Genomic DNA, 72,089 nt, shown 5'->3' with positions numbered 1-72,089 from the left:
ACATGCTGGATGGAATGAACAGCAGGCTGGAAGAAACAGAGGAACAAATTAATGACCTAGAAAACAGTATTGGAAACTAATCAAGCAGACCAAAAGAGAGAAAAAAGAATTATGCAAAATGAGAATAGAATTAAGGAACTTAGTGACACCATCAAATGTAATAACATTGGCATTATAGGAGTCCCTGAAGAAGAAGAGAGAGAAAAGAGAGCAGACAAATTATTTGAAGAAATGATAGCTGAAAACTTCCCTAATCTGGGGAAGGAAAGAGACATCCAGATCCAGGAGGTACAGAGAACTCCCCCAAAAATCAACAAAAGCAGATCCACACCTACACATATTATAATTACAATGGCAAATATAGTGATAAAGGAAAAAAAAAGTTTAAAGCAGCAAGACAAAATAAGACAGGTACATACAAGGGAAACCCCATAAGGCTATCAGGGGATTTTTTAGCAGAAACTTTCCAAGCCAGAAGAGAGTGGCATTCAAAATGCTGAATGGAAGAAATCTGCAGCCAAGAATACTCTATCCAGCTAAGCTATCATTCAGAATAGAAGGAGAAATAAATAGTTTCTCAGACAAACAAAAACTAAAGGAGTTTGTGACCACTAAACTAGTCCTGCAAGAAATATTAAAGGGGACTCTTTGAGTGGAAAGGAAAGACTAAAAGTGACAGTATGAAAGTAGGAAACACAAAAGCAGTAAAAATAAATATTTTTGTAAAATATCAAAGAACTCACAAAATAAAAGTATGTAAAATATGACACCATATACCTAAACCATAGGGTTAGATGAGAAAAAAAAATGGGTTTAAACTTAAATGGCCATCAACTTAACATAGACTGCTATATGCAGAAGAGGTTATATACAAACCTAATGGCAAACCACAAATCAAAAACCTCTAATAAATATGCAAAGAATAAAGAGAAAGAAATCCAAATATATCACTAAAGGAAACCACTAAACCATGAAAGAAAGGCAAGAAAGAATCAAAGAAAATCTTCAGAAACAACCACAAAACAAGAAATAAAATGGCAGTAAATACATATTTTTCAATAATTACTTTGAATGTAAATGGACTAAATACTCCAATCAAAAGACATAGGATGACAGAATGAATAAAAAACAAGATCCATCCATTTGCTGCTTACAAGAGACTCATTTTAGACCTAAAGACACCTACAGATTGAGAGTGAGAGGATGGAGAAACATTTTTATCATGCAAATGGATATCAAAAGAAGCCAGAGTAGCAATACTTATATCAGACAAAATAGACTTTAAAACAAAGCCTGCAACAAGAAACAAAGAAAAGCACTATATAATAATAAAGGGGACAATCCAACAAAACCATAAAACTATTGTAAATATTTATGCACCCAACATGGGAGCACCCAAATACATAAAACAATTAATAACAAACATAAAGGAACCAACTGACAATCATACAATAATAGTAGGGGATTTTAACACCCCACTCACATTAATGGACAGATCATCTAAACAGAAGATAAACAAGGAAACAATGGCTTTGAATGACACACTGGACCAGATGGATTTAACATATATATTCAGAACATTCTATCCTAAAACAGCAGATTACACATTCTTTTCAAGCACACATGGAACATTTTCTGGAATAGATCACATATTAAGTTACAAAACAGGCCTCAACAAATTCAAAAAGATTGAAGTCATACTATGCATCTTTTCTGACCACAATGCTATGAAACTAGAAGTCAACCACAAGAAAAAATCTGGAAAGACCACAAATACATGGAGGTTAAATAACATGCTACTAAACAAAGAAATAAAAAATACATGGAAACAAATGAAAATGAAACACAATGGTTCAAAACCTTTGGGACACAGCAAAAGTGGTCCTAAGAGGGAAGTTTATAGCTGTACAGGTCTACCTCAAGAAGCAAGAGAAATCTCAAATAAACAACCTAACCTAACTTAAAGGAACAAGAAAAAGGATATACAAAAACCTAATACCAGCAGAAGGAAGAAAGGAAAAAAGATTAGAGAAAAAAAAAAAGATGAAAAAAATAAAAAAAAAAAAAAAAAAAAAAGCAGTAGAACAGATTAATGAAACCAGGAGCTGATTACTTGAAAAAAAAAATCACTAAAATTGATAAACCTCTAGCCAGACTTACCAAGAAAAAAAGAAAAAGTTCTCAAATCAATAAAGTCACAGATGAGAGAGGAGAAGTAACAACCAACACCACAGAAATACAAACCAAAAAAGAGACTATTATGGAAAACTAATATGCCAACAAATTGGACAACCTAGAAGAAATGGATAAATTCCTAGAAACATATAACTTACCAAAACTTAAACAGGAAAAAATAGAAAATTTGAACAGACTGATTACCAGCAAAGAAATTGAATCAGTAATCGAAAAACTCCCAACAAACACAAGTCCAGGACCAGGTGGCTTTCCAGGTGAATTCTATCAAACATTTAAAGATGAGTTAATGCCTATTCTTCTCAAACTATTCCAAAAAATAGAAGAGGAAGGAAAGCTTTCAAATTCATTCTTTGAGGCCAGCATTATCCTAATACCAAAACCAGATAAAGACTCCACAAAAAAAGAGAACTGCAGGCCAATATCTCTGATGAACATAGATGCAAAAATCCTCAACAAAACTATCAAACTGAATCCAACAATACATTAAAAAAATCACTCATCATGACCAAGTGGGATTTATTCCTAGGTTGCAAGGGTGGCTCAACATTCACAAATCAATCAACATGATACATCACATCAATAGGAGAAGGTGTAAGAACCATATGATCATTTCAATAGAAGCAGAAAAAGCATTTGACAAAGTACAACATCCATTCATGATAAAAACCTTCAACAAACTAGGTTTGGAGGGAACATACCTCAACATAATAAAGGCCATATATGAAAAACACAGCTAATATCATCCTTAATGGGAAAAAGCTGAGAGCTTTTCCCCTAAGGTCAGGAACAAGACAGGGATGTCTACTCTTACCACTTAAAAAGACATCCAAATCAGTAAGGAAGAAGTAAAACCCTCACTATCTGCAGATGACGTGATGCTATATATAGAAAACCTCCACCAAAAAACTGCTAGAACTGATAAATAAATTCAGTAAAGTCGCAGGATATAAAATCAATGTACAGAAATCTGTTGTATTTCTATCCACCAATAATGCAGTGGCCAAAAGAGAAATTAAGAAAACAACCCCGTTACAATTGCACCAAAAATAATAAGATACCTAGGAATAAACCTAACCAAAGAAGTGAAAGTCTTGTAGTGGAAAATTATAAAACACTAACGAAAGAAATTCAAGATGAGGCAAAGAAATGGAAAGGCATTCCATGTGCATGGACTGGAAGAACAAATATTGTTAAAATGTCTGTACTACCTAAGCAATCTACACATTTAATGTAATCCCTATCAAAATACCAATAGCATTTTTCACAAAACTAGAACAAACCATTCTAAAATTTGTATGAAACCACAAAAGACCCTAAATAGCCAAAGCAATCTTGAAAAAGAAAAGCAAAGCTGGAGGCATCACAATTCTGGACTTTAAGTTTTATTACAAAGCTGTAGTGATCAAAACGATATTGTAGTGGCACAAAAATAGACACATAGATCAATAGAACAGAATAGAAAACCCAGAAATAAACCCACAACCATATGGTCAAGTAATCTTTGACAAAGCAGGAGAGAATATCCAGTGGGGAAAAGACAGTCTCTTTTACAATGGTGTTGGGAAAACTGGACAGCCACATGCAAAAGAATGAAGCTGGACCACTTTCTTGCACCATACACAAAAATAAATTCAAAATGGATTAAAGACCTAAATGTGAGACCTGAAATTATAAAACTCCTAGAAGAGAACACAGACAGTAACTTCTGTGACATGGGCTGTAGCAACTTCTTCCTAGATATGCCTCCTGAGGCAAGAGAAACAAAAGCAAAAATGAACTATTGGGACTATAGCAAGATAAAAAGCTTCTGCACAGCAAAGGAAACAGTCAACAAAACTAAAAGGCAACCTACGAATGGAAGAAGATATTTGCAAATGACATACCTGATAATGGATTAGAATCCAAAATATATAAAGAAGTTATAAAACTCAACACCCAAAAAACAAATAATACAATTTAAAAATGGGCAGAAGACATGAACAGACATTTTTCCAAAGAAGACTTACAGTTGGCCAATGGACACATGAAAAGATGCTCCATATCACACATCATCAGGGAAATACAAATCAAAATTACAATGAGATACCACCTCACACCTGTCAGAATGGCTAAAATCAACATCACAAGAAACAACAGGTGTGGGTGAGGATGTGGAGAAAAAGGAACCCTCTTGCACTGTTAGTGGGAATGCAAACTGGTGTAGCCACTCTGCAAAACAGTAGGGAGGTTCCTCAAAAAGTTGAAAATAGAACTACCATACAATCCAGCAATTGCACTACTGGGTATTTACCCAAAGAATACAGAAACACTGATTCAAAGGGATACATGCACCCCTGTGTTTATAGCAGCATTATTTACAATAGCCAAGATACATATATTTCATCCATAAAAAAGAATGAAATTTCACCATTTACAATGACATGGATGAAGCTACAGAGTATAATGTTAAGTGAAATAAATCAAAGACAAATACCATATGATTTCACTCATATGTGGAATTTAAGAAACAAAACAAATGAGCAAAGGGGAAAGAGAGAGAGAGAGGCAAACCAAGAAACTGACTCTTAACTATATAAAAAAAAATGATGGTTACCAGAGGGGAGGTGGGTGGGGGATGGGTGAAATAGGTGATGGGGATTGAGGAGGGCATTTGTGATGAGCATCAGGTGATGTATGCAAGTGTTGAATCACTATATTGTACACCCGAAACTAATATAACATTGTATGTTAACCAACTGGAATTAAAATAAAAACTTATAAAAAAAAAGTAAAGGGAATATAAGCTCTTTGAGGTGATGGACACATTAAGCCATCATCATCCAATATCACTTAATACAGATCATTCATTCAGGAAGTGGTGTTTAAAATTCTGCTACTGGAAAGGTCCCACGCCAGGCACTGATGAGGGTGGATTAGGTGTGGACCAAACATGTAAGTCAGTTATCATGAAAATCAAATGAGAGAACCTAGTCAAGGTACATTTGATCCTTTGAGCATCTTCCCAATGTTGTTTGTTCTGATAGGGGATAAGAGGACGTGTCTGGAGCCAGACCGCCTGGTTGAATTCAAGCTCTACACTTCTGCTGGTGTCCTTGGGAACATACAACAGGGACAATAAGAGTATTTCCTCATGGGCTAGGTGTAAGAATTAAACTAGTGATATATGGAAGTATTGAATATTGCCTTGTACCTAGCATGCGCGTTGTTTTTGTTATTAGTACTGCTGGTACAACTCATTTTTACTGGAATGTCTCTTACATAGTCTAGGAGCCCCATAAATTGAATCCTCATGTTCTTCAACAGATGAGCTAAAATAACAACAGCTGAATACAACAAATAGAAAAAATGTGCAAAACTCTATAGCAGAGTGGCGAAGGCTTAGTGTTGGAGATGTAGTCGTGTGAACACAGACAAGTTCCTTAAAATTTCTAAGGTTCAGTTTGCTAACCTTTAAAACGGGGAGGATGCTACTTATCTTTTTGTGGAGATTAAAGAAGGCATTTTATGCAAAATGTTTGGCAGGTCCTATTAGAGTGCCAATCTTTAAGCTAGTTGTCATTTTTAATTAAAAGTACTCCGGCCAACTCAGGATGGCCACTAGGTGGTGCTAGAAAACAATGTCTACCAGGAAGCATTCCTCTTCAGAGACCCGGCGTTTTGAGTGCATCAGAAAGCACATTTCTGATAAACACTCCAAGCTACATTCCTTGCATCACTTTGGAATTTTTGCCTACTCTCGGAGTTTCCAAAGATTTCTGCCCCACCCTGCCTTCTGAGTAAAATTCTCTCTCAGCCAACAAAAAATTACAGAGTGCCTGCTCTAGGCGAGATGCTGGAGAGGCAATGTATACATGAGACACGGTGCTGGCCGCCGCCATGAATCCCACCTTGAACGTGCCGACTGGAGCTTTCTTTAGTGCTTCCAGGTAGAGCTGTCCAACAAGCAGTTGGGTATTCAGACTGAAGCTCGGGAGTGACATCCAGAGCTTAAGTTTTACTGGGGAGACATCACACCTGGTTCGTAGTTCATCAGGAGCATGGAACACATCCCTTTATGAGGACGGCCCGAGCAGGAACAGGCTGCTGTGGGATGTGGGTGTGCCGGCAAGAAGAGGGGCTGTCAGAGTCCAGAAGGCAAGTTCAGAGATGGCCGTCAGAAGCAGGACAGGGTAGTGTCAGAGAAGCCAGACGCATGAAGAGGCAGAGCGAGAGTGTCACCGAGAAGGCAGAAAAATGCCCAGTGGATTTGGAACAGGAAGAAGCCCCTTGACAGGTGCTTAGGGACAGGAGGGGAGAGGTGTTAACATAGGCAGCTCCTTCGAAAGTGTGGATGAGGAGAGGTCAGAGGGCACCTGGGGGGGGCCACCGCTGGTGTGGGGGCAGGAGGGCTCTGAGTTGTTTTGTTTTGTTTTGTTTTGTTGTTTTATTTTACACTGAGAGGAGATTAGATGGTATTTAAAAATGGAGAGGAAGAAGCCAGTAGGGAAGGACAGGCTGACAACCAGCCAAAGTGAAAAGGATTAACATGTCTGTTCTCCCACCTCCACCCCCTTTGTCTCAAACACGCTATGTGCTCTGGACAATGTCCTGCCCCCTCTCACCATCAGATTCCTCATCTGTAAAAATATGCAGAGTAAAAGGGTGAACCACAGATAAGGTCTCTCCTAGCGCTAAACAAATTCCATTCCCCAATTTCAGCTTTTCAGCTATCTGCGCAGTCCAGGGAAGAACTATACAGGTAAAGAGTGTTTAACTTTCTTTGAAATGGAAACCAAAGTGGCAACCTTATCTCTCCTAATGAACGCGGCTCATAAAGTGCAAAACGGCCAGTTCAAAATAGTCATTCACTAGTGCGCATTTGACTGTGTAAATGGCGTGTGTCTTCCTTCCGCACATGAATTAGTGGCCCCCTTCCCCCAGACTCACCGTCCACCCATTATGTGGCAGTGTGGTCTTCAGATGGAGCTTGTCAATATTTCTATTCTTGAACCCTGGGTAATATGGTTCTGGCAGAATCCTGTTCCAAACACACGGTTAACACTTGAACTTATAAATCATTTATAATTGGCCTTCCTAGCTGATTGCAATAGAGTAATCTGCATGCATGCAAAGACATTCAGGCATACAGAAAATTAAATAAATAGTCTATATGTATATCCTGCAAATTGCAGGAAACATGTTCAGATTTCTCCCATTAAGGCCCAGGCCATGTTTATGGGCCCATTCTAGTAAGAAATGTTCTGTCTATGATCCTCACGAGATACTATAGCACTCAACAGAAAGCCACAATTTTCTTATTTATGAATGTCATAAAACGTGTCCATGGAGCCCTTGGCAGGCTTGTTCTGTGCCCCAGCGATAGAAAAGAAGTGGTGACTTCATTGCCTTGAAGCAAAGACATCTTGAATATCTTTATATACACTTCTGGTATCTCCTACACCCTGCATCTAGAAGAAGAGCTATTCTGAGTCCCTCGGGCACTTAATAAAGGCCTTTGAATGGAGTGACACAGACAAGCAGAGAGCCAACTCCATTACCCGCCCATGACCTAACAAGTGGCCGGGGCACTGGTTCCTCCTGGCTCATGCATGCAGAGGTCTCTAGACCTGACAGCATGCTGGGGTCAGTCTGCTATAGACGGCGGGAGCTCCAGAACGAGGGTCTCTCAAAGAGACAAAACTTGATGGCCATATTCCTCCATCTCAAACGGCATGAACATCTCCACTTGGGGACAGTCTTGAAGTGTCTTGAGTAGTGATAGTAATTGTCTCATTCAAAGATCATTCAGAACCCTTGCTTTCCTCCTTCCCCTTCTCCACTGGGCTGCCTTGCGGTGGGGAAACAGAAAGAGCTGAAATCAAACTGGTGTTCTTGTTTCCACGGTCGGTCCTTCAGGTGGAAAGATGTGCTCCTGGGGAAGTCGGGAGGTTTGACTAGAAGGAAAAGATGAACGATGGCTATCTGTTTCCCCCTTCCCCAAAGCTTCCTGTGTATGCACGCCTCTGGGGGCCGCTTTCCACCTCTCTGACACCAGGGAGCTGCCAATGAAGGGCCGCTCGCCTTCAATCTGTTCAAACACTCAGTGATTTTAATTAACCAATTGCCGTTCCAAGAACCGACATCAAATACTCTTGTGATCTTTGATGGTGAAGCAGAAACCACTGGGTAGAGGAGACAGGAAATAGCCCTGCCCCCAGCTCCTGCTGGTTACCCTGTGCCAGGCCAGAAACACCCCATAAACCCTCAGGCCGTCATTTATTAGAAATAATGTCATTGAAATGGAAGTTGCCATGGTACAGTGGCCCCCAGCTGAGCCCAGACCACTGGGGAGGCAGGAGGGAAATTGCACTCAGGCTCTGTCTGATTAAACGTTACCTTGACTCCCAGCGTACAGACAAAGCACAACAAAGGGAAGTTGGTGGCGATGTTATTAACAAGGTGATTCAGGTGAGCCTTCCTTTTAACTCCACTGAACAAATGTTGCAAAGACATTGGAGGCAGAGGAGCCAAATCAGAAGCTGAAGCAAAATGACTTAATTGCTTTGCCATATACAGGCGTTTTTAAAAAATGAGAGTGGCAACAGGAAAGATTGCATCAGTGAGACTTTAAATCCTTGGTTACTGCAAGCAAACACAGCAACAAATGTGGATGGAGAGTCCGTCCAAGTTGAGAGAAATGCGATGTTGGCTTTATGACAAATGGGTAGAGGTATGGGCTCACTGGGGCAGACAGCTTCTGAATTCTCTTTGCCTGAGGTCATTTTAAAGAGATGTACAGCTGAGCACGCTGACCCAAAGGAGATGGATTCAGATCAAACCAAGTGTGTGGTTTTGTTGTTCCGCTGTTCTGGAAGTCCTGTTACTTAATGACCCACTTTCTGGTTTGTGTGGATGAGCCTCATCTTCCTGATGCAATTAACACACATAAGCTATTCCCCCTCTACCGTGACCTATCACCCTGGACACACATAAAATGTGGAACTTGAAGTGGTTTGTGGCACCCAGCAGACTCTGGCCCCTCGGGAGTCTGGAATCCTGCCCTGCCTCCTCCTAGCCTCATGACCTTGGGCAAGTTAGTTTCTCGGGGCTTCAGGTTCATCTTCTGTAAAACTGAGTGAATAATAATAATAATAATATCCTCTGTATTCATTATCTATTGCTGCCTAACAAATGACCCAAAATTCAGCAGTTTAAAACCATAGACATTTATAATATCGCACATTTTCTGAGGATTAGGAATCTGAGAGTGGCTTAGCTAGGAAGGTTGGTTTGGGTCTTCTCAGAAGGCAGGTGTCAGCTGAAGCTGTGGTCATCCGAGGGCCCAACTGGGGCTGCAGGGGCTGCTTCCAAGGTGGCTCCCTCACACAAGTGTGGGCGCAAGGCCTCTGCTCCCCACCTCAAGAGCTTCTCCATAGGCTACTTGAATGACTTTATGACATGGCAACTGGCTCCCCCCGGAGTAAGTGATCCAGGAGGCAGCGAGGCCGAAGCCACAATTTCTTTGTAGCAGAACCTTGGAGATGACATACCATCACTTCTGCTCTATTCCATTGGCTGCAGCGACCAACCCTGAGAGAATGTGGGAGGGGGTTGCAAATGCACAAACGCCAGGAGGCAGCGATCACTGGGCGCCATCTTGGAGGCTGCCCACAACGCCCCCTTGAAAGACATGGTGGAGATGGGTGAGTAGCCATGTGCAGTGAGTGGCAGCTGGTTGAGGCTCAACAGAAATGAGAGAGGACTGATAGAGAATATCAGAACTGATAGAGAATAGAGAATATATATATATATATATATATATCTCTCAAAAGGGTCAAATAAAAACAACATTCACTCATTCAACAAATATGTATGGAGTGTCTCCCATACTGCTCTAGTTACTTGGATTATACTAACACACGAAACCAAGGTTGCTATGCTATGCAGCATGCAGCTAATATTCCAGGGGAGGAACAACAGAGCATTAAAGTAAATATAATAGACAAGGAGGTCCCACAGCATATTATAAGGCAAGAAGTGCCATAATAGAAAGAGGAGAAGGAAACACAGGTTAGGTGGCATTAGGAATGCAGGTGGGGGAGACGCAGATTGAAATCTTAAACACGGGGTCATGGTAGGCCTCCCTGAGAAGGCAGAATTAGGAAGACTTGAGGGAGGGAATGGAGGGAGGCCAGCCAAACAAGCACACAGAGAAAAGCAATCGAAGCAGAGGAAATGTCGGAGTGTGGGCCCATCACACCTCTTATGAGAAAGAGGCCTGGACAGTGAGGGGATATGACTTAGGAGTGAGAGTCAGAGAGATGGGACAGGGTCTCGTGGCCTTGTGAGCCGTCTGCAGCAACCTCAAAAGCTCTGCTATAGGGAGGGAAAGTGACCCAAGGCCAAGCTGCTTGGTGTGGAACCCAGGCTGTGGGGTGCCAGGACCTCTCCTCCCAAGGCCGCTCCCAGCCAGTGATGGATGGGGTGCAGGAGGGCTAGGGGGAGGCACTTTCCTGGGACACATGAACACTGATGGGCACGCCCAGCCTTCCTGAAGCCACATGGAGATGTGGGGCCTGCCCCCCTAATTTTCTTCCCATCTTGGCCTCACCTGGGGTCGCACCAGCTTCGCAGTCTGACAGCTCTCCCCGCCTGCAATGCTCCTTCCCAATTTTCTGTCATTAGATCCTCTAATAAATGCGTGGCTCGGATAATCCCCCCTTGGCATCTGTGTCTCAGGGACCTGGACTAGCACACGGGGGTTAGGGGCTGGATTTTACACTACATGAAGAGGGCCGCCGTTTACAGTGTTCTCAGCAGAGATAAAACACAATCTGAGACATTTTTAAAGGATCATTCTGGCTGCAGTTTGGAACAGAAACCTCAGGAGAAGCCCGAGTGTAAGCAGACCAGCTGGAAGGTACTGCATGATCCAGGCCTTAAGGAGGCTGCTGTGGGGTGGGGGGCAGCAGAAGGGTATCAAGTTGTATTTCATTCTCAGCACGGTTTGAAGGCAGAGCCTGCAGGGTTTCCTGGTGGATTCGATGTGAGAGGTAAGAAAAAGAGGAGTCAAGGATTTTCCACCTAAGAAACTGGACAAAGGGAGCTGCCCAGAACAGGGGAAAGCGGCAGATAGAGCAGAATTGGGGTCAATTTAGAGACACTCAAGCAAAGATCTCAGGTAGGATTTGGATATACAGTTGACCCTTGAACAACATGGGGGTTAGGGACACCAACCCCCTCTGGCAGCCAAAACTCCACGTGTAAATTTTGATTCCCCAAAATGGAACTAACAGCCTACTATTGATCAGAAGCCTTACAGATAGCAAAAACAGCTGATTAACACATATTTTGTATGTTGGGGCGCCTGGGTGGCTCAGTCTGTTAAGCATCTGCCTTCGGCGCATGATCATGAGGGTCCTGGGATCGAGCCCCACATCGGGCTCCCTGCTTAGCGAGGAGTCTGTTTCTCTCTCTCCCTTTCCCTCTGTGTTCTCTCTCTCTCTCACTCTCGCTCTCACTCTCTCTCAAATAAATAAATAAAATCTTTTAAAAAAAACCACATATTTTGTATGTTATATGTAATTCTGTAACTGTATTCTTACAATAAAGTAAGCCAGAGAAAAGAACATGTTATTAGGAATATCATAAGGCAGAGAAAACCCATTTACAGCACTGCACTGGACTGATGGAAAACAATCCACGTGTAAGTGGAGCCATTCAAACTCATTCAAACCATGTTGCTCACGGGCATGTCCATGTGTGCCATTCGGGAGAGGTCCCGGCTGCAGAAAGTCATGTCTGATGGTCTCTAAAGCTAAGGGACAGGATGAGACCCCAGCGGAGTGAGCGCCGGCGAGGATAAGGAAGGCAAGAGGCCCATGTCACGGTGACAGGAAGAGAGTGAGCAGCAGAAGGGGACCCCCGGCAGGGAATCAAGGGAGCGTGGGGTCTGGAAGCAGTGAAGACAGCCCAGGAAGGCGGAGGGAGGCAGCACCAGGGCCAAACGCTGCCGAGGCCGGTGAGCTAGAGACTCAGCACTGGGCACTGCACTGAGCAATGCGGAGGTCAGAGGTCCTTCGTGAGGAACAAGATAGTCCCTGCCTTCCTGCTCACATGTAGGCGCTCTGCCATTCTCCCTGGGACCTGAGCCCTGGACACCCCAATTCCTCATGTCCACCACACACACCTTCCCAAGCAGCTCCGCGTGCTCTAAACCCAGCCTTCGTGTGAGAAGCCTCTACCCCGCTCACCCGAGACCGGAGGCCGAGCCCTTGCGTGGCGGCTGCACACCCACGACTTAGCAAGGGCCTTCCAGAAGCAGAGTATGTCTCAACCAAAGGAAAGTGCTTCTGTGGATGTTGTTTCACCGGGAAGAGCAGGTCTTGGGTCTCAGATGCAGCACAGGGAATGAAGGAAGGTGAACGCTGGGCTGAGGGTGATGGGTGCAGGGCCCTGGTGCAGGTCTTTAGGAACTGCTCTGTGGGGGCACATCTCCCCTGTCTTGGCCTTAGCTCCTTCATCTGTGAAATAAGGGGTTCAGGCCGTGGAAGGCGAAATGCAGCGGGGTCACTGACGTCAAGGGGTTTGGAGGTCATTAAGGAGATGGGTCATATGCACCTCCTCACCAGTGGAAGCATGAACTGGGGCCAGACAGCAACGACTCCAAGGACTGAGCCCCAGCACCTGCAACCCACTACAGTGAGAGATTCTGCTCCATGATAGTCAAGATGAGCTTTCTGCTACCAACACCAATCAAAAATTCTTTGTAAACAACGAATGCAAGCATTCCCTTTTTGCTTTAAAAACCCCCGACTTCTGCTTCCTAGTGGGACACTAATTGTGTGGCTACCCAAATCTGTTTACCCTGAACTGCAATTCTTTGATCCCAAATAAACATTCTTGCTTCCTCGTTGCCTCTTGGCAACTTCAGGCTGAAGTGACAGACAGATCCTCATGCTATTGGGATGAAAACCTCCACATGTCACTCTACGCATCATGGCAGGACCCTCTCAGAACATCATGGATTTCTGAGAAATCTAGTGTTAGCTGAAGAAATGTAAAAAGGGGATTTTCAGCAAAAAAAGGAAAGTAGAAGCCTCAATTCTGTAGTCTTATTAGACTTACCCGACTGTGTATGTTTATTAGACGTGGGCATTGGAGGAGGGGAAGAAGCAGCTGTTGACCCCAGCTCATCTGTCCCCAGAGTCTTATTCTAGAGTCATTTGTTGTCTATTTAGTTGGAGAGGGTAGTAGATACAACAATTTAGGAAAATTATACAAAAGGAAACTTTGAATTGAGAAACTCTTATTCATCACCTTATTTTTTTCCCCCAGGATGTGGAAAAATCAGCCACCAACTGGTTGCAATTTTAGGCACTGTTGGCCACAGTAAACCAGTTTTCCCGGCCAAGAGTCACTTACTAGACCATCTCTCCAGTCCCCTCCAGCTGTGAGGGTCTAGGATTCTACGGTGACAGCCCCCTTGTCCTCCACAGAGAGCCCCCCGGGGAAGCCAGCTGCTGAAGCCACCTGAACTAGTACAGCGTGGGCCCCTGATGCCAGGCTGCTTCCCCAGAAGCTGAATGGCTTTATTTTATTTTAGTTAATGAATTCAATAAGGTTCCTGTGCAGGGGGCTTCAGACAGATGGCATATTGCAAATGGCCAGCTACGTTCCTCCGTGAGCGTGAGGGAAGCCAAAGGAGTGTGTAGAAGGACCACTTAGATGTTTCAACCTCAGCATCGAAATATTTGGGAGGACACGGACATGTATGAGCATTCCTGAGAAGGGGCACCTGGGTGGTTCAGTCGTCAAGCGTCTGCTTTCGGCTCAGGTCATGATCCCAGGATCTTGGGATCGAGTCCCGCATCGGGCTCCCTGCTCCCCAGGAAGCCAGCTTCTCCCTCTCCCACTCCCCCTGCGTGTGTTCCCTCTCTCGGTGTCTCTCTCTCTCTGTCAAGTAAATAAAATCTTAAAAAAAAAAGAAGGTAAAGCAAGAAAAGATGAACTGACACGACATACTTCTCTCCAGATCACCCCTTCATTTTCTCCTACCACAGAGAGAAAGCTGCATGCATGTAGTTACCCCATCGCCTCTAGATGGCAGTCAAGGAAAGGAAAGATAAAATTCTCCCATCTAATGGGGGAGACCTGCAGAAACGAATAAAGGTAGGATTAAAGCTCAAAAACAAGTAGCATTTTTTTTTAAATATGGCATCATAAGACTAAACAGGTAAAATGCATAGAAAAAACTAGAACATGGAATTCTTGCATATAGCACAGAACCAATTCTTGAGGAGAAATCCCATTCAAAGCTACTTAGAATTCTAAAACTATAGGAAATACATAAATCACTCAGGATACATCTTTGATACTTCACAGTTACAATGCCAATATTTATGTCTCACTTTATGCAATAAATGCCATTCTGGTAGGTGACTCCTAACGTCCCTCTAAATTCTAAAATTCTCTGAAGATACTCCTGAAAAGTATAAGCAATTCAGTTTTTGCAATTTGATTCACATTTTCTTATAGATTTTAACACAGCCTTCTTGTTGATTGTTCCGCTCTGCCTAGCCATCCGTAACCCTTTGGAACTCATATCTGAAATAAGATCGGTGATATTTCCTCCATCCATTCCTTTGTGGGAGAACCTGTTTGAATCTGTCTCCTTCCCTGGGCGGTGGCCACTCTGGACACCGTGCCCTCAAGAGTCTGGAGCCTAACACAGGTGCTGGGTGGACTGTGTTCACTGCAATGAGGGACCTGTGTGTCATGGGTCCTTAAATGGGGCAGCAGATGTGCAAGGATGGGCCCCAGGATGCTCAGATGCAGAGGGCGTGAGCGCAGGCTTGCTGTCCAGTAGCACTCAGCCCCCACCACTTGAATCCACTTCCCCAGAGACACCTGGAGTGCAGAACTTGGTGGGGACAGGCGCTAAGGCCAAATGGCTCTTGGAACCAATATCCAAAGAAAAGAAGCCAGACCTCATATCCAAGGACAGCCAAAATTGAAGCAAGCCAGCAACCCAACTGCAGTAAAGGAATCTGGCAAACACAGGACCAACTCTCCAAAGGACAAACTTCCAGCTTATATGGATGAATTTCTTCCTGGCAGCGTGCCCACTTAAAACTTTACTGATATGCAGTTCAAAGAGGAAAAAAAAGTGTGTTCAACAGTCCAAAGTGTTTATTATTGAAAATTCTTTTCTTAAAAAAAAAAAAATAAGGCTCTTTCACAAAAACCTAAATTCACAGGGTTGGAAGAAATCACCTTGTCTACTCTGAACCTCTAGGCAGAGCAGCTCTTAAGGCATGCCAAAACCAACTGTCCCCTGCCCCCTGACCAAAGACTCCTGCTTTTTTCCCTTCACTGTTAGCACCTTCTTGTTAATGCTCAACCGTGAATTGAGACAGATCCAGATTCAAATGGCGATGTGAGAGGAAGCAAGCTACCTTGCCTCCCAGATCTGTGCTTTCTACGTTTGTAACATGAGCATTAGAACACACACCCATTAGAAGTGTTGCAAGGCTTGCATGAAATATATGTAAACAATTACACATGTTGCTTGGCCATTATAGCTAATCAATAAATATCTGGTTCCTTCTGTTCCTTCCTCCTGGTGGGGAAATGGCTGGGTTATCATAATCACTGGGGACGTACTATTGAAATTTAATGGTCTGGGTGTCACCAACTTGGCGTCCCTGTGTCAGTCCACATTTCAGGGGTTCATCCCTGGTGATTCCAAGCAGAGGGCTGTGCAATCCACCCATCCATTAGGTCACAGTTGCACCATTATGGGGATTTAAAAATAAACTCTGTGGGGCGCCTGGGTGGCTCAGTCCGTTAAGCAGCTGACTCTTAATTTCAGCTCATGTCATGATCTCAGGGTCATGGGATCGAGCCCGCAATAGGTTCCGCTCTCAGTGGGGAGTCTGCTTGAGGATTCTCTCTCTCCCTCTGCCCCTCCTCAAATAAATTCATAAATCTTAAAAAAATAAACTTTGCGTGAAGGAGGTTATAGTATCCATTCATTTGGGGAGTTAAAACAAGGTACTACATTTATTTTCAAGCAGGCATTGGGTCTGATAGGCAGAGGCAAACTTGCAAAACCACAGCAGCTGCAAAAGCTCGGTGCAGGGCTCCCCTCAGCTTCCTCCCGTGTGCATGGATCTGCAGGAGCAGCCCTTCGCTCGGAGGGTCCCAGCAGCTGCGGGGACACTCTCAATGCACCCATGGTGTCAGGCCTGGGTTCTTAGCAGCAACCAGCTTTGAGTGAGGTCCAGATGTATGGTGTTCCCCACTGGGCCCCAGGGGAACCCCCTGGCGTACCCCATTCACCTGAACTTTCTTTCCCTCCAGCTGCAGGCCCTGAGAGAAGCCAATCCTCTGTCTCTCACTGCCTCTACTAGCAAGGGAAAGACCACTGGGCAGCCCAGGGCCGAGTTCCATGCTGCCCAGGGACAGTCCCAGAGGGGTGTTCACTTCCCCATTCACCCTCTTCCATTTCCCTACCACTACAGCTGTCAGACTCAGCAGATACTTATACTGAACCACACAGTATTTGGGACATACTTATACTGAAAAAATGATACGCTATTTATTTGAAACTCCAATTTCATTAGACTCTGTTTCATCTGGCCGCCCTAGTCCTGATGCCTCCCCCCCACCCCAGGTGAGCGGTGAGAGGAAAGTCTGGGAGGCCATGGGGAAGGAGGGGTGGTGGGAGAACCTGGCTCAGAGTGTGGCCAGGACAGGAAAGGGCTGCCCTCCGGGGCTGGCTACTCTTTCATCCCCAGGACAAAGCTTGCCCCACCCTCTGAGGGTTAGGAGTTAAGAAAATATTTAGAGTTAAGAAAATGTAAATATGTCTTTCTATGCTGATGGTCTCCAGGGTCATTCCATTTTAAAGTGAAAGAAACAGAGAGAAGCACACAACCCTTCTGACTTCAAGGTAATCCTTGCATTAAGCCTCTGAGCTCCCCGATAACTATAGCTGGTCACAGAATCAGAGTTAACAGGAGCTTAGAGGTCACCTGTGGGGCCATCTCATGCTCCAGGTGGGCAAACCCAGGCCAGAGAAGCAAGGAACTTGCTCTTGACCCCCAGAGCATTGTTCTTTCCAGGCTGCTGTATCAATAAGACAGCAAGGGACGAGGATCTGGATTATAGCCACAGTGAGTGGGATAGTCAGCCCCTACATCTCCTGAGAACTCAGAGTCACCCTGAGAAGTTAGGAGTTGATGTATCACTGAGAAAACTCTGCATACTGGGCAGTAATGTTATTGGCAAATCTGGATCTCTTTTTTTTTTTTTTTTTTTTTTTTTTTTTAAAGATTTTATTTATTTATTCATGAGAGACAGAGAGACAGAGGCAGAGGGAGAAGCAGGCTCCCTGCGGAGCAGGGAGCCCGATGCGGGACTCGATCCAGGGACTCCAGGATCATGACCTGAGCCGAAGGCAGTCGCTTAACCAACTGAGCCACCCAGGCGCCCCAAATCTGGATCTCTTGAAGGTGGAACCGGGGGTTGTGAGAATAGATGAAAGTCTTTGACTCTCAGGTTTTCTCAAAGCCAAGGGTCTTGTGACCTAAAGGTATAAGACTTGTGTGCAATATTTATGACAAGACACGTATACCCTCTTGTGAAATAATAGAAAATAGAAAATATTGGCCTCTGCCCACCTCCCACACCCCGGTCCTGGCACAGGGCTACTAAAACCCTTATAATTTCCTAAGTGATGAGAATACCCAGAACATCTTTAATTCTACTATTTGGTCTTTGACCCCGATTCCTGACACAGGACTTCTAAATCCCTTGTGATTCCCTGGGTGGTAGCGGTGCCTTTTGTTCTAACGAGGTGACTCTTGATGGGCCCCTGGATGGGAGCTGGTCACCAGAAAGACCAAGCCATGATTAGAAGCTTAGAACTTTCAGCACCACCACCCCCCATTTTCCAGAAAGGGGAGAGGGGCTGGAAATGGAGCTAATGATCAATCATGCCTATGTGATGAAGCCTCCATAAAAATCCCCAGAGTACATGGTTCGGAGAGCTTCTGGAAGCTGGAAGAACAATGTGTCTGGCCAGGACATGGAAGCTCTCACCCCTTCCCACACACCTTTCCCTATGCATCTCTTCCATCTGGATGTTTATCCATATTCTTTACTGTACCCTTTCATAATAAACAGGTAAAGAGTCAGTAAACCGCTTCCCTGAGTTCTGTGAGCCATTCTAGCAAATTCATCAAACCCAAGGAAGGGTCTGTGGGAACCTCCAAACCATAGCTGGTCAGTCAGCAGCACAGATGACCACCTGGATTTGCGACAGGCATCTGAAGTGGGAAGACAGGGGAGTCTTGTGGAACTGAGCTCTCACCCTGTGGGATCTGACCTTATGTCTAGGTAGATAAGTGTCAGAACTGATTTAAATTGTGGGACACTCAGCTCATGTTTCAGATGGCTTGATGTGGGGGCGGAAAAACTCATGCGGTGTCAAGAGTGTTGAAGTGTAACCGTAGTGTGAGAGTTAAGGAAAAATGCAGGAGGAAGAAGGAGGTTTTTTCTACTCACCTCTGCTAGCAATAGTTAGGGTCCCCTCAACCTTGAACTAATCCCTAGAGGGGCTGAGCACTCCCCTGGGGGCAAACTTACGACATTGCATTTTCTAGAACCTAAGCAGGTATCTCAACATTCTTTGTTCGAGGGCAGGTGGGGGGGGGGGACTGTCCTGCGCATTTTAGGATGTTCGAGAGCATCTCTACCTATTCAAAGCCAGTGGCAAACCCCTCCCACGCTGTGACAATGAAAAATGTCTCCAGATATTTCCAGATGTCCCCTGGGGACCAAATCGCCTCCCTACACTACTGAGGAGCCCGGATCTGCAGCACCAGACCCCATCCTCTGTGGGCTGGTGGCCTCACCATTCCTGCCACGTGTCCTTTAATCATCAACTACACACACTTGGTTGAATCCCACCAGAGAGTGTGACAGTGATAGTCTTCAGCCAACACTCAAGCCTAAAAAGTCCAGTTGTCAGGACCAACACCCAGATGTGACCAATGAGACAAGATTATCTCAGTGGATATGTCTGCATACACCCCCAAAACCTTTAAATCAGGCAAACCCACACACTCACACCACTGGCCCTTGAAAGCAGGTGCTGCTTGAAGCAGTCGTCTCTGACCTCCTGGAGCATTTCCATCTCCTTGGACCCGGGACACCTGCTCGGCATCCCTCCTGTGTAACTGCTCCTGGCCTTTTGTTTGGGTAACTCTCTGAACAATCCTTCTAGCTTCTAGACTCCTGCATCCCTTTAACTCAGGTGACAGACTCCTTCCTCCAATCTGACCCAGTCTCTCACTGCTCCCCAGGGAGGCAGGGGTCCCTGAGGATTCAGATAGTTTCAGGAGCTATCACGACTACCCCGGTTTGCCCAGAAGTTTCCATTTCTGGTCACCGGGTGAATAAATCCAGAAGAACATTCCAAGCCTCTCTCTTAGCCTCTTCTCACTCAGAGCCAAAGGAAGAGGAAAGCAGCTAGCAGAGGAAGAATGAGGGGTAGAGCATGAAAGGAATCTTTATTTTGTGTTGTGTTCCACCAAGACCCATTAGGGTGAGCAGTAACCCATGCTAATGGGCCTTAGTCAGGAAAGCAGTACTTGCCCGAGGACAGGGAAACTAAAAGAAAAACAAGCAGAAATTTCGTGGAAAGCCCATGGGTGAGACTAGATTAAGTGGATCTGGTGTAAACTGTCTCCCAGGCCCTGTTTCTTTTCTCTTGTGTGGCAGTGGGAAGTCACACATTCGCAGAAGCCAGTCACATCCCCACGGCCAGGGATCTTTGAGAGCTGCAGGGGCGGAGGCAGATGGCAGAAGGGGAAGGGAGCAGCCCCCAGCTGGGAGAGGGGGGGCAAATCCTAACCTTGGAGTTGGTGAGATGGCATCTCTGTAGCCAGAAACATTTTGAAGATGTTTTTGCAAAGCTGGTGTACTTCATTCGTGGTGAGAGACAAAGGGCCTTTCTGACTCATACGAATTCTACTGGGGTTGAGTGACCTGATTGTTAAAAGAGATCTCAGCTAAGACAATCAAGAAGGTTCCAATAGTTAATCACTCATGAGGCTCCCAAAGTGCCAGGCTGCCTGATGAGAGCACACACTGTCTTGCCCTGATGGCTGTCATCAAGCCCTGGAGCAAGAATTGCGACAATTTGATTTTACAGATACCTCCGTCCGTGGACATGGGCTAGGAACAGTGAAGGAGCTTCCTGCGTCAACTGCTACCACCTCAGGCCTTCAGAAATGTGGCCGTGCTGTGGCCTGAGGTATGCAGTCAGTCTTAGTCTGTTTGGGCTGCCATAACAAGAGGACCGTAATCCGGGTGGTCTAAACAATAAGCATTTATTTCTCACAATCCTGCAGCCTAGAAAGTTCGAGACTAGAGCACAGAAGACTCTGCCTCAGGAAAACCGGCTTCCTGGTTCACAGATAATGTCTTCTCTCTGTGTCCTCACATGGCAGACCAGGGAAAAGAGCTCTCTGGGGTCTCTTTGATAAGGGCGCTGGTCCCATTCATGAGGGCTCCCCACTTCTGACCCAATCACCTCACGAAGGCCCCACATCTCAACATCACCACATTGGGGGTGAGGATTTTAACACTGAATTTGAGGGGATCATAAATATTCAGTCTTCTGTACAATCCTACCTTTATTCCTGCACATTCTCTGGAGTAGGGTCAGTCATACTTGGGTACAAGGAAATGTCCGTTTAGTTTGGTGAGGCAACTGGATGTATTCTGAAGGTTCAGACGTTTCTGATTTCTAAGCTCACACCTGCACTGTGATGCAGACTCTAGGTGGTAGGCCTCCCTTCTTTCTGTCTTCATAAATCCTACACGGTTAGACCCTGGCTATCCCTCCCCCTCCCCCTTGCCCATTCTTCTGTCCACACTGGACGCTGCCCCTGTTCCTGCCTGAGGGCCTTTGCTTGCTGGAACATTCCTCCTCCATATAGCCCCAGGGTCACTCCCATAAACCCTTCTGATTTTGTTCAATGAGGCTTCCTCTGGACACTCTTTCATTTGTCTCTCTCCCCTACTAGAACGCAAGTTCTATAAGGGAAGAGGTTTTTGTCTCTTTCATTCAGTAAGTAGGACCATGCCTGGTACATAGTAAGTGTTAATAAACATTTGTTGTTGTATGACTAAATGTCACTCAGTCATTGTTCCTTCGGATGACGGGATTCTGATAAAATTTCCTCCACCTACTTTCCCAAGGACACTGCTGTTTCTCAAGAAAGGAAACTGAGTTACTGATATGCGGGTGGAATTTTCTCTAATTTCCTGCATGGCTATGGAGTCTTTTCTGTTTTTCATATTTCCTCATCCATTCATTAGAGAACCAGAAAGTCAGTGCCTGAGGATATCATTTTACTCAGAAAAAGGGTCTTTTATCTTTAACCAAAATTCCTCTCCTGACTGTTCACATCTACACAGAACTCAAACAGAGCCTTTATATGATTACTAAGATGCCAAGTATATGACAAATCTACTAGATGATTGATTCTGAGCTTAAGCCATTGCTTGTTAGAAAAGGGAAATCTCCTACTTGCCTCAATATTTGATATCAGAGTCAGTAGGAGGAAGACAGCATGTAGGCACCAAACACTGACAGAAAACTGAAACAAATCCATCGTTAATGTTCATCACATGATATCTGAAACCATAGTTTTCTTACTAGGAAACATGAAATGTAAATAGTCGAAGAAGTCTTCAGAGTGAGATAGTTCTAAAACTCCACATGTTAGTAAAAGGGAGTGTTTGAAAAATGATTATTGTGTTACATTGAATCGTTCTCTTTCTTTTTGTCAAGAAAACCACCTACCCAACTTCTTTTTACCAGAACAAAAGGGAACATGCGGAGGGACAGCTAAAAGCTGAGAAGTCACTTGACTAGGTCTCCATTGTCCTTGAGTAAAAAGATTTGCTCTCCAGTAACTGGCTGTGTCCCAGCAAAAATCTATAGGCCTCAGGGGAACCCTCTTATACTGTTGGTGGGAATGCAAACTGGTTCAGCCACTCTGGAAAACAATATGGAAGTTTCTCAAGAAGTTAAAAATAGAGATACCCTATGACCCAGCAGCTGCACTTCTAGGTATTTACCCCAAGGATACAAATGCAGTGATCCGAGTTGGCACCTGCACCCCAATGTTTATAGCCGCAATGTCCTCAATAGTCAAACCATGGAAAGGGTCCCGACGTCCAACAACAAAGGAATGGATAAAGATGTGGTATATATATACAATGGAATATTACTCAGCCATCAGAAAGGATGAAATCTTACCATTTACGTCGACGTGGATGGAACTGGAGGGCATTATGCTGAATGAAATAAGTCAAGCAGAGAAAGGCAATTATCATATGGTTTCACTCATATGTGGAATAGAAGAAATAGTGCAAAGGATCATAGGGGATGGGAGGGAAAACTGAATGGGAAGAAATCAGAGAGGGAGACAAACCATGAGAGACTCTTAACTCTAGGAAGCAAACTGAGGGTTGTTGGAGGGGACATGGGTAGGGGAATGGGGTAATTGGGTGATGGGCATTAAGGAGGACATGTGATATGATGAGCACCGGGTGTTATACGCAACTGATGAATTACTGAACTCTACATCTGAAACTAATGATGTACTATATGTTGGCTAACTGAATTTAAATTTATTTATTTTTTGAAAGATTTTATTTATTTATTTGACAGAGAGAGAGCAAGAGAGGGAACACAAGCAGGGGGAGTGGGAGAGGGAGAAGCAGGCTTCCAGCTGCGTGGGGAGCCCGATGTGGGGCTCGATCCCAGGCCCCTAGGATCATGACCTGAACCGAAGGCAGATGTTTAACAACTGAGCCACCCAGGCGCCCCTGAATTTAGATTTTAAAAAAAATTGTGGGCCTTAGTTTCCTCATTTGAAAAATTTGGGAATTGGATCTCTAAGGTCCTCTTAAGTCTACAAGTTTTTATTCTGAATTTCTCTCTATCACTGATACTAGAACAACCTCCCCCCTCCCCAGCACACACACACACACACACACACACACAAACAAATGTTCTGCATCCCACCCCACTCCTCCCTGGGTTCCTACAGAATTTGCAGATATCACTGGCTCTGACTTGCTTACTGCACATTGGTGTCCCAGGCATGAATGCTGCAAGATCTACCTCACAGGACTAAGTCTGTCACTACAATGTATATAGTTTAAGTCTTTCTTCGTATTAGCACATCATTCACAATTCCCTCCCCACTCCCCCCCCCACCCCGAGTTTGGCTTTATTGCGAATAGCCCTCCCCACCTGGATAGGCAGAGAAGTGTAAGCAGTGAAACTCTAATGCTCATCCTGGGAGGAGGGTCATCTGGTTGCCCTTTCTGAGGGCCCAGGAGAGAGTGACACGTACACTGGCCAATCAGCATCTGCAGCTCTCAGCATCTTGACAGGGATTCTGCTGGAGCCTCTTTAAGGGTATCAATGTTTCAGGAGAAGGGGCCAGACTAAGCTCCTAGGGAACCTGCCTTGGAAACATGGCAGGTAAGATTTGCACTCCTAATCACAGAAGTGGGTGTCATAAGTTCAAAGATGCAAAGAAAAGAATGCCATCATGTAGGCCAAACTGGTGAGGCAGATCAGAGATATCCAATGGAGACCTCCACTCCAAGGCTGAAGGAAGCTCATCTGAGAACCTCCTTTGTACTTCCCTTTTTGCCCATTCCCAAATCCAATCTCAATGCTATAGAGGCCAAGCGCAGGCAGCCCCAAGAAGGCCATGAACATTATTTTGTGTTAAAAGCAATCAAGACCCATCAGATTCAGGAAAAGGTCTTTACCTCCCCCTCAACTGCCTGCTTATACCACCAGGAAGAGAGCTATTAACACAGAGTCCTCTTTACCTAGGAAACTTATCTATATAGTAGGGCAAACTTTGTTTCCCAAACATCTCCTCTCACCTTCTTGCTAATGGTCTGTCTCCCCTTTGTATCCTCAGACCCTACCCCCTCCTTAGCTCATATAAGCACCATGTTGCCTCACTGTCTTTGGAATTTCCACATCTGTGTGGATTCCCTGTACATTCGCTATTAAATTTGATTTTCTCCTGTTGATCTGTCTCATGTCAATTTGATTCTTAGTCCATCTAAAAGGACCTTGTAGAGTAGAGGAAATTCTTCCTCCCCAACACCACTAAAAATGCTCGGAAACCTAAAGTCATTTCTGTACCAACATATCAACACTAATAATTAAACTCACATACATTAGATACATAAATACTCTGTTGCATTTTCCAGGACCACTTATATTCACAGAACATTGAGGCAATTTCAGGAAAGGATACATTTTTCTCTGTAGTAATTATATGTAATCCTAATCCCACATGCCTTCATGAACAAGATTTTATTTGGTTTAGTAGAAATTTATTTCAAGAAAACAAAACACCCAGCACCTTGTACACACTCAAGCCACGTTCATTCCCCTTTTCACATTACAACTGGGTGTCTCAAACTTTAACGTAACTAGGTAACACCTGAGATCATGTTAAGATGTGGATTCTGATTCCACAGGTCCGGGGTAGACCCCAGAGTCTGCATTTCTACCAAGCTCCCAGATGATGCTGATGCTCTTGGTCCATGCACTGCACATAGAAGAGCAAGGAGTCAGGTTGTGCCTATGTAATTTGATGTGATTTTAGGTGTTAAAAAGAAAACCACAGGCCCAACATGGAATCACATAGACCAGGTCACTAAACAGGGGTTTAATATTTAACAAAATAGCAGTTTCAACCTCTCCCAGACATGTTGTCTTACTAGTCTGTCAGCAATTCTCTGCTCAGCACCAATGAGGCCCATCTGCCACAGGGCCCCACCATCCCTCATAGGAAGATGGAAGATGAGGTGATCTATATGACAAGACCCCCCAAAGGAAAGTGACCTTACCTGAAACAATCTTTTCTTTCCTTTGCTAGTAACTTCTTTGCCCCATCCTCCCTCCTATAAAAACTTTTCATTTTGTACAACTCTGCAGAGCTTCTTTGCTTGCTAGATGGGATGCTGCCTGATTCCTGAATCACTTAATAAAGCCAATTAGATCTTTAAATGTCCTCGGTTGAATTATGTCTTTTAACATAGGCCTTGCCCAGCTGCTGTCAGTTTGGCTTAAGATCTCAGCACTCAGTTTTCTGGCTTTGAGTGCTCCCTGCTAACTAATCTAATTGGCCAATTAGCTAGAAATTGCTAATAGAGTCCTGTCAGGGAGGTCTACACTACTGGACCTAAATGTGACTTTACCCAAACTCCCAAGAGGAGAATGATTTCAGCCCCAGCTCAGTGAGACCCCTTTGTTCACAGAGATGCTCTGCCGTTGAAAGTGGTGAAGGAGGCCCCACCAGGAATTATAGGATGGTACAGACTTAACTTTCCCATAATTCATCCCACATCTTCTCTCCAGCCTCTGATTTTTGCTGAGACCCACAATCCCCAAGGAACACAAGCTCTCTTACCCCCAACCCACTGTAGCCAGAATTCAGAAATCCTTAGGGAGCCTAAGATGCATGGGTTTATTTGATTCATTATGGGTTTTGAAAATTAAAATAATTCCAAGTGCATATGCCAGACAAAAGGGATCATTAGATATAAACCAGGGCAAACTTCTTGTGCCAGGAAGTAAGGAAAACTCAAAGAATGATGGGAATATATCAAAAGGATACAGGAGCTAGTTTGGGGCTCCCGATAGTAACCCCATTTTCTAGTTCCTATATTTGATGATTTGACATCTGGGGCCTTGCTGACCCTGGAGGGACTGTCCCTCTGGGGGTTAGCTAATCCCTAAACACAGTCCTTGACTCATCTTTTCACATGCAAACCAAGCATTCCAGAGCCCACACCCCAACCTCTTCCTCTATTTGGCTTCCACGCTCAAGGCCATTCTTTGCCTGCCCTAATCACCCCAGGACCAAGTATTAGACAACTGGGGATTGCCTCTTTGCCCTGGGACCTGCTGAAATTATTCAAACTAGCCAATTTTAAGCCTGCCTACCCTTCCTTGCCCATTCTATCCCATGGAAACTACAATAAAGGCCCCACATTTTCCCCTCACTTCCTCTGCCTCCTGACTGACCCTGGTACTTTCCCCTGTGTCCCTGTGTAGCATGCTATGCCTCCTGTTTCTAGGCATCTGTGCATATAAAAAGTGTCTCCCTGCATGACAGTCATTTTTGTGTGTGATGTTTTCATACTTGACTAAAACCACCCTGGGTATCCTTAAAACATTCCCACTGGCCAAAGTGGGGACAATTTGAACATCAATTATAATCCATTACATACACCCCATTAGTTCATATTGATAATAATGAATAAATGAACAGAGAAGTTAATGGGGAAAAGGGAAAGCTCTTCCTTATGGTAGAGTGCCAGCCAATGAATGTAGAAGGGATGAGGGAATCAGAAATGCACTAATACTAAATGCTGAAGCTAGCGGGTGAAGGTCTGATATGAACAGGGTATGTATATGTTCTCAAAGTATCTCCCTGTAAGTTACTTATTAATTAGTAACTTTATAGAATAGAAACTGGCAGACACCACCTTAACTCAGAAGGAAGTCCACCAAATGGTGGATACTGATGAAGCAAGCAAGAGGCCATGAGAAGCTTAGAAAAATCTGTAAGAAAGGTCACATCAATAAGGACTTTAAAAGAAAAAAAGATTTATTTATTTCAGAGAGAGAATGTAAGAGAGAAACTCAAGCAGACTCCATGCTGAGCGTGGGGCTCAGTCCCACGACCCTGGGATCATGACCTGAGCCGAAATCAAGAGTGGGACACAACCAACTGAGCCACCCAGGTGGCCCTCCATAAGGACTTTTAACTACACTTTTGAAAAGAGCAGAAAATCAAATTAAACAGAGGATCTTTTCCCCTGAAACTCCTGCTGGTTGAATATTGATGCCCAAGCAGGTTGCAACAGGGTGGGATGAGCTAAAATTACTTGTCATTTGGGTAATTCTGTCATTTCCGAAGTACTTGCCCAAGTATGATCTCACTTGATGCTATTTTTCACAGCAATTCTGTGATCAAGATATTGTTATCTCCTATTTTACACATGAGCAAACTAAACCCAGAGACAAGTGACTTGCCCAAGGTCATAAAACAGAGCCACAACCTGGCCCATGTTGTTCGCCTCCCTCCCACCCTGCATTGTCACCTGTACCCACTAGCACCATCTGTGTCCTTGGAAAACTGCCAGGTGACTCCACATTACAAAGGGAAATGTCCTTGAGGGGGTAAGAAAAACATTTTCATATTTTCTTTTAAATCGCATTTCATAAGTACACTTAAACTGGATCACTGTGCTCCTTCTGGTAAAATTCCTGAAAATAAAAACAAATTTCAGGAAAGTAAATTAACAGAGGGGTGTGTGTGTGTGTGTGTGTTTTAATGCTTGTCAAGTGAAATGTGAAAGACTAAAACACCAAAGAGATGAATTTCCATCCATCTGGAAAAGCCAAGGAGACAAATACCATCATCCCCCACCACCACTTCTGTCTTCATGCACACACAGGCCTTCATCAATGCTGTTTTCCATGTCTTCTGCTCCATGTACATGACAAGAGTTGGTAGAAAATCAATACTCCTAGAATGCTATCTTTGTCTCTTCAGATTGCTGTAACAGAATACCAGAAATTGGTTTTACAACAATAGAAACTTATTTCTCCCAGTTACGGAGGCTGGCAAATCCAAGATCAAGGCACCAGCAGATTTGGAAGGAGAGTCACTTGCTCATAAACGGCCTTCTTCTCTCTGTCCTCACATGATGGAAGGGGCAAAAAAGCTCTCTGAGGTCTCTTTCTTAAGGACACCAATCCCACTCAAGACAGTTTCACCCTTACAACTTAATCACCTCCCAGAGGCCCACATCCAGATACCATCACTCTGGGGATTAGGTTTCCCATGTGAATTTTGGTGGGACTCCAACTTTCAGTCCATAGCAGATACTTTTCCTGGTTGTCCTCATGGTTCCTATCAATCACAGAGCAATCACTTGTTTTCCAGAATTAATGCCTTGGTTTCTTTTGTTTCTTTTAAACACTCTGTATTTGTAATTTTGAGAAATCCAGAAAATACCAGAAAAGTCAAAATCATTTAATAAACATCATTTATATCATTTAATATAAAAATAAAAATATCATTTAATATAAAAATCATTTCATAAACATCCTTAAGCCTATTTACCCTGAACTGACTACTGTTAAATTGTTGATATTTCTTTCAATCTTTCTTTTTTATAAAAAAAGTAAAATAAAATAACAATACCATAGATAAAACAGAAGTTCCTTTTGTTGTTCTCCAGCTAAATTTCTTCCCCTTCACCTACAAAAAGTGAATCCCACATGAATTAATTTATAAAATATTGTACATGCATATTTATGTGCTTAAATAGCATATATTATTGTTTATTATCCACTACTTTATCGAGAAAAGATAAAGATGTATAAATCTTTGCAGTTCTGAAATCTTTCTGGCTAAAATTGAATTCTTTTATTTCTTCCCAACATAAATAAAACTCCATTAGGTGAGTAATGATGATAATCGTGTGTGTGTTTATAGAAATTGTATATGTATTTACAATGTGTGTATATATTTATATATATTTATTTATATATTATATATTATAATCATATATTGTATTATGTATTATATATTATGTTTATAAATTCAATACCTTTGTTGGCTACCCATCTCTCTTGCCCCTGGGAACACCCTTTCCTCTCACTATCTCCATAGATCTCTGTAATCCAGGACTCCCTGTCTACCTTTTTGAACTTTCTGCCCATTAAAGTGACTAGACTCACCTGCTTCTGATGGTTAAGTGCTGCACCTGGCCTCTGCTACTGTAGCCTTTGTCCCTATTATTACTGTAGACTCCAGTTCTATGACAGCATCTCCTACCATCAGCTCTGGCCCACATCCTCCTCTGAGAATGTCAATAGTACTGGGGCTCCCCCTGGAAGTTATCCCTTGTTGCCTTGGTAAATTAGTCCTGCTGAGGGACACGTCTGACTGAGTAACAGACCCATCTAACGTGCTCAGTTCTCTGGGTCTTCCTTCACAGTCTGCCTTGAGAACTTCAGATATCTGTGCTTACCTAAAGAGGGCCATCACTTTTTCCAAGCTACCAACAGTCACATGAGAACTGGACCCAAGGAACATAGAAAAGATCTTTAAAGGGTTTCAGAGAGAAAAAAAAAACAAAACAGGTTATATGCAGAACACGAATCTGAATGGCATCAGATTTTTTAACAGCCAAACTGGAAGTTAGGTTCTAAGCAATGCCTTCAAACTTCTGATGGAAAAAAAAAAAAAAAATACTCTTTCAATATAGAATTCTAAACTCAGCAAAACTACGAATTAAATGTGAAGACATTTTCAGACATTTAAAATCTCAAAATTTGCCCTTTTTAAAGAAGCTACCTATTATGAATTGGATGTTTGTGTCCAACACCCAAAATTCATATTTGAAGCCCTAAATCCCCAATGTACTAGTACTTAGAGGTGAGACCTTTGGGAGGTGATTAGGTTTAGATGAGGTCCTGAGAGTGGAGCGCCCACAATGGGATTAGTGTAATAAGAAGAGGAAGACCAGAATGCCCTCTCTCCTTTGCTCTCTCTCTCTGTCCCTCTCTCTACCTCCTATGTGAGGACACAGTAAGAAGACAGCCATAGGCAAAACAAAAAGAGGGCCCTCACCAAGAACCAAATCTGCCAGCACCTTGATCTTGGATTTCCAACTTCCCGAATTATGAGAAATGAATGTTTGTTGTTTAAGCCACCCAGTCTATGGTATTTTATACTGCAGCCCACACTAAAACATTACCCCGATACGTGCTCTACTGTGATGAGACTATACCAAGAAAGAGGAAAACGGTGGCATTCAGGAAATAAGGAATCCATCCCAGGAAATAAGGCAGGGAATTCCCAAAGAGCTTTGGAGGGCTCCAGGAGGGATGTGTACAGAGGATCTGACTATTTGAGAGAACTGACTATTTGAGAGGATTGACCAGGTAGAAACTGTTTTTGAGAAGCATTTTGTAGAGTTGCTCAAGTGTACAAGATTTAACCAAGGAGTCAAAGAAACACATGCAATTTTTAAAAATTGAGTCAATTATTAACTCCAAGAAAAACAAAAATTACATAAAAGGTTAGCTTGACTCATGTGAAATTGCCATTTTCATAGGTCAAAATGAACAGATACTGAATGGTGTAACCTGACATAATCAGAGGGAATTACTCAGCTATCCAGTGATCAACTTTTACTTATTTAAAATTTTGAAAAAAAAATTCAGCATGTTGATTTAAACAAAAATCGTGACATAACTATGTGGGGGATAGAAGGGAACAGAAAAATGACTCAAATCCCCAACTACCATGACTGGAAGTCAGAACAATGCATAATGTCTAAAATGTATGAATGAGTAAAGAAAGAGCAGAAAATAAATTGAGAGGATTCAATGTTTGAATATGAGTTGACTTTTTAATTATGTGCATGTATTGCTGTGATCAAAATTGACTTTTAAAAAAGAAATGACCGTCTCATAGTTGGGCTAAGATAAACACATCAGTGCTTCCCACCACAGGACGGAAGAGGTTGTGTCTCATACACCAAGGGTCTCATGCTGCGAAGTTCAGAGGCGGGAGAGTGCCCGTCATGCCCCCACCCTACCAGGGGTCAATTCCACAACCAGATTCAAGCCTCAGCAGTTCTGCTCCCCATCACAGCTTGGCCATAATCCAGCAAAGTGGTTTTTCTATTGAATTGGGAGGGGTCTCTGACGGATGAGAAGGTTCTCATAAGACCAACATCTAATGGCTGAGGTCAAGTGTACTTCACCTTAACTCCATCTCTGAATGACAGATGCTTCCAACCTTTGGGGGAGATGGTTTGCTGCCATTCTGAAGATTGAAGAAGTTCATCAATACAGTAGGTGGTTCTCCCTTATTCATGGTTTCTCCTTCCACTGTTTCAGTTCTCCGTGGTCAACTTTGGTCTGGAAGCAGATGATCCTCTTCCTGAGGTATGGTGGGAAGGTCAGTAGTAGCCTCATGCTCTGCCATTCACTTCACTTCATCTCATCACGTAGGCATTTTATCAGCTCACTTCACGCTGAGGAGGGTGAGTATAAGACAATAAGATATTTTGAAAGAAAGAGACTACGTTCACATAACTTTTATTTCAGGATATTTTTACAATTGTTCTATTCTATTATTAGTTATTGTTAATATCTTACTGTGACAAATTTATAAATTAAACTTAATTACAAGTATGTATGTAGAGGAAAGAACATGTATATATGAGGTTTGGTAATATCCTCGGCTGCAGGCATCTGCTGGGGTCTTGGAATGTATCCTGCACAGATAATGAGGGACTACTGTAATGAATGATTGTCCTTTAAATAACTCATGCAACATCCACCAGAGGAGGCAGGCTTTTTTCCCTTTGTATAGGAAGCTAAGTTTCTGATATTTCTGGTGTAAGTTATGGAGATGGTAGAGAGGTTTCCTTTGAGGTATTGGAAGGTGAGCTAGATGCATGTTGACCCAGATCAGTGTGCAAACCCTTTGCTCCAGCCAGCAAGGTCTTCTTTCTGTCCCTGAGAACACCACAGTGGTCTTGCCACTCACTTCCCTATTATGTCCGTGTTGTTTGCCATGCCTGGAGTGCCTTCCCCTTCTGTCTCCTTACCTAAATGTTCACTGTCCTCAGGAGATTTTGTAACACCATGGCTTAAGGTTTTAGATTTTTATCAGACCTGGGTTTAGACATACAAAACAAATAACCTTAATCTCCTGGAGCCTCAATTTCCTCCTTCATAAAACGGCAATAATAACTGGAGCTACATCGTTTGGTTATTCTGTTGAGTAATATATGTGCTGTATCCAGGAAGTGCTCAATAAACAGCAGCTACTTTTAAGTAAATCTTTCTTTATAGAAGTTGAGGATGAGAACAAACATTAAGGAGGGCATCCTTCCTTTGTAGATTGAAGCCCAGAGGTTTAAGGATCACCCAGCACAACTGGCCCTAGAGTCAGGTCCAGTGGCACCCTGTGCAGCCTCTGCTTCTCCCCATGAAGTGTTGCTCCTTCTCCATGAAGAAGTCTCTATTCCCTTCACGTCGCAGAAACATCCCTCCTCTAAAATCTGAGCATACCAACTACACCACTCTGAGTAATTGAATTATTCTTTGTCTTCCCAGATGGATCCAAAGTTCCTTAAGAGTATGATATGACATTAAGTCCATGTCTGATGTACCTTTGCATCCTCCCACATTGCCTAGGTAAGGCTAGCAGTTGAAAGAACATCAATAAGTTCTTCCTGTTCCTGAGAAAGTAAAGCTGTGAAATCACTCTGAGAGCAGAATCTGGTTTCTCCATTTCCTCGAGGTCAAGTCTAGGCCAACTTCTCTGTAACAGCAGAATGTGCCATTTTGAAAGGTCTCTATTCACTCAACACATTGAAACAACATGGAGATAGTTTCCTTCCTTGGAAACCAATCTTGGTGGTTCTCTTCATCTTTTTGTATTTACATTTCATGGAAGGTACCTCCACCACTATGGCTCCTGTGTCTTTTTTCTGGCCATCACAGTGACGGTTATAATACTAAATCTTTCAGAACTCCATTTTTAGAAACATTATTTCCAGTGTTACTTGCATGAACTTTCTGCATAGTCTTCTTATGTCCACATCTTAAATTAAAAGAAGGAAGCTTAGAAGCCTACCAGAAAAATGGCATTTCCACATCTGTGCAGAGAGATAGCATGAGAAAGACAAAGGTTCAAATGTAGGTTTGTGCCAAACATGCAGAGGCCCCATGAACAGAAAGGCCGATTCAGTAGCCACAGTGGGCCACTGGCCAGACCTGGCCAATCTCCATAAAACTTACTTGGATAATGAATTATTTTACCTGCTGGTCCAAAGCTATTTATCCGGGAAGAAAACATCTTATTACAGTGCTATGATTTCTCCATAGCCATTTTTCAGCTGGAGTAAATAATTTACCATGTTGGTGTTTCTTTAAAACTATTATCTCAGCAAACTGCAATGTGTTAGTTCCTCATATATGTAATGATGAGGCAGTCGAGTGGAGTGCTTTAGTGCATGGACTCTGGCCACATAAACCTGCATGCAACTCTTAGCTACAATATTTACTCCTGGGGAGGGCTTGAACAGTTCTTTAATCTCTCATAGATTCAGCTAATTCATCTATAAAATAGAAATATTAATACCACCTACCTCATAGAGTTGTGAGAACTAAAGGTGATATTAAGACCATAACACAGTTTCCTACACATAGTGAGCATGGGATAAATGGCACCTGTGGTAGCAGTGATGATGATGATGATGATTTTCTTTGCATAAACAGAATGATACAACCTACCATCAGTAGGGCATGTGCTCCAGGATGTGTTTCTAGCTATGGTAGTAGCAGTGGTGATTTGCACTGAGTTACTTCCACCTTCCTTACCAAGTAACTACCCTTGTGCACGTTCACAAGAGAATCACTGGCAGGAGTTGAAGAGTCAAAGTGACCCAACACAAAACACCATACCCTCATGCCTAATTGCCATCCATTCTTTTTAACTTAACTCCTATTTTGCTTACCTCACAAAGCAACTTCACTGTGGTAGACTGTATAAACTATCATGGGCTAATAGGGAAGCTGTGGGTAATGAGTACATGTACACATCAGCTCCAGGCTTTATCCACTCCATTAAAAGACAATTTTTTCAATAAAAATACTGACCCATACAAAATATTCATTCCCTTTGACCCATACCTGTAAATTTAGTCTAAAGAAATCATTACAAAGAAAATAGTCAAATGCATGAAAATATTTCCAGCAGGAGCATTTATAATCATGAAGAACTTGTAAACAACATATAAACCTAACAACTGGAAAAGATTAAGGAAATTATGAAATATTGTTTGATGAAATTTTATGCAACCACTAAAATGACTGCATGAAAAATGGAGTAGTGAGGATGCAAAATTAAGATGCAGAAGTCAATTGTATTTCTATACACTTGCAATGAACAATCTAAAAAATGAAACTTAAAAAAGTAACTCCATCAGAAACAAAGAAAGGGTGTCCCTTACCACTCCTTTTCAACATCAAACTGGAAGTCCAAGGTAATGCAATAAGATAAAAAAGAAAAATAAAAGATATACAGGTTAAGCAGGAGGAAATAAAACTGTCTTTGTTTGTAGATGACATGATGGTCTATGTAGAAAATACAGAAGAATCAATAACAAAAAAACTCCTGAAACTAATAAATAATTATAGCAAGGTGGTAAGGTACAAGATTAATATATAAAAGTCAGTTGCTTTCCTTTATACCAGCAATGAACAAATGGAATTTGAAAATAAAAATAATACCATTCACATTAGCATCATAAAAATAAAATAATTAGATATAACTAACAATACATACAAGATCTATATGAGAAAAACTAGAAAACTCTGATTAAAGATGTCAAAGAATACATAAATGGAGAGATATTCTATGTTCATGAACAAGAAAATTCAATATTGTCAAGATGCCTATTCTTCCCAACTTGATCTATAGAGTCAATGCCATCTCAGTCAAAATCTCAGTGAGTTATGTTGTGGATATTGATGAACTTACTCTAAACTTTATATAGACAGGCAAAAGATTCAGAATAGCCAACACAATATTGAAGGAGAACAAAGTTGGAAGACTGTCACTACCTGACTTCAAGACTTACTATAAAGCTACAATAATCAAGACAGTCTAGTACTGGTGAAAGAATAAAAAAATAGATCAGTGGAACAGAAGACAGAACCCAGAAATAGACCCATACAGATAGAGTCAACTGTTCTTTGACAAAGGAGTAAAGGCAATACAATGGAGCAAAGATAGTCTTTTCAACAAATGATGCTGGAACAATTGAACATTCAGTGCAAAAAAAAAAAAAATCTAGAATCTAGATCTGTGTCACACCTTTACACTTTTCACAAAAATTAACTCAAAATGGATCATAGTCCTAAATGTAAAAGGCACAATTACAACACTAGGAAAAAATTATAACATTAGGAAAAAAAGCCTTGGGTATGGTAATGACTTTTCAGTTACAACAGGAAAAGGCCCAGTCCATGAAAGAAATAATTCATAAGATGGACCTCATCAGAATTAAAAACCTCTTCTCTAAGGAAGACAAAAGAATAAAAAGACGATCCACAGACTGGGAGAAAAATATCTGCAAAAAACATGAAAAAGTATATAAAAAGATGCCAAAACCATATGCCATCAGGAAATTGTAAATTACAATAACAATGAGATACTACTACACACCTATTAAACAGCCAAAATTGAGAACACTGACAACAAAAGATGTTGGCAAAGGTACAGAAAAACAGTAAGTAGCATTTATTGCTGATAGGAATGCAAAATGGTACAGAAGCTTTGGAAGACAGATGACTTCTTACAAAATTAAACATACTCTTACCACACAATCCAGCAATTGCACTTCTTGGTATTTATCTAGAGGAGTTGAAAACTTATGTCCACACAAAAACCTTCACATGGATATTTATACAACCTTTAGTCATAATTTCCAAAACTTGGAAGAAATTAAGAAGTCCTTCCATTGCTGAATGAATAAATAAGCTGTGATATAGCCAGACAATAGAACATTATTTAGCAGTAAAAAGAAGTAAATTATCAAGCCCTGAAAAGACATAGAGGAAACTTAAATGCATATTACTAAGTGAAAGAAGCTAATCTGTAAAAGCTACATAGTGTATGATCTCAACTCTATGACATTCTGGAAAAGGAAAAACTGTAAAGACAGTAAAAATATCTGTGCTTGCCAGGAGTTGGGGTTGAGGAGTGGGGGAATGCATAAGCAGAACACAGAGGATTTGCGAGGCAGTGAAAATACTCTGCATGATACTATAATAATGAATACATGTCATTAAATATCTGTACAAACCTACAGAAAGTACAAGAGTGAACCCTAATGTAAACTGGACTTGGGGTCATTATGATGTGTTGATGTAGGTTCATAGATTGTAACAAATATACCATTCTGATGTAAAATGCTGTTAGTGGGGGAGGCTGTGCATGTGGAGGAGTGGGAAGTATATTAGAACTCTCTCTACTTTCTGCTCAACTTTTCTGTGAACCTAAAACTACTTTAAAATATAAAATCTATTAAAAACAATTTCTATTTACAATAGCATCAGAAAAAATAAAATATTTAGGAATAAATTTAACAAAAAAAGTTTAAAAACTTACACTCTGAAAAGTACAAAATATCACTGAAAGAAATTAAAGACAGCTTAAATAAGTGGAAAGACATTCCATGTTCATGGATTGGAAGACAATATTGTTAGGATGGCAATACTACCCAAATTCATGTATACATTCAGTGCAATCCCCAGATGCCTTTTTTTTTTTTTTTTGCAGAAAGTAACAAAATAATTATAATATGGAAATGGAAGGAACTCAAAATAGCCAAAACAATTTTGAAAAGGCAGAACAAACTTGGAAGACTCATACTCACACTACCCAATTTCAAAATTTACCACAAAGTTACAGCAATCAAGACAGTGCAGTACTGGAATAAGGACAGATATATAGATCAATGGAATAGAATGGAAAGTCCAGAAATAAACCCATACATCTATGGTCAACTGGTTTTCGAAAAAAGCACCAACACAATTCAATGGGGAAGAAATAGTCTTTTTAACAAATAGTGCTTAGACAACTGGTAATTCACACACACACACACACAAATGAAATCACATTCCTTCCTTATGCCATACCCCAAATTAACTCAAACTGAATCATAGACCTAGTTATAAGAGCTAAAACTATAAGACTCTTAGGAGAAAACATAGCAGTGAGTCTTCATGACCTTGTGTCAAACAAGGATTTCTAAGATACGACACCAAAGAAAAAAATAAACTAGACTTTGTCAAAATTAAAAACTTTTGTGCTTCAAGGAACACTGTCAAGAAAGTGCTAGGATAACCCAGAGAATGGGAGAAAATATTTGCAAATCCTACATCTGCTAGGGGACTCATATCCAGAGCACATCAAGAACTCTTAGGACTCAACTACAAAAAAAAAGATAACCCAAATAAAAAATGAACAAAGACCATGAACAGACATTTCTTCAAAGAAGATAAACAAATGGCGAACAAGAACATAAAAAGATACTTGACATCGGTAGCCATCAGGAAAATGCAAATCAAAACCACAGGGAAGTACCATTTCCACACCACTGGGATGACAAGAATCAAAAGATAAATGCCAAGTGTTGGCAAAGATGTGGAGAGAGTGGGCCGCTCATCTGCTGCTGATAGGGATGAAAATGGTACAGCTGCTTTGGAAAACACGTTAAACAGAGTTCCTGTGTGACCCAGCAACTACTCTGGAAAGTATGTACCCAAGAGGAATGAAAACACATGTTCATATAAGAATGTGTGCACAAATATTCAGAAAGGCATTATTCATATTAGCCAAAAAGTGTGACAAACCCACATGTCCGTCAACTGATGAATGGATGATAAAATGTGGTCTATCCATGCAATGGAATATCACTCAACAATAAATAGGAATGAAGTACCCACCCCAAGCTCCAGCTTACACATTTATACCAAGTAAAAGAAGCCGGGCATGAAAGGCCACATAGCGTATGACTCCATTTGCATGAAATGCCCAGAATAGGCACATCTAGAGAGACAGAAAGTAGACTAGTGGTCGCCTGGATCTGGGGGAATCAGGGGAACGTGGGAGTGACTGCTAATGTGTCCAGGGTTTCTTGTGGAGCCATGAAAAATTCTAAAATTGATTGTGGTGACAGAGGCTCAACTCCATGACTATACTAAAAACCATTAAAGTGCACACTTAAAACCATGTAAAGTGGAAATATGTCGATAAAGCTGTTATTAAACAAATGAGATGTGTCCTAAATCTTAAAAATATATAAATTACACTGACGATACAATTAATGTAAAAATTAATGTGAGATAAATGAAGAACGGAACACGTGGTGAAATCTGAACGCTTTATAGCGTTCAAGGGGTGGATTATGGGTGGAGTTACTTTCAAGATTTTTTTTTTTAATAATTGCTATTTTCAGATGGGGGTGGGGGAAGAAGGGATAATATTTTCGTTTCTTTTTTTAAAGACGTTTTATTTATTCGAGAGAAGCAAGAGCACAAGAAGGCAGAGCAGCAGGCAGAGGGAAAAGCAGACTCTCCACTGAGCAAGGAGCCCAACGTGGGGCTTGATCCCAGGACCCCGGGATCATGACCTGAGCCGAAGGCAGCCATTTAACTGACTGAGCCACCCAGGCACCCCTCTTATTTTCTTTTTATTGTTTCAATAAAAAAATGGGAAGCACCAGGCTGAAAAACAGAAAAGGGGCTACTGCTGGTCCATTTTGTGATTTACTTCCTCTTGGTACTCATCAGCCACATTGGGCATCTACTTACCAAACCTTGCCCAAGTGGGCCTTCTTGCTTCCTGCATTTCTTTCGTTCTTCATTCTTTCTTCATTCTTTTCTTTCTGCCTACCTACCTGCCTTCCCTCAAATAAGTGGATATTGAGCCTCTGCCACGGGGCAGTCCTTATGCTTTGTCCTGACCTATAAAAATGGAGCTGGACATTCCCAGACCCACACCATCTACATGAATCCACAGCCCTATGCTCCAACCACACAGGATCATGACATGATCACATTTTTGTGCTTCTGGTATGCCAGTGTCTTAGTTTGGGATACACTTCTTTCCCCTTTTCAGCCTACCAAAGTCCTATTTGTCTTTCAAGGCATGGCTTTTAAAACCACCTCTTCCATGAAGTCCTCCCTGATTTCCCTGATCAAAATTACTTCTTCCTGAATTTACATTCCTTAATAAGTTTGCTGATATCATTTGCTCTATCATTTTGTTATTTTTTTATGAGTATGTGTTAATAAAGCTTTATTGAATCATATATATTTAGATCCCAATTTTTCTGGTTTGAAATTTACCAGTGTATTCATACCAAATTTCTTAAGTGATGTAAAATCTTTTGAGATTTAGTTATCAGTTTGTTGTGACATACCCAAGTTTATTTTTTCCATTTGAGTGCAGAGTTTCTATGACCCAGAATATTGTTTATCTTGGCGAATATTCCATGTGTACCTTTATCTTATTGCTTATTGTTTATTTTATTCTATTTGGTATCATAATTTGTAGTGCAACTGTATTTGACTCTCACTAGGTATTAAGTTCCTTGAAAGCAGTGACCTCATCTTATTGATTTCTTATTTCCCAAAACCTACCATAGTGAGGACACACAGGAGCTGCCGAATAAATGTTTGTAGAATTGTCCTGCTATTTTATCCTTAATACTTTTTGCATGATTTCTAAACGTGCCCCAGTGTCAGAATATTTATTCTTGTCAAAAGGCACATGAACTGTGTTCTTACTTTTGAATTAAAAGAAAATAGAAATTGAAAAATTAAAATCCCAAAAGGATATTTCAATTTCTCAAAATTGTCTGCCACATGAGAAAAAGTTACTTCCTTTAGCTCGGTAAACAACTGACATAGAGGTGTTTGGGAATTAAGGGGAGGAGGAGATATTCAAATAATTACAATGAAGAAACAACCCAAGATAAATGAAAGTACCGCCAAGGATTTCTTGCAGGTGATTTCAGTGTATGTTTAACCAGGTATCAGAGTCTATGGTGAAGCCTTATGACCAATTTGTTGACTTCCGCAGGTGGTAAAAAAAAAGAGAGAGAATATGGCTTTTCGTTTGGTCTTTTAACAAGTCAGTTCAGGACTAGAGTGACAGAGAATTATCTCTCTCCCTAGCAGCAGGGGCAGTCCTGGGCTAGGTCAGGGGACCATAGCTCGCCTAGGTCACTTGATACCATACCCTAGGCCTGCAGGGTGAATCAGGGAAACCCGAGTGCAGACAGCTCCAGCCGAGTGAGCACACTGCCACCTCCTTGTAGGAAGAGATACTGCAGCTATCCGGCCCTGACCGCAGTCCCCCGGAAGAGAGCGGGGATCCCCAGGGGGCCGCCTGTGGGTTAGGCCCGTCTCTAAGGCACACAGACAGCAAACAACCCAGAAGCCTGGGTATGCAGCTCTGAGGGAAGTCTTACCAGCCACCCTTCGTGTACTCTGAGGCACTATCTAGACTCTGAGACATAGAGGGAACAAAACAGACCAAAATTCCTACCCCCCAGGGGCTTAAATTGTAATGGGGAGGCAGACAACAAACAAAATAAAAATGCAAATTATGTATAGTGAAGAAGGTACTAGTGCTTTGGGCAAAACAAAACCCGGGAAGGGGGGTACTGGAGAGCGCTGGGGGTGGAGCGAGGGGTGCTGCAATTTTATCCAGGGGTCCAGGAAAGCCTCCGTGCAGCCTGGAGGGCGCTGGCCCCATCAGAGGCGCGGTGAGGAAGAGGCCCTGTGGAACAGCGAGGCCCGTGGGTGGCATCCTCAGAGAGCAGCCGGGAGCTGGGGGGGGAGGGCGGACGGGGGGGGAGGGGTGGAGAGATCCTAGGAGGTGAGATCCGCCTGGCATCACTTAAGGATGTTTGACTTGCCCAGTGAGTTGGGCCCTTGGAGAGTCTCCTAGGGAGGGGCATGATCTGACTTGCATTCCAAAGCTTCCCTCTGCTTGTGCCTCCAAAAGAAACTCTAGAGAGAATCAAGAGGCCAAGAGGAGGGAGGCTACTGTAGTAAGGCAGAGGAGAACCAGAACCGTCCTGGAGGCTTGGGCCAGGGGGCAGCAGCAGGTCCAGAGGAAGCCTGCAGGGTCAGGGAGCTGGTCCTCCAAGAAGATCCCAGATGTGTCATGGGGGGCTAGCAGGGCGCAGGCACTCCAGGAAGCCCAGCTGTGGGCTGTGAGCAGGGGGATCAGTGTCCACTTGGGCCCAGAAGTCCCTGGGACTGAGATGCGAAGCTCTGCTCAGGTTCTGACCAGCCACGTAATCTAGACAACCACTAGGCCTCTCTAAGCCTCATTTTCTTTATCTATAAAAAGGGGATCAGGGCGCCTGGGTGGCTCAGTCGGTAAGCGTCTGCCTTCGGCTCAGGTCATGATCCTTGAGTCCCAGGATCGAGTCCCACATCAGGCTCCCTGCTCAGCAGAGAGTCTGCTTCTCCCTCTGACCCTAACCTCACTCATGTGTTCTCTCTCTCATTCTTTCTCTCAAATAAAAATAAAATAAAATCTTTAAAAAAAAAAGGGGGGGATCAGAGTTCATATCATCATGGTGTTTGGGGGATAAGTACATTAAATAAGATAAAAGCACATTGTCGGTGCCCAGGAAACCATAGCATTCTTGAAAATGAACTCTCTATTTGGCAGACATGTCATCATGACCCTCTCTCCTTCTTGTGGGGCAGGCAAAGGAAGCCCGCCTTTGGGATGCAGAGCTGCAGAATGCTGGGGACTCCAGAAACATCGGTTCACAGCCCTCCAGCTGCACAGTTCTCAAAAGCCAGTTCCCCTCCCTAGGGAAACTCTTGCTAAGGAAAAAGCCCACTGACCCGACCAGAAGGCGAGGGGATGCCGAGCTTTGGCCGGTGGGTGCCCATGCCAGATGCTGGGTGTGACTTGCGCTTTGGGCCAACCTGTGCTCGGCCTACCTGACTCCCACTTGGGGCCCGAGCTTGTCGCATGGCAGTGGGCTAGACTTTTCCCAGACTTGAGTCAAGTTTCACCAGCTTGCGTATATTTTCCATTACACGTTGTATACACTCTGACATAATATCTTACTTAAAAGACAGAGATTTGACAGAGCTGGTAGCAACTCTGGACTTCTTCGCTTCTGTGGTCCCTTGCCCACACTGAGCCGTATTGTGGCAAGTCACCGTGCCACCTTCAGCAGGCTACCCAAATCCAGCTAACGAGCCTCTTCTCGAGCAAGGGGTACTTTGGGTCTAACGTCTGCATTAGTAAGAGGTACATTCTGATGTCTCTTCCCTAAATGAAAAGACAGCTGCATGGATTTTGCTCCTGTTCTCTTCACCAAAAGGGATGGTGAGTTCACATACTAAAATCAGAGGTACTGTCTCCCCATTCAGATGCTTCATTATATGAATAGCATCAGATGCTGCATTATCTGATAATCTGGGGTGGGGGGGTAAGTCCATTCCACGTGAGTCCACTTAAACTTGAGATTAAAATGTCCTAGTAAAAAGTGGACTAAAGCATGACAGGTGATCACTTAAAAAGGAAAAAAAAAATCTCAGTAGCCACTTCTTGGAAGATTCTAGGAAACCAACTCAGTTTTATTTAACTATGAATGAAGGGAAATAATTGAGTATTTATTCTGTATTCCTTATATAAACTGTCCCTTGAGGTAGCCAGATAGGGATGATGAGGGAAGTTTCTAGAAGTATTGTGTCTCAGACATGAAGAAACAATGACCGCACACCATCATGTTGCAAATCCATAAGGACTTTGATGGATCTAAGCGATGACTGTCTATGGCTCACGAGAGCCAACCAGGCAGATATACTTCGAAGGGTCTCACTCCACCTGTGAAGTGTTCTTGCCAAAATATCAAACCTGAATCTGATCAGACTTCTGGACCTAACCACCAATTTACAGAGTACACATGAGACAAATAAAGACATTAAAAACATCACCGCAGCGAGCAGTGAGGAAAATCAGCCTGTGAGGAATTCCGCAGAACAAATGTCCAGTTTCTTCAACAACGGTGCAAATTGTCCTGAGGGAGAGAGGAGAAGGATGAGGTGGTGGGAAGGGGAGGGGGACAGAGAGAGAGAGAAAGAGAGAGAGAGAGGGAGGGAACCTACAGATTAAAAGAAGTTTAAGAAACCTTTTTATTTAGATCATGATTCAAACAACCTGCAAAGTTTTAAATTTATGAGACAGAAATGTACACATTCAGGATATTTGCTGACATTCGGCTATTATAGCTAAATTTAAAAATGTGATTATGGGATTATTGTTATTTTATTTTGTTTATTTATTTTGGAGAAGACAGACTGTGTGCAGCTGGTCTATGGTGTTAAGAGTCAGGATGGTCACTACTTTGGGGAGGAATGGGCTGGAAGGGAGCCTCCTGGGGCCTGGTGACCTTGTATCTTTGATCTCCATGCTGACTAAATTGAATTTTAAGTTTGAGAGAATTTACAAGCTGTACTTTGAATGACTTTGCACTCTTCTATATCTGCATATTTTTGTTTTTATTCAATAAAAGCTTTTTAAAAAAATTGGCCATGAGTAAATAATTGTTCAAACTTGGTAACAGGTACGTAGGAGTTTATTATAGAATTATCTATGTTTCTGTTTTAGATTTTCTATCATAAACTAAAATTGTTATAGTAAATAGACCAAAACTAAGAACTGAAGCTTTATTTGAAAAGCCAAACTAACCAAGCCAAAAACAAGTTTGTCTGACATTTAACATGATGCAAGTTAAAATTGTATCCATACACTAGTTCTTAGAAGGAACAAAGTGAACCCTGAGTAGATCAGTGACATATTTGGTGGCACTGAGTTTCACAATGAATCTATAAAGTGGGTCATGTTTTGTTCCATTATAGTCTTCATCTGCTTCCCCAGGGGCCTCCCCTAATCCTTCGATAGTAAAATCACACTCTGCCCCAGCATGGGGCATCATTCTTGCTGAGTGTCTCTCCTATTGTTGACTGTTACAGTTCGGCCGATCCTCATTTGTCAGTGACTTTGCAGATGTTCTGAGCTGTTCTCCAGTATCTATTTCAACACTGTCCTGAAATCCCACCTCTTTTGCAAGATTTGAAATTTACTATGCAGTAATATGCAGTCTGTTTGGGTTGTTGCCATTCAGAAGCTTACCACATCAGTCAACGCAGAAAGGGTGACCAACAAAACAATGGCCCGAGGCCAATTCTGCTACTTCATTCTAGATAAAAAACACAATATACAATATACTATATATATTATACTGTATATACTATATACAACATACAATATACTATATACAATAAACTATATACTCTATATACACGATATACTATATACAACATACAATATACTACATACAACATACAATATGCTATATACTATATACAATATACTATATGCTATGTATAAGCAATATACTATATACAACATACTATAATTTAGGAGGAAGAAATGGGGAGAGATGATTTAGTACTGACTGACTGCCACTATGTAGCCAGTCCATTAGTGAATGTTTTTGTGCTAGTTAGCTTGGGCTTCCCTCAATAAACTAGCAAGTGGGGCTTTTCAGTTAGTGAATAGTCCAGTAGCAAGGACTCCTGTGTCTAAAGAGTAAGAATTTATCACTCCTGGCATAAGCAAGTGTTGAAGAATTTCCTGACATTTTTTGAAGCATACTGGAAGAGGCTTACATATCTCCCATATCCCATATTAAACGAGTTCAGACGTTCTTCTTAGACCCTGCAGCCCCAAGAGTTATTCTTATCTCCCTGTTCCTCCTGTCATGTCCACCTCTCTCTTGATCCCTTTTTCCTCCCTTTAGCTTAGCATCTTGCCTCCCACCGCCCAAAATGAAACTCAAAATCCTTCCCCCTCTATTATATAGAAAGGTTCAGCTTGGCCCCAGCCCTGATCCTCAACCTGCATTCCCCACTCCTCACACCTCAAAGCACAAGATGACCCCACAGCCACTCACATGTCTCTCCTTAGAGGGTCATTCAGGAGACCAGACTTTTTATTTGAGTTTCTCTTCTGTGGCCTCCATGGACCAAAACATCAGTATGTTCCTTTCAGACCCAGACAGTGCTCTTCCCAGGACAAACTCTGGCCAATAGTGCTCTCTTCACCCTGGGTTTAAGGAAAGAAAACTGAAAAGTTATTTTAACATAGGTTATCTCAGAATGGTGTAATTGTGAGAGCCTTGTATTTTCGTCTTTTTTGTTTATCTGTGTTGTTTAAATGATATAGAATATAAACCTCTACTTAAAACATTTTACCTTTTTTTAAAAGATTGCATTGAGCACCAGAAGTTAACATGTATGTAATAATGTCCGTGAAGCCGACTTTTTACCTAACCATTATATTTTAGAAAGAAAGGTGTATACTTTTTTTCTTTATCTCAAAGTGAAGAGGCATGAAAGATTATATTTATTTTGTTTTTCCCTATCTATTAACAATTCTATGCTCCATTGTTTGATTTTTCTCACATCATTTTTGGGAAAATGTTATTTAACAAGAATTCTGGTAACTGTAGTAGCATTGGCCAAGGGGCAGTTTGTAATCAGCACACTGCTCATATAATCAGCAGGGTTGTAACGATTCAGGAAGGAACTTCCTGCCCTTTGTTTAATTAAAACAGCTTCTCTTGAAAAAAAAGAAAAAGAAAGAAAGAAAAATCTCTTTCCTGACCAGTATTTACACAAGGAAGTGCCTGTGTTAAAAGAGGCAGCAATCTGTGCAGCTCCATCATTCAGCCAGCTACGCTTTGCATCGTGCCAACGACCATTATCAATGGGGAGATGAGAGCTATCTTAACCTTGAAAAGATAGAAAATCCTGCCTTGGCCACGGTGATCAGGAAGTGAGGTTTAGATCTCCCCACAGTGTGATAACAGCTTCTGGGAAATTTACTGTGTATCTATCACTTGCCCTAAATCAACAAATTTGCCATCGATTGTGTCATATTGCCACTGTACCTAGCAAAGCTTGACTCTCTTCCTCATCTTCCAGCCAAAATCGTCTCCCGGCACAAAGGATTAAGAGGATGGGGCAAAGAAGGCAAGTTCCAGTTGGATTCATTTAACCAGTTTTCTGTCCAGCAAAACGAGCCAAGGACTAATGGTTCTATTCTGGCAGGGAGTGTCCCGCAGAAGGTCGGAGAGGTCCCTTTCCTTGCTGATGGTGACCTGGATCTCTTCCTGTGCCCCAGTGTCAGGGCTCTACCATCTGGCTCCAAACCAGATGTCCAAAAGTCACCCTTAACTCTTTCTCCCTTACCTCCCACACCCAATTAATTTTAAGTTCTGCCAGCTTAGCCTTCTAAAGTTTTCTTAGTTTATCTCTTCTTTTCATTCTTGCCCCTTGGACATGACAGCTCTTTTCAGTTCTTACTTACAGATAATTCTTTGCAGCTAATTAAGCTGAAGAAATCTGGGGGGGAAAGTTTGAAACAAAGGTTACCCAAGTTTTGCCTAGTAACAAACCAAAAAACTGGCACTACTCTCTTCCAGGTCCTCATTCTCTATTGGGTATAGCCTCCAGGGGTCTTGACCTTTCAAATCCATCAGATCTTCAGCATCACTCCTTTAATGAAATCTTCCAGTGGCTCACTATGTGTGACAAGCTGAAGTCTGCTCCTCAACACGGGGCTCTCGAGCCTCCTGCTCTGGCCAGACCCTCTAGCCACCCTTTCCTCACCTCTGCCTCACACTGCGTGCTCCCTGTGTGCACCTGCTCTGCATAGTTGTGTCTCAGCCCATGTGCCTGCTTCCAACACCCATTCAATTCTATGCTTCTCATGACAAACTCCTATTTGTAATTTACATCTGAACTCCAATATCTCTTCCTTCCAGGCCTTTCTTTATACACGCACACCCCCAAACACACCCACAGTCCTCTGAACCCCTGTAATGCCTGTGCATGTCTACTATTACACTCAGCATGTTGAATTAATATTATTCTTCAATAATCATGCTTTTCCTGCTGAACATTTAGTGATTAAATGCATAAACTTCAAAGAAGAACCACAGTGACGTTAAAGTTTTGGCCAAAAGATACAAGATTTTTTAGATAGAAAAGATGAATCAAAGAGACGCTTCAAGATGACAGCTTAAAAAGATCCCGAACTTACCTCCTCCCACAGACACTACAAATCTACAGCTATATATGGAATAATTTCCTCTGAAGATGTCCTGTACACTAGATGAAGAATGCCTCTGCAACAAGGAATAAAGAGCCACACTGAGATGAGTAAATGAGGCAAAACACCACCCTACGCGTGGTGATCCACAATTGGGAAGGACCCCAAAAATATGAAGCTTTTCCCTGAGGTGCAAGGAGTTTGTGCCCATATCAAGCACCCTAGCCCTTGGGTCCTAAACTGGTGAGATGAGACTCCAGACTGTAAAATCAATGGAGATTATGTCCAAGGGAACCATAGAATTGTAGGGAACAGAGAACCTATCCTTAAAGGACTAGAGTACAGATTCATAGGTCCTGGGACCCAGCAGTTTGAAAAGCACCTAGACCATATGTGAGGAAGACTCACTTACTAATTAAAGTGACTGCCAGAGAGGCAGGAACCCACTAGGACTCCCGTCAGAGAAGGAAGTGTTGCCAGGCACCACTTTTGTGATCTCTCTACCTTGCTAATGCTCGGGCTGAGAGGTGCCATCTTGGTCATCTTCCTCTAACCTGCTAGTGCAGGTGGGTGTGCCCCACTTCCTCCACACCACAGCCACACCACCGCCAGCCAGGCACGCACCTCACCTCCAACACACTATAGCTGAACCACAGCCAGGCAATTGCCCTGTCCCTGCACACACAACATGGACATGGGCCCGCCACAGCCAGCACGTGTGTTCAACTTACACCGGGGACAACCTTGCAGTGCCTGGTGGCCAGGGGGATTGAGTTTCTGATCCCCATGGGTCATGTTCTATACAAGGCCACTCCTTCAATACTGGGAGATGTAGCTGTTTCCCTTGGTACAGACAAACACAGAGAATCAGGCAAAATGAGGAGACAGAGGAATATGTTCCTAGTTAAAGAATAAGACAAAACCTAAAAACAAAACAAAAACAAAAACAAAACCCTTAATGAAATCGAGGTAAATAATCTACTTGAGAAAGAATTCAAAGTAATGGTCATAATGATGCTCACTGAACTAAGGAGAAGAATGGAGGAAAACACAGTAAGAACTCCAACAAAAGGTCAGAATATAAAAGAAAGTACCAAGCAGAAGTCACAGAGCTGAAGAATACAATAACTGAACTAAAAAATATAGTAGAGGGTTTCAACAGCTGACCGGCTGAAGCAGAAGAACAGATCAATGAGCTGGAAGACAAAGCAAGGGAACTCACCCAAATAGAGCAGGAAAAAAAAAGATTTTAAAGTGAAGCTATTTTAAGGTACTTGTAGGGCAACATCAAGCTGAATAACATCTGCATTATAGGGGTTGCAGAAAGAGAAGAGAGAGAGAGAGGGCCAGAAAACTTATTTGAAGAAATAATGGTTGAAGACTTCCCCATTCTAACAAGGAAAGAGATGACTAGGTCCAGGAAGCCCAAAAAACTGCAAAGAAGATAAACCCAGAGAGATCCACACCAACACACACTATAATCAAAATGTCAAACGTTAAAGATATAATCTTAAAAGCAGAAGAAAAAAACTCGGTATGTACAGAGAAAGCCCCATAAGGCTATCAGAAGATTTTTTGGCAGAAACTTTGTAGGCCAGAAGTGGCATGATATATTCAAAGTGCTGAAAGGAAAAAAACTTCCAACTAAGAGCATTTTCCCCAGCAAGATTATCACTCAAAATAGGAGAAATAGAGTTCTTTGGATAAGCAAAAACTAAAGGAGTTTATCACAACACTGACCTTACAAGAAATGTTAAAGGGACTCCTTTAAGCTGAGAAGAAATGGCTCTAAATTAGTGATGAGAAAATATACAAAAGTAAAAATCTCACTGGAAGGGGCACCTGGGTGGCTCAGTCATTTAGTGTCTGCCTTCAGCTCAGGTCATGATCCCAGGGTCCTGGGATCGAGCCCCACATCGGGCTCCCTGCTCCACGGGAGGCCTGCGTCTCCCTCTCCCACTCCCCCTGCTTGTGTTCCCTCTGTCACTGTCTCTCTCTCTCTCTCCCTGTGTCAAAAAGTAAATAAAAATCTTTAAAAAAAAAATACAGGAAGCCCAGTTGCATTTGACTCTCCAATACACAGTGAATAAATTAAAGAAAAAAAAAAACTCACTGGGAAAGGTAAATATATAGTAAAAGTAGTGGATGAATCACTTATAAAGCTAGTGTGAAGGTTAAAAGACAAAAGTAATAAAATTAAAACTGAAATAATTTGTTAAGGGATAAATAAAATGAAAAAAGATGTAAAATGTAACATCAAAAACCTAAAACATGGCAGGGGAATAAATTTTTTTAAGAAAAGAAAAAATGGATCTTCAATGAGGGATACATTCTTATGATGATATTTAAAGGATGACTTATGAGCAAGTGGTTTATATCTAGCAATTTTCCTACCATGCAATTCTGATTTTTTTTTCATAGTGCCAATTTTTGTTATACAGAGGACAGGGTTTTATACCAAAATTTATATAAATGGTATTTATAATTTCAGATGATTATTATAGAATCATATATTTAATTCTTGGGAGGAAATCAAAATAAATATTAAGAAATCTAGAGAAGGTTCTTCTTTCCTAATTAAGGGACATCTTTAAGAAATTGAAAAGAAGAAGTAATAGAGCTACATATGGAAGAACTACAAGAGTGCCCACAAAGCAAAAGAAATTTCAACATTCTGGTATTACCCCAAGTGGAGAGAGGAATTTGTGCAGTTAAAATATCTAAAAAGTAGAAGTCACTAAAAGGGAAACTAAAATGAAGCGAAGGGACAAAATAGAAGGACAGGAAATGTCAGAAACAAAGCTGCAGTGACTAATGTCCAGTTTCATCCAGTTTCAAAAAAAATTCTATGTATTCAAATAGGATATTGGCAGCTGCTCTGTTGAGTCTTTGAAAGTTCTGAGTGGATGGTGGTTTCTTCTGATTCTATTGCTGATTTCTTCCACACTTGCATCAACTGTGATCTTCTCAACAGTAAGATGTCCCATTAGTTGTGTTATTTAGCTATAGCTGTGTAACAAAATACCCCAGAACTTAATGGGTTATTGTTCAAGATTCCCTGGTTGGCAACTTGGGTGGGGCTTAGCTAGGCAGGTCTTCTGCTGGTCCTACCTCAGGTCACTCTTGGAGTCCCCAATCATCTGACAGACTGCTTGAGATGACTGATCCAAGATGGCTTCATATGTCTGGAAGTTGGTGCTGGCTGTCCCTCTCAATACATTATTTTATTCTTAAGGAGACCAGCCCGGATTTCTTTACATGGAAGTCTCAGGCAGCAAGAGAGACCAAACTCCAATGCACAAGTGCTTTTTGAACCAACCAATGTCATGTGTGCTAATGTTCCATGAACCAAAGCAAGTTGCATGGCCATGCCCCTGTTTAAAGGGGGGAGCCAACATACTCCATCTCTTGAGGGAAGGAGCAGAAAAGTCACATTGCACATGGCATACACAAAGGAAGAGGAGGAATTTGTGACAATAAACAATTACCTCAAACATCATCTAATTTATTTCTGAGGGTTCTGCAAATATTCAAGATTCCAGTAGAATTTATATCTGGTGCTTCCAGAAGTCAATGTAATCTGCTGGAGGCCAGTAAGGAAATCAAATGAGCAAAAATCTGGGACCAAGATTTTGTCTGTGGTTTGAAACCTGTCTCCTATTCATTCCATGCTTGCACTCATCATGTCACTTTCTGTTTAAAAATGACCCTCTGGATCCCTGTTTCTGCAGTAGTAACCCCAAATTCCTTGCTGTGGCATTCGAAGCCCTTCACTATTTTCCCTCCTTGACTGTGGTTTATTATTTATTAGTTGATTTATATTTAGTAAATATACAGTAAGCTATTAGATTTAATATATAATGAGTCAAAGACAATAGAATCGATTCCTTGCTCACTTAAAAATATTGGTGGCGGGGCGCCCGGGTGGCTCAGTCATTAAGCGTCTGCCTTCAGCTCAGGTCATGATCCCAGGGTTCTGGGATCGAGCCCCGCATCAGGCTCCCTGCTCAGCGGGAAGCCTGCTTCTCCCTCTCCCACTCCCCCTGCTTGTGTTCCTGCTCTTGCTATCTCTGTCTCTGCCAAATAAATAAATAAAATCTTTAAAAAAATATATTGGTGGTGAAATATTAGTAGGGCAGCCCTTTTCACAAAATCATTAAGGTTGCCAGGGTGATAGAGTCTCTGTTCTCTTCAAATATGTCTTTTATAGCCACCTGAGAGGTATCCTCATTCCAGCTACCTGGAAGGAGATAGAGCATGGGAGAGCATGCATGGAAAGTTTTAATGGGCCAAGCCTGGAGTGATGCACATCACTTTTGTTTAATTCCTTTAGAACTTAGTCACATGGCTACTAAAATAAAGCCTTATTACCCCACTTCCAAAATCACTCATTGCTTCCCCACATCTTAGTGTCTAATGTTCTTCTGTCCTTTCTCCAGCTGATAAACTCACACTTATTATTTAAGATCTTGCTTTAATGTCACTTTCCCTGTGAAACCATTCTCAACCCCAGAAAGTTTATTCACTCTTTATACTTATCCCCATCAAAGCACCAAATGTACTGATTAACTAGATGTATTATTAAAAATTCTGATTAACCACACTTAAATAGATTATAAGGTCTTCCCAGTAGGTAGATGCAATATTCACAATTGTCTAGGGATTGCACAGCTTAGCATCTAGATAAAGTACAAAATTGTTGAGTGAATGAATGCAGTTGTAGTTTCCAATTCAGGTCTTCAGGTAAATCACAAAAACTCCTCTTTTTGTTATGTGCTCATTCAGTGCTATTCCAGACTATCCCATGTCATACTATGTAGTGATCATGGAAAGCTTGAAACTCCCATTTCTTCATTGTGATAAAATTATACCCCACACTTTTTCTTCATGTTCTTTAATATCTGGGAGACCCTACAGACCCAGAAGAAAAGAGGAGCTCTGTAATAGCCAAACCAAAGTTCAGTAGTGAGCCTGACACCAGAGAACCATTTTAATTGCACTAATTCCCTTATCAAAAATTTGAAACAATATGTATCCTCACTGATGATAAAACACAAATTAAAATATCCACACTTTATTTTCTATCATCTTAGCAAATATTTTAAAAATTTAATGCTACTCATTGCTGGAAAGGGTGAGACATTTTTCCTCTTAATTTAACAAAGCTTTAAACAAGTTTTAAGGCTTAACACACGGGAAGATGTATTGAGACAGGCACTGCCATAGTCTTCAAGAGAAGTAGAACCTTAGTACACCAAGGAAACAGCTTGGCAATACACAGCAAAAAAAAAAAAAATTTAAAATGTTCATATCTTCTGCTCTGAGATTCTAATTTTAGAAATATATACTAAATAAATTAGCAAAGATATCAGCAAAAACTAAACGCACACTTGTTCATTATAATATTCTTTATAATACAACAAAAGAAACAACCTAAACGTGTAGGTTTAAAAACACATAAACTTGGGGCGCCTGGGTGGCTCAGTCAGTTAAGCGACTGCCTTCGGCTCAGGTCATGATCCTGGAGTCCTGGGATCGAGTCCCGCATCGGGCTCCCTGCTCAGCGGGGAGTCTGCTTCTCCCTCTGACCCTCCTCCCTCTCGTGCTCTCTGTCTCTCATTCTCTCTGTCTCAAATAAACAAATAAAATCTTTAAAAAAAAAAATAAAATAAAATAAAAACACATAAACTTTTAAAAGATTAGAAAATACACAGAATGTTTAAATAACATGAGTCAACACTGATATAAACAATGGAATAGCAAATAATTGGGGGAAGAAGAGGTAAATTTATGCAGAAGAAGTCCAAATAATTTCATGTAAATACTCCAATTCCAAAGAGGTGAAGCATAACTCCCCACTCCTGAAGTGTGGGCTCAGCAGAGTGGCTTCCTCCCAGAGGACCATATGGAGAGGAGGGTAACTTTACAGCGGAGAAACCTGACCAAGGCTACTTCAGCCAGATGATGCAAGTGAGCATCAACATTGATCGATTACGTTGATAGCATGCGCCCTTGATATGATGTGATGAGAAGAGTACTCCACTTACGTGGTCTTCCTCCCCCAAAACCCATAGTCCCAGTCCAGCCATGAGAAAAAAAATATCAGACAAGTTTCAACGGAGGAACATTTTACAAGGAAACTGACCAGTGCCCCTCAAAATTGCCAATGTCATCCAAAGCAAGGAAAGTCTGGGATTGCCATAGCCAAGAGGAGCCTAAGGAGACATGACAAATAAACATAATGTAGTATCTTGGATGGGATCTTGAAACAGAGAAGAGACATCTGAAAAAAACTAAGAAAATATGAAAAAAGGACAAACTTTAGTTAATAATAACGTGTCGCTATTCATTCATTAATTGTAACAAACGTGCCGTATTAATGTAAGATGTTCATAATAGGGAAAATTTGGTGTGGGGTATAGGGGAACTCTCTGGACTATCTTTTCAATTTTTCTGTAAATCTAAGATTGTTCTAAAAAATAGTCTAAATCTAAAAAAAAATAGTCTAAAATCTAAAAAATTAAAACTGTATTAAAAACCCACAGACTGGAGTATAATCTGTAGCCTAAGACGTGGATGACAAATTAAGGTCACATCTCTTTTAATTATTCAAATTCAGTGATTCCTAGTGTCCATGTGGTTACCATGAAATTATCTTTTCCTTCCTTATCTTCCCCCTTTAGAAACAAAAAAAGTTGTGCTTGGGCCTAATGGCATTGGTAATAACAGTAATGACAATTGCTAACATTTATTGAGTGCCAGCCACTGTTTTAAGCACTTTGTGTATATTAACTCATTGAATCCTCACACCATCCTGAGAAAGTCCTATTTTATTGCATGCCCATGATGATGTTTGGCAGTTTCTTATAAAATTAAGCATATACCATCTGGCCCAGCAATCCTGCCCTTATTTATTTATCCAAGGGGAATGAAAATTTACATTTATACCAAAACATGTACGCTTATAACAGCATTATTCATACTAGTGAGAAACTGGAAACAACCCAAATTTCCTTCAATGGGAGAATGGATAGACAAATGGAAGCACATCCATACAATGGAATACACTCAGCAATATAGAAAAACCAACTATTGATCTCCATGCAACATGATTTCATTCTTTGCATGATCATGATACTGTTTAACATGCTCCTCTGTGCCCTGGGTTTCCCATAAACAGGAACTTAGATTAGCTGTTGAGATGTTGAAGAGATTCAAGTTCACTTTTTTAACAAGACTACTTTGTAAGTTCTTCTATTAGGAAAAACATAATTTCTGATGGTCTCTCTTTTGTGAGGTTAACACCATTGATGATCATTGCTTAGATATATTAATTCACTAAGGATTTGCAAAATGAGGAGATTCTAATTCTGTTACCCATTCTGGAATACTTCTGCAAAGAGAAACTTCCCTTCACTGACTATCTGGTCAACCACAGGCACAAGATAAATGTTTAATAGGGATTGCACAGCTCAGTGCAAAGAGATTGGTGAGTTTTCCAAATGTCCATGCTGGTAAGAGCAGGCTTGCACCAGCCGGAGTCCTTAAATTCTGGTGCTGGTTCTGGGAGCTGGGACATGCTGCTTCCTGCCCAAGCAGAGCTGGTGACAAATTCAAAAAAGAGCACAAACTCATGAAGCAACATAAAACCCCCAATTTAGGGTTTTATGGTGTGATGTATTTTCCCAAACAGTCCATGAAAGATACACAAAGGTAGAGAGAAAATGCAATCCTTGGGAGGGACTACAAAGAGTTTCATTCTGAGTTCCAGTTGGAAAAGTAAAAAGGCAGTGAAGTCACCTGTGAAACTCCTGGGATTTTCTAGAATTGGAGAAAAAGATGTTTCACCTGAAACTGTCTGTGTGTTTTCTCTAGTTCACAATTTCAAAATGCTTTGGAGAACTTAAAGGGGAACTTCCTGTAGCTCTTTGGGTCAGAAATGGGAATATGCTAGGGGTGACTAATAACTCTCAGTGTCCTGACCTCTGAGATACTAAAATGTCTAAAGATTGTGGAAAGACAGCAACAGGGAAAGTGTCAGTATTCTGACAGCAATCTAGGGCAAGGCCACAGCTTGCTCCAAAGCTGAACTAAGTGAAAATTCATGTTAGCTTACCAGAGAGAAGGCAGTGACTCACCAGCTTTTCAGATGACCACAGACACTTCTTAAGCCAACATAGTTCTAACTTACTCATCAGGCTAAACCTAGAAGTCAGTGTCATGGCATCCGATGTAATACTAAAGAAATGGAGAAATGCAGAATTGCAGAGAGCTGATAGAGCATTTCCTCCTGTCCAGGACTGTTTGCTCAGGTGACAATGGGCACACACAATGATTGATGTCATGGGTAAATCACACAGTGAGCAACCAAGAGCATTTAAATGACCATGGTATAACACAAAGATGTTGTGTACAGCTAGGCACAGTAAACTAACACTCAAACACACCAAAAGCTGGGAATGGAGAGGAGGAGTATATTCCTCTTGTGGTTTGGACCTGAACAAGTCTTATGGCGTCCAGAACTAAATTGTCTTTGTGTCCAAAGGAAAATGAACAGTAGGGCAGGGCTTGAAATGCCAAGAAGGATATGACAATGTTTACTCTGGAGAAAAGAAGACTGAGGCAAGACAGAAGGCTTCAAATGTTTGAAGAGCTATCATGTGGAAGAGAATTTGACTGTGCTCAGACAGGGGGCAGGGGCCAGTGTGAAATGAAACAGGGAGACTTTAACTCCCTAAATTCTGTAACAACTAGACATCTCTGAAATGGAAGGAGCTGCCTGGAGAATAGAGCTTTTCTGCTGGTGGGTGTGTGTAAGCAGACGCTGGGCACACATCATGCTGACTGCAAAGACCCCATTCAGCCCCAACTGAGGCCAGGATTGAGAATTCAGCCTTGTGCCCTCCCGGATGGCAGGTACCAGACCAAGGCCTTTGGTTATATAAGTAGAACCTCACAGGTCTGGGTTTCATCATTCCTTCCACATTGCAGATGAAGAAACTGAGGCTCAGAGAGGCTAAATAGTCTGCCTGAAGTTGCCCCACTATTACAGACCTATACTCAAATATCGCATGCTCTCCATCACACTAAATAAGGCATTAGCCTCTAAGCTTCTTAAGGAAGCAAAGGTATTATTTTTAAATGTTATCAAAATCCTATGTTCTTAGAGCCATAAATAAAATTTTCTCAACTATAAAACCTGATGATTCCCATCGGGGTGCCTAGATGGCTCAATAGGTTAAGTGTCCAACTATTGGTTTCAACTCAGGTCATGATCTCAGGGTCATGAGATCAAGCCCCACATCAAACCCCACACTTGGCATGGAGTCTGCTTGAAGATTCTCTCCATCTCCCTCTGCCCCTCCTCACCCCTGCTTGTATGTCCTCTCTCTCTCAAATAAATAAGTAAATAAAATCTTTAAAAAACCAAACCAAACAAAAAAAACCTAATGGTTCCCTAAGGATCTGATGGCACGCCAATGGCTCTCTCTGCTGGAAGTCCAGTGGTTTCATAATTAACAAAAGGAAATAGAATGAACAGGCTCTTTCTGAAACTTCTATTAAGGATCTCAGAAATTAAAATTTGTGTTATTCATACCACAAAATCACAGCAACACTATTTCTTAAACTAGTGGTTTATATGTTTTTGTGGCTACCATACTTGTTTTATCTTGTGACCATGCTGGCTCTACATCAGTCATTCTCAAAGTATAGTCTGGGGATCCTTGGGGGTCCTCAAGATCCTTTTAGCGGGATCCACAAGCTCAAAGCTAATTTCAAAAAAAATTGAGTACATTGTTTGCCCTTTTGGACTCTCATTCTTTTTCTCTGTGATGGTTTTTTGCAGAGGTTACATGACCTAAGATACCACAACAGATTGAATAAAGAAGCAGATGTGAGAATCCACATGTCTTCTGTGAAGCCAGGCATAGAGAGATTTTCAAAAATCATAAAATAATGCCACTTTCGCAGTAATTTTTTGTTTTGCAAATTAGTTATTTTCCTAGAAGTTACTTATGCTAACATGTAATTGTTTTATCATTTAAATAAATTGATGAATAAATATTTTTAAATTTCTCAGTTTTATGTTCTAATACCATAAATATCAATAGACACAATGACCATAAACAGGAGCTTTCTGGGATCCTCAATAAATTTTTAAGAGCATAAATGTATATGTGACATGTGTTACAGAATAAGACTCAGTTTAATTAATAGCAATTTAACTTACTTTACTTTGATTTCACACACCATAAAAGATGTTTACCTGGCCTCTATTTCTAACTATTGATATCCACCTTATAGGCATCCCTCTAATGACTTCCAGGAATTTGAATTCTCCCTGTGTCCTGCCAGATAGGGCTCAGCCAACACACCCCAACTGAATGGCAACTCAAAGACCTGGCTGTCTAGTAACTGTACTCATCTTTCTCAGTTTTACAGATGATGCTAACACTTGAAGGTTGTAAGTTTGTTTGTTGAGCATCTGTCCATCTCATCTCATTAGTGCCTCCCGGTGACTTAGACTTCTTGGCCATCTGAAAAATATGTCATTTGAATCACCATGTCACTGAGTCACTGATGTTTCTTGTTATTCTATATGTTATATTCAAGAACTTGAACAGTTTGAGATTTCGCCCTACTTGCAAGCTAACAATTTAGCATGACACAATTTCATGGATACTGACAGAAGACATGAGACTCCTGGGTCAGAAACAAAGGACTTTATTACTCACAGTAATAGCAATAGTCTGAATGTCAGCATTTGGGCCACTTGTCCCCATCCCAACTCCCACAAGGCAATGAAAAATGGGCCAGGTGATGCCTGCACACACACTGAATTGAGTTACAGGAGAGGAGCATTGAGCATAAGGAACCCAAATGTTTTATAATGGGCAGTAAACCTGCCTGATTTTTGTCCCAGAAGAAGACATTATCTTTATTATGCTGGACAGTAAATAAAGCTGTCCTTTGCTCTAGGAGACACTATCTTAATCTTATGAGGCTGTTTACTACATAAACATCCTTGAATAGATGGCATAAAACAAAAGCAGTTAGTGCCTCTGCAGATAAGACAGAGAGGAAATGGAGAATTGTCTCTCAACAACCCCTCTTCCATTTATACACAGTCATCAATCTTGGGCTCAAATTTGCACCACCATTTTCTTCTTTTTTTTTCTTTCCCCAGTCTTATGAACAGGCCATAAACCCTTCCCCTTCACTTATTCAGGTATGATTATCCTTCCAAAGAGTTTTCTGGGTTTGTTTGTTTGTTTTTTTTTCCTTTCCACCCGATCCAAGGTAAGTATCTGGACACACTCTCCATGTCCATAAAAAAATTCAGAAACAAATTTTTTTTTAATTTTTATTTATTTATTTATTTGAGAGAGAGATAGCATGAGTGGGGAGAGGGGCAGAGAGAGAGGGAGAGGCAGACTCCCCGCTGAACAGGGAGCCCAATGCGGGGCTCGATCCCAGGACACCAGGATCATGACCTGAGCCGAAGGCAGACGCTTAACACACTGAGCCACCCAGGCACCTGCAGAAACAAATTTATAGGGATATCAAAGTAAGAACTAAAAAGTAAAAGAGGAGAGGGGAGATTGCAAAGTAAACACCAAATAAAAAACTCATTCCGGAGGAGCCTGGAAGATATGAACAAAATGGCTCCCTGTCCTTTTCAGAAGGGGCATTCTTAATTTTCTGTAAAGAAACTTTCTCCTAGACCAAATAAATATGATGTCCAATCCAACATTCACCTTTTAAAATCTACTAAAATTTCTGGAAGCATACCCAAGGAACTGTCAGTAACAATGTCTTCTGGAAAGAACTACTCTGGTCAGAGGAGGGAAGAGCATTTTCACTTTATTGCATTCTATTCTGTTGACTTCTATGAAAATAATTTAACACTATTATTTGGTGTTTGCTTTATTGTCCCCATTGTGTAGGTTATCTGGCCACGGGTTTCCCAAACTGAAGCTGTCCCTTCTCTGCATCTTGACCCAGCAACCTCTCCACATCTTACACTTGGCCTAGCAATAAGCAAAGCTGGAGATATCAAGAATGTCTAATGTGAAGAACCCTAACACAACAAATCCATTGGAGCAAGCCTGCCACTCAAAGTAGGCTGAGAAATGTTTCTTTGTCCTGGATACTCTTCTTAAACAGTCTCACAAATGCAGACAGACCTCACCAATACCAGGGGAATGGAAAGTGAAAATACTGGACAAAAGTCTTTGTATTTGAGACAGAAATACCATGAATTTCAAATTACCTCATAGCGAAGACAACATGTACTCTAACAATCTTTGAAAGTTGAAGGGGACACTTCTCATGAAAATCAAGGCTTGTCTACCTTTATTTTCTCCTGTAAATTAACAGCACATTATAAGGGAAAGAAGCTAAGGTGAGGAGTCATTAACATCTGGGTTTGCAACCCAAATTCACCATTAATCAGCTGTGTGACTGTGAGCAAGTTACTTGACCTCCCTGAGTTTCAATTTCTCATCTGAAGAAATGGGAATAAGAACATCTACCTCTATTTGATTGCTCTAAGTAAGTAAAGAGTTTGTTGCAGAGCCTGGTACATAGTGGGTGTTCAGTAAGGTGTTGCTGTGTTGACAGGCAGGGATTACAGTTGATTTGTTCTCCACAGTGTCAGTGACACTGTGAATCGTCAGCTCTTGTTTGCTGATGAAATTTTGTGCCCCGACTCAGAGCTCAATGTCAACTTAGAACGGGATGCGAAGTTGGATGTTAAGAATGTGGATTCTGGAGTCACAGTGCCTAGGTTCAAATCCCACATCCACCATTTCCTAGTTCATAATTTTGGACACATTCATAACTTCTCACTACTTTAGTTTCTTTGTCTGTGAAGTAGGGGAAAACCAGCTTCATACAGCAAAATGTTAGCTTACTTACCACTTAGACAACACTAAATAATAATACAAATAACACTATTAATTTGCATTATTAGAAGGGCAAGTCCAGGAGTCAAGCAGAATCATTCCCCAAACCTGAAATTCAAAATGAAACAGGAAATGCAGATGTCATTTTTAGAAACAGAAAGGTCTCAGTGATTCGGGTGTTTGGAAGAACTTTCTGAGAAGAGGCAGCTGCCAGAACGGAAGGGCTGAACTCCAAAAATTTCCTGTGCTCTTTTTTGTGTGTGGAAAAATAAACTAGTTGTCTTTTTTTTTAAGATTTTATTTATTTATTTGACAGAGAGACACACAGCAAGAGAGGGAACACAAGCAGGGGGAGTGGGAGAAGGAGAAGCAGGCCTCCCGTGGGGCAGGGAGCCCAATGTGGGGCTCAATCCCAGGACCCTGGGATCATGACCTGAGCTGAAAGCAGGCACTTAACGACTGAGCCACCCAGGCACCCCTAAACTAGTTGTCTTCACAGGTAGTTTTTAATAGTCCTGCGTATGAGCCTCACATTTACATAGCAAATACTAATCAATCAAATTTGTTGTACAAAATACAGCATATGAAGAGTTGAAACCCTTACCTGGTAATGGGAGGAAGCCCTTGGGAGACATCACTAATTTAAATAGAATCTTTCATAATAATAATACAGTAGACCCTTGCCATTCATGAGTAATATAATTGATAGACCCACAGATCCCCAAACTGATGACAACACAAACAATACTAGAGCAGACAATGAGCTTTTTCATGCATCACATTTCTTTGAGGGGCATGTTTTCTTTGCAGATCCTCCAACCACTTGTTAACTGTCATTTAAATTTTAAATAAGTTTTGTTGCATTCAGTGGAGATTTTTCACAAAGAAACACACCCTTTTTCAATTCATAGAGCTACCGGATGCACTGTGGACCTGCAGCCAGGCTGCCTGGATTCAATCCCGGCTCATATTTCTGGCAGAGGGACCATGGGCACATCACCTCAGGTCCCCATATCCCACCATAAAATAACAGCCCCTACTTCTCAGGCTTGTTGTGGGGCCAAAGCGCATAGATATGTGGTCAGAGCCCCACCTGTGTAAAATCTGTGCCTCAGTGAGACTTCGTTTACCATGTGATGTCATCTTCTGCCAGCTCAGAAAAATAAAAAGAGATTGTAAATCTGCAAATGTCAAGGTCTAACTAATATCATCTCTCGGAGTATCGCAGATGTTCCGGGTGTTACATTATTAGTTCTAATCTCTGCAGCGCTGCTCTAAGGTTATTATCTTCATTTCACAGAGAAGGCAATTGAGGTGCAGAAAGATTCACTACCTGCTAAAGGTCACCCAACCAGAAACAGCTGAGGCTGTTCAGCCCCACTTCTACAGCCCCCATGCCCTTGTGTTAGGCCACGTGGTCTTTCCATAAACCTTCATCCAACACCCTGCACAGAACACCTGCTTTGTAGCAGGCCCCAGGGCCACACAGAGGCACAATCCCAGGACCCTGACCGGAAGGAGTCCCATCTCTTTGGTCACCACTTACTTTTCTTTCCCAACAATTCCACCGATGATGATATAGGTGATAGAGCTTTTCATACCCCTGATGCATATGCTTGAAAATTTGTTTGCCTCGTTAGCTGTTGTCATGCAAGATATGTCACCACCTGCCAGGAGGAATTCATAATGTCTTACAGTACTGGATAAGGAATAGGCTTTATCAGGGAAAGGCAAAATTAAATCGGTCAAGGGTCAGCACGAGAGAAGGCATGAGGCTTTATTTCAGGAAATAGGTACAAAAATAAAAATAAAACAGACACAAGCAGATTTCATAGAGAGTATAAGAAAGCCAAAGGTTTTGGAGGTCGGGATTTCCAAGAGCTTATTAAGCAATACAAGTTATTAAATCCAGTGCACCTCCAAATCAACTCTACTCCACAGAAGTGCTCCAAGTCAGTGATTTTTACCAATGGGACCAAGAATAAAGAATTCACTCCACTTATACAAGGGTGGTTTAATATTTGCAAAACAACAAACATGATACATCACGCTGAAGAGAAAGCATAAAAGCCATATGATCATTTCAATGGATGCAGAAAAAGCATTTGGCAAAGCACAGCATCCTGCAGAGTAGGTCTAGAGGGAACATATCTCAGCACAATAAAGACCTTATATGAAAAACCCATAGCTAACATGATCGTAGTGGTAAAAAACTGAGAGTTTTTCCCCTGAGGTCAGGAACAAGACAGGCATGTCCACTCTCACCACTTTTATTCAACATAGTACTGGTAATCTTAGCCATAGCAATCAGACAACAAAAAGAAATAAAAGGCATCCAGATCAGTAAGGAAGAAGTAAAACTTTCACTATTTGTAGATGACATGATACTTTATATAGAAAACCTGAAAAACTCCACCAAAAAACTACTTGAACTGATACATGAATTCAGTAAAGTCACAGGATACAAAAATCAATGTACAGAAATCTGTTGCATTCCTATACAATAAGAATGAAGCAGCAGAAAGTGAAATTAAGAAGATAATTCCCTTTACAATTGTAATAAAAACAATAAAATATCTAGGAATAAACTTAACCAAAGTAGTGAAAGACCTGTACTCTGAAAATTATAAAACACTGATAGAAGAAATTTAAGATTACACAAAGAAATGGAAAAACTTTCCATGCTCATGGGTTGGAAAAACAAATATTGTTAAAATGTCTATACTACCCAAAACATCTACAGATTTAATGCAGTCCCTATCAAAATACCAACAGCATTTTTCACAGAACTAGAACAAACAATCCTAAAATTTGTATGGAACTACAAAAGACTCAAATAGCCAAAAGAATCTTGAAAAAGAAAAACAAAACTGGAGGTATCACAATTCCAGATTTCAAGTTATATCACAAAACAGTAGTAATTACAATAGCATTGTACTGGCATAAAAATAGACACATAGGTCAATGGATTAGAACAGAAAACCCAGAAATAAACCCACAATTACATGGTCAATTAATCTTCCACAAAGCAGGAAAGAACATTCAATGGGGAAAAGACAGTCTTTTCAACAAATGGCGCTGGGAAAACTAGACAGCTAGATGTAAATGAATAAATCTGGACCGCTTCCTTACACCATACACAAAAATAAACGCAAAATGGATTAAAGACCTAGATATGACTCTTGAAACCATAAAAATCCTTGAAGAGAGCACAGACAGTAATCTCTCTGACATCGGCTATACCGACATTTTTCTAGATGTTTCCTGAGGCAAGGGAAATAAAAGCAAAAATAAACTATTGGGATTACATCAAAATAAAAAGCTTCTGCACAGTGAAGGAAACAATCAACAAAACTAAAAGGCAACCTACTGAATGAGAGAAGATATTTGCGAATGCAAATATCCAAAATATATAAAGAACTGATACAACTCAATACCCCCAAAACAAATGATCCAATTAAAAAGTGGGCAGAAGACATGAACAGACATTTCTTCAAAGAAGACATCCAGATGGCCAACAGACACATGACAAGATGCTCAACATCACTCATCATCAGGGAAATGCAAATCAAAACTACAATGAGCTATCACCTCACACCTGTCAGAATGGCTAAAATCAACAACACGAGAAACAACAGGTGTTGGTGAGGATGTGGAGAAAGAGGAACCCTCACGCACCATAGGTGGGAATGCAAACTGGTGCTGCCACCGTGGAAGACAGTATGGAGGTTCCTCAAAAGTTTAAAATGAACTATCCTATGATCTAGTAATTGTACTACTGGGTATTTACCCCCCAAATACAAAAACACTAACTCAAAGGAATACATGCACCTCCAATATTTACTGCAGCATTATTTACAATAGCCAAACTATGAAAGCAGCCCAAGTACACATCAATAGATGAATGGCTAAAGATGTGAGGTACATATATATATATATATATACAATGGGATATTATTCAGCCATAAAAAAGAATGAAATCTTGCCATTTGCAATGACATGGATGGAGCTAGAGAATATAACGCTAGGTGAAATCCATCAGTCAGAGAAAGACAAATACCATATGATTTCACTCATATGTGGAATTTAAGAAACAAAACAATGAGCAAAGGAAAAAAGGGGGAGACAAACCAAGAAACAGACTCTTTTTTAAAATTTTATTTACTTATTTGAGAGAGAGAGAGAGAGCACAAGCAGGAGGAGAGGGAGAAGCAGGCTCCCCGCTGGGCAGGGAGCCCAACACAGGTCTCGATCCCAGGACCCTGGGATCACGACCTGAGCCAAAGGCAGATGCTTAACCGACTGAGCCACCCAGGTGCCCTGAGAAATGGACTATTAACTATAGAGAACAAACTGATGGTTACCAGAGGGGAAGTGGGTGGGGCATGGGAGAAATAAGGGATGGGATTAAAGAGTACACTTATCATGATGAAATAAAATAAAATAAAATACGTTGATTAAAAAAAAGAATTCACTCCACTTCGAGTGCAAGGTCTCTCTCTGGGAACCATCTCACTCCCTGCCGATGAGACCTGCTTCACTCTGAGTTCTAACCCTCTTGTGTGACTCAGAACAGTGAGGTTCTCTCCTAAGCCCATTCTCCTCACCAAAAGTAAATCTATTTTATTACTTTCTATCGGCCTCCCTTTCGTGGGATTAACAATTATGCTTTTGCTTTTTCCCCACATCCCTGTGCAAGACTATGCTTTTGTATTCTGTTCTACTTCATTTTTTCTGATGTCCCTCACCACCCACCACATGGTTTCACAACCCACTCTGAAAAAATGCATCTATGGCGAAAGCTCCACTAGAGCAGAGGTTAAGTCCTTCTCATTCTCCGTCACATGTCCAGCATTGAGGGATATGTGGGTGTTGAATAAATGAATGAAGAACCAAATGAGTGAAAACCACACAAGGTCTTCTTAAACTTCAAAAGTCAAAGAGAAGGCAAATTTCACCAATGTGTGGATCAGAGTTGGGCTTTGGGGGCTAATTTTTTTTCATCTCTTGCATTAAAAATGAAGAAATAAAACCTGATTTTGGTTTCCCACTCTCTAATATCTTCCCATTCACCCACTTCCCTAAAAGAGTTTTTGGTGGAGGATTAGGATATTCAAGGTTAATAATCACAACCTTAGGGGCACCTGGGTGGCTCAGCTGGTTCTTGATTTGGGCTCAGGTCATGATCTCAGGGTCGTGAGACTGAGCCCTGCATCAGGCTATGTGCTGGGCGTGGAGCCTGCTTAGGATTCTCTCTCTCCCTCTCCCTCTGCCCCTCTCCCCACGTCTCTCCCTCTCTAAAAAAAAATAAATAATAATAATAATCACAGCCTTAACCCATCTCAGAACAGAAGTATGTCAGTCAACTTTTTAAGGTACCAAGTGGGACACAAAACAAATTAAGACTTTCACGTAAAACTCCCATGGATACTCGTGTGCACGGGTCAGGCTATAAAACAGAGGAATGTGCCACATGACTTCTCCAGGGGCTTCTGGTTCACTTCATACATGAAGTGCATGTATGTGGGGCACTTCATACATGCACGTGCGACCCGGGAAGCCAATATGATAGCAGAAGTGAGAGGCCAGACTTACGTAATGTTAGCACAGGCATGGCGTTGGCTGAGGTGGCTCCTTAGATTCCTAGGCTTTCCAGGACAGTGTTGGAGAGAGAGACCGCGAAAATGTGAGAGCGAGCCTGAACTTTGAAAACTCAGCACTAGATGGCATCACATATTTGTCAAGTCACTCAAAGAACTGGTTTTTCTATGTTCAGAACTCATCTCTAATAAAATGCCATCGAAATTTTTGGTGCAATATTTTTTTTTTAACTTGTTGATATCCTGTTGTGACTATTTTTTAATGATCATTCTATAATCAGCAACATGTAAGCCTGAAACAGATGCATGAGAAGCCTGTGAGAGCCTGGTGGGGAAATATGATCTCCAGGTATGCGGCCTGGCCAAAAAGTAGCTCTCCGTAAACCATGGTTATCAAATTTCTACCCAACCCACTCTCCTATGCAGACTTCAAAGGCTGAGAGCAGAAGGATGTATACAAACAAAAGATGAAAGAAAATTCAGTTCCGAATAACACCAGTCAGTGTTCAGAGTTTGTGACATTTCCAAGGTTGAGTCTGTGCCTTTCGACAATAGAAGAATGTCAAGTTTTAATTGGGTCATGATATGACACATGGATTATTGCTCCTGTTGTGTTTTCTGGCCCCCCTTCTCCTCCCCCACAGACCTTTCCTGAGTGGAGAATTTCAAGTTCATGAGTCAAGTCTAAAGACATGAGTCTCTAGTGGCCAACCAGACTTGGCCCCTGTCATTGACTTTGGGTGCTAAGAATGATGCTCACCAAATAAGTGTGCAGCCAAAACTATCTTTAACTCTTCAAGTCTCTGGCATTAGCCCAAATGCTCTCCAAGCTAAAAACAGTGATAGCTAACATTTACTGCACACCTACTGCATGCCTGGCAATGTGTTAAGTCCTCTGAATGCATGTTTCATCCACCAAGAAGCCTTTGAAGAAAGTATTATTAATATCACACCCATTTTATGGTAAATGAAGAGAGGTTTATTTACATAACCTTCCCAAGGTCACACAGCTAGGAAGTAGTAGATCTGGGTTCAAACCCAGGTTTAATTAATGGCTACGTTATGCCACCCCCCGAGACCAATAAACTGCCAAGAAATTTTTAAAAAATTCTTCATGGAATTTTCCTGTTACACAGCAGGGGAGGTTTATGGAGGTTGAAGGGCAGGGCTGATCCTGGAGTGTGTCTACAGTTGGTCTGCTGGGTGGCCTCTGAGGGGCCCAATCAAGTGGCCCTTTATAAAGACCGTTACTGCACCTTAGGTAAGCTGTTTCCCTGGAGCTGGGAAATGGCATATTTACCACTGGACCGTGGGGCACTTCACACATGCACGTGCGACCCGGGAAGCCAATATGATAGCAGAAGTGAGAGGCCAGACTTACGTAATGGGGTGCCTGATATCTCCCTAGAGAGAGAGAGAGAGAGCACCTTACACTTTTCAACACACTTCCTCTCACTCCTCATTGGGTTCTCACAACCTAGCTGTAAGGTAGAGAGAGAGGTGTTATTATCATTTCCACGCGATATACCAGGGAACAGCTTTGTGCAGGGCCAGCTTGATTTGTGTGTCGTCAGTGCGGTCACCCAGGGCTCCACACTCTGAGGGCCCGGAGCTTGGGGTTTCGTTAATTCCCAACTGAAACTGTGGCTAATGCGATCTTTGAATCTGTGCTCTACAAAGGAAGTCCGGCAGGACAGTGACACGTGAGCCGGGTTGGAGTCTCGGCTCACCCGGAGTCCTGCCCTCCCCTGGCCCCTGGCCTCCAAGTCCTTGGCCGTGAAGTCTCACTCGCTGTGTCTTTCTACCTGATAGCTGCCAAGGGCCCCAGAGAGTGCCGGGAGCATGGTCCGCATGCTCACTGATGAATGGCCACGGAATAAGTGGCCGGGAGGTGGCGGGGTGGGGGAAGGGGGGAAAGCTCCTCAAGAAGGAACATGAATTGCTGGCTCTTCCCTCCGCATCTGTCTGGCCAAGTTCCTATTTGCCTTGGGTGGAGGGCTCAGGGGCCAGGCGCACTCAGCCACGTGAGGCCTCCGAGCAAAGCGGCCCGCGGGGCAGGAAGGCAGGAAGTTGCAGTGGTGAGCCACGGTAGTTCCAGTCTGCAGGGTTTCACAGATTTCACAGAACGTGGACGCAGGCTCTTGTAAAGGGCTGACCACAGAGCCATCGAGGCTTGCGTGCTTTGCCCGGCTTACCTGAAATCGTGTGTCCCCAGGCCAGTGACGCACAGAGGAATTTCAGCAAAAGTCGTCTGGCGGGCAAGCCACCTGGCCGAGTAATTTGTTTCCCCTGGAATACATTCAGTTACACAGAACTGTCAGAATAAAGCCTTCGTGATGCCACGCCCCACTTCACACGGAAATCTACTTCCCCACCACCGGGGAAAAGAGACAATACTTACTTACTCTTAGAAAAGAGACCTTAAAGAGCCATGCAAATGGCATTTAGGTGTCTCAAGACTTAACCGTTTTCAAAATGAGAACATTGCCATCATTTGTCCTCCATATTCACAAAGGGCAAAACAGAAGGAAATAGATAAACGTTTTGGAAAAGAGACTTTGAGTAGATTGAGCAGGAGCTTTTTAACATAAAGATGACTAATCTATGAAACAGGCTTCCAAGAAAATTGTAAGACCTCCCTCACCTTCAGACAGAGAAGGCAAGGTACTTGTACATTCACTCAACACACATTTTAACAAGCCCCTGACAAGTGCACAGCACTGAGCTAGGTGCCAGGGCGGACATAAAAGACATGCAGAATCGGGACAAAAGGAGAGATGGAACTCAACGTGACACGGTGGCACAGCAATCACACCTTCATCCAGCATACAGGTGAGTGCCTGCCAAGCAAAAAAATGTATGCGAGACTCTAGAGCAGCTTATGAAATCGAGTAAGAGTCCTGCTTCTGGGAATAAGGTAGACTAGAAATCCTGAAACCCTCCTGCTACAAAACCTGAACATTTTAGGTAAAATACAGAGTTCAAAATTTTCAATGAATGGAGAAGCTTGTAAGAAACTAATGGAGGGAGGCTAGCCAACCGTGCCTCTGGCTGTTTCAGCCTAACCTCTACACAGCCTCATTTAGGGACGCAGGAGACAAGACTTGTGCGCCACTGGAAAGGAGTCCGCTCAGTGAATACCCCCCATAACCTGAATACACACACACACAGCCCAGGCCCAGTGGTGACAGATGGTGACTACACTTACCGTGATGATGAGCACTGAGTAATGAACAGAATCATCGAAAGCATTTTGTGCACCCAAAACTAATACAACATTGTATGTCAACTCTACTTCAATTTTAAAAAGTCTCCACTTGCGGCTTTTCTAGGCTGTGCACACCCTACTCACATGAAGGCTGATCAGTGGCTATGAATACTCAGGGAGGATTTTAAAACCTTATCCTAGCGCCAATGCAGAGATAGACCTAGTCTCCCTCTCCCTCGGCCCCTTTCCACTGTGTGCTGAGTTGCACTCGCTCTCTCTCTCTAAAATAAACAAACAAATAAACAAATCTATCTTGAAAAAAAAACTAAAAGACCTTAAAGGAAGCCAGAGAGAAAAGACAGATTATGTATAAGGGAATGAAAATAAAATGAACAACTATTTCTCAACAGCAAAAGGAGAAGTCAGGAAACTGACTGAGGATATCCTCAGTATTAATGCGGCAAGAGAGTGAATATCAACTCAGAATTGTCTGCCAGTGAAACCATCTTTCAAGAAAAAGAGTATAATGGAGACATTTTCAGGAAAAAAAAAAATTGAGCATGATTACCATGAACAGATCCTCCAAAAGAAACTCTTCAATAGACTTTAAGACAAAAGCTATGATCACAGAGAGAAGGTCTGAGATACAGGAGTTTTGCAAGTGAAGTGTAGGAAAATTATGTGGGGAAATCTAAATAATATGAGTCAATATAATTTTTAATATGTGAAATTCAAAATGACTGAATGGCAATAGCGTGTGAAGTAGGAGTAAATAGATTGGTGCTAAAGCATTGTAAGATTCTTTGATTTGGGAGGAGAATAAAGTTTATTAACTAACTTTGGGTTTTGTAAAGTATTCATGTTAAATCATCAAAGGCACCCAGTAAAAGAACAGGTAACCTACAAATGCAGGGGAGAAATGAATGAAAAAAGGCCCTACTCCACATGGATGAGTCTCAAAAACATAATTTTGTGTCAAACCAAGTTCACACAGTAGAAGTTTATTTATATAAAGTTAAGAAATAAACAAAACTAAGTAATACACTTACTGTTTAGCGATACATAAACATTGGTAAAATTACAAAGCAAGACAAAGGAGTGATTAACAAAATCAGGATTACTTACCTCTGGGAAAGGAATGTGAAAAGATACTTGGTAATGTTTATTTCCTAACTTGGGGTAATACATGTATGTGCTTTTCTTAGTTTTAGTGTATTAGTATTATTATTTAAAATGTACTTTGGCATTTTAGAGCTGGTTCCCAAATTTGAAATGTGTTCATACTTAAATTAGCTTACCATTGCTGAGAAACACACCACACCAAAACTTAGTGGTTTTAAACAAGAATCTTTTATAATTGCTCATGCATCTGCAGATTCTCTGGGGCTCAGCTAATCTAGGCTGGGTTTGACAAGGGAAGAGAAATAAATATGCTCTGTTGCTTGGGAGGAACTGTAAAGTCAAATGGCAAGAGTTATTAATAAAGAGAGAAGTGAAAACTTGAGGTCAATAATGTACCATATTGCAGCTCTTAAGAAATTAAGAAGTTCAATAACTCAACACATTTATTTCCTTCTTTATTGCGGTAAAACACACATTACACCTACCATCTTAACCATGGTTAAGTATACAATTCAGCAGTATTAAGCACACCTACATTGTGTGCAGCCATCACCACCATCCATCTCCAGGACTGCTTTCATCTTGAAAAATTGAAACTCCCTACCCATTGAGCAATAATTCCTCAGGGCGCCTGGGTGGCTCAGTCGGTTAAGCATCTGCCTTTGGCTCAGGTCATGATTCCAGCATCCTGGGATCGAGTCCTGCATCAGGCTCCCTGCTCAGTGGGGAGTCTGCTTCTCCCTCTCCCTCTGCCCATCCCGCTGCTTGTGCGCGCTCTCTCTCTCAAGTAAATACAACAACAAAAAAAATCTTTAAAATAACAATCATTCCTCCATTCCTCCAGTCCCTGGACACCACCATTCTACTTTCTGTCTTAACGAATTTGTTGCTCTAGGTCCCTCATATAAGTGGAATCATACACCTGGGTTTTTGTTTGTTTGTTTCCTTTTTGTGACATTTCACTTAGCATAATGTCCTCAAGACTCATCTTTTTGTCAGAATTTACTTCATTTTTAAGGCTGAGCAATATTCTATTGTATGTACATGCTACATTTTGTTTATCCATTCATCCATAGACAGAGATGTAGGTGCCTTCCTCCTTTTGGCTATTGTGAATAAGGCCGCTATGATTAAGAGTGTACAAATATTTTTTCAAGTCCCTGATTTTGTTTCTTTGGGGTGTATACCCGGAAGTGGAATTGTTGGATCAGATAGTAATTCTATTTTTAATTTTTGGAGGAATCACCATTTTGTTTCACATGGTAGCCACACCACATTACATTGCTCCCAAGGGTGCACAAAGTATCCAATTTCCCCCCATGCTCACCGCACTTGTTACTTTTCTGGTTGTTGTTGTTGTTTCTTTATAGTCGCCATGGTAATGAGTGTGAGGGGGTATCTCACAGTGGTTTTAATTTGCCTTTATTCAATGATTAGTGATTTTGAGCATTTTTTCATGTTTATTGGCTATTTGTATATATTCTTTGGAGAAATGTCTATTCAAATCCTTTGTGCATTTTTAAATCAGGTTTGGGGGGTTGTTGTTGAATGGTAAGAGTTCTTTATATATTCTGGATATTAATCTCTTGTCAGGTAAATGATTTCCAAATATTTTCTCCCATTCTGTGGGTTGCCTTTTCATTGTGTTGATTATGTTCTTTGATGCACAGAAGTTTTTATTTATAATGCAGTTAACTTATCTATTTTTTTTCTTTTGTTCCCTGTGCTTTTGGTGCCGTATCAAAAAAATTATTGCCGAAAAAAAAAAAAGGAGGTGGGGGGGCGCCTGGGTGGCTCAGTCGTTAAGCGTCTGCCTTCGGCTCAGGTCATGATCCCAGGGTCCTGGGATCGAGCCCCGCATCGGGCTCCCTGCTCGGCGGGGAGTCTGCTTCTCCTTCTCCCACTCCCCCTGCTTGTGTTCCCTCTCTCGCTGTCTTTCTCTCTGTCAAATAAATAAATAAAATCTTTTAAAAAAATAATAAAAATAAATAAATAAATAAATAAGGAGGGGGGGGGCGCCTGGGTGGTTCAGTCATTAAGCGTCTGCCCTCGGCTCAGGTCATGATCCCAGGGTCCTGGGATCGACCCCCACATCGGGCTCCCTGCTCCGCGGGAAGCCTGCTTCTCCCTCTCCCACTCTCCCTGCTTGTGTTCCCTCTCTCGCTGTGTCTCT

The sequence above is a fragment of the Neomonachus schauinslandi genome, chromosome 5 (genome assembly GCF_002201575.2).
Source record: "Neomonachus schauinslandi chromosome 5, ASM220157v2, whole genome shotgun sequence".
NCBI lineage: Eukaryota > Metazoa > Chordata > Mammalia > Carnivora > Phocidae > Neomonachus > Neomonachus schauinslandi.
The sequence above is the reverse complement of the archived record's forward strand: the minus strand, read 5'-3'. Positions refer to the sequence as shown.